This window comes from Cyanistes caeruleus, chromosome 3, assembly GCF_971803275.1.
Source record: "Cyanistes caeruleus chromosome 3, bCyaCae1.hap1.1, whole genome shotgun sequence".
NCBI lineage: Eukaryota > Metazoa > Chordata > Aves > Passeriformes > Paridae > Cyanistes > Cyanistes caeruleus.
The window spans coordinates 24776026-24834002 of NC_141703.1; the positions used below are offsets into that span (position 1 = coordinate 24776026).

Below are 57977 nucleotides of genomic sequence, written 5' to 3' on the forward strand. Positions count from 1 at the left end.
AATCCAGGAGCCCCATGTCTCCTTTGTACTGAGGAGCCCAGACTGGGACACTGTTGTGTCTTAATCAATGTCTTGTTCCACTTTGTCTAAGAGCTGAGGAGCAGGCTTAGAATATCATGTTTTCCTATCCCTAAACAGCACTGCCTGATTTCCTAGGGCAAGACATCACACTTTTAAATTAATCGATATAGATGTTTCCAAAGTTTGATACTACAAATCAGGCAAGAAATTAATTTCAGAGTGCAGGAGCCCTGTACTTTCTTTCCCTCTCAAATCAGTTCCAAATGCTTCACTCAACAAGTTTCTCTTCTTTTCAATTACAGTTCTCCAGTGGTAGCAAATAAATCTATTTCAAACACACACTTTTCTCTTCTTTTCAATTACAGTATCCTCTCAAGTAATTTAGTATCTTTCAAGTCTTCAATTCACATCCAACTTTCTCTCCAGCAAATGTATACACCTGGTAACAAAAATGCATTCTAGGCTCTATTTTTCTATGGAGATTTTAGAAGGTGGTTCTTTTCTCCACTACCTCTGAATTGACTAAGGCAGTTCAGCACGAGATACTTACTCATAATGCATGAAAGCTGCACAAGTGGGCTTTTGTTTGGGCCATCTCCTTTGGTTCCAGCAGCTGCCCTAGTCCAGCCACAGGGAGGACTGAAGTGCTGAATGTCAGAGTTCAAAACCTCATTTTGACAAAAAATTATTGTCTTGGGTTGCAATTTGAGATGTAATCTAAAATATGTATTCTACTACCATCTGTTAAAAACGGTGTTCTTTATCTCTTCCACAACCCATCCTCCCTCCAGGGGATATCTTCTGTTAATGGTTCATTGGGTCTCACTGCGTGACTGATAAATTTACATCGTCCCATTGTGAGATGCTCCACCCAGGGGGAGGAGCCAAGCATTCCTACCTGGATATAATCTGGGCTTTGGAACACCACAGGCAGCCTTTTCCATTAGAGATTTAGACTGGATCCATCTACACCACCACTGGACCTTCAGAGGAAAACTATACTCTTCTACAGGACCCCTGCTTCAGCAGAACCACATCTGCCACTGCAGGAGGGCTGCACCCACTATTTAATCAGACTGCTACCAACACCCTGACCAACGGGGTGTCAGGTTGTATTCTGACTCTGTCAGCGGCTTTTTTGTACTACTGCATTTTTATTTTAATTTCCTAGTAAAGAACTGTTATTCCTATTCCCATATCTTTGCCTGAGAGCCCCTTGATTTCAAGATTATAAAAATTTGGAGGGGGGGGGAGGTTTACATTTTTCCATTTCAAGGGAGGTTCCTGCCTTCCATGGCAGATACCTGTCTTTTAATACCAAGACATTTATTCATTATGATTTGCAGCAATAGCTGGTGTGATAGTGAAAGCCAAGAAGGCCTCATCACTAGCTGCTGTAGGCTGATATTTATCTCCATCTAGTCTTCACTGAGTAATTGAAGCTGTGGAGAAGGACAGGGCCTACGATGCACATGAGGTATGGACAGAGGGGTGAAGGAGCTGGAGGTCAGTGACTTCCTTGGGGCTGAGACTGGGATGATCAGTACAGGCTCTGGTTGGTGTAGGACAAGGCAATCTGCTGGTATGTGCACTCTATCCCTCCCGAGAATAAACACAGGACTGAGGTGACCATCTGGCTACAGTGTTCCACATGTGCAACACTATATATTCAAAAAGGGAAAGGTGGTGAAAAACACATAAATTCATTAAAACAAGCACTAATTTAAACTGCTCACATGACAATAAGGGGATCAGGGAGTGAGGTGGTGCATGGTCCTCACAGCATAGCAGAGATATGTGGTTTGAGTCTGGGGTATTTGCTAATTCAGCCAGTTGAGTCAGTAACTTACTGAACAGTAAGTTGAATATTTCTCTGATGCTTTACTACAGCCACCTGTCAGAGGATGGGTAGAGCAGCCAGTAATCCACAGAGATCCCCAAGGAGCTTTCTGCTGCCTTTGTTCGCTTAATCACGGCAGCAAGTAACGATGATTCAGGCTTCCATTAGAGCCGTATGAGGGTTGTGAAAGTGAGAGACAGCTCTCCTGAGTCAGCTCTCCTGAGCTCCAGTGATCTGATCTCGACAGCTTGCACGTGGGGACTGAGGTGCTGTGGTGTTTTCACTGTTCCCACACGCTCCATCCCCTGGCAGGTCACCAAGCAGGCAGGATCGCTCCTCCCATGGCACTGTGCAGATCAACCTCAGTGCCTGAGGTGGAAAGCCACCACCAACTCCTGAAGGCCATGGGAAACAGATACTCACACGTGCTCTCATTCTGGACATTAAAGCAGAGAGCACAATCCTGTCTTCCTCCTCAGCTAATAGTGGTTTATTTCTCTCTGGATTTGGCTTTCATTGTGCACCCCAATTGACACCTGCTGGTTTTATCTATTAAGCCTGTATTTGATGAGAGTCTTTTCTTCTTTTCCCTTTCCCTTCCCTTTCCCTTTCCTTTCTTCTGTTTCTTTGTTTGTTTGCTTGGGTTTGTATTGATAATTTCTCCCCATTTCACTGTGGTTTCAGGTCATTCAGTAGCTTCCTGGTTCTATAGCTCAGACCAGGGATCTGGCACAGTGCTCAGTCTGTCTCTTTGCCTATACAATACCATTTCTTTCCTTACAAAGGCTTGTTTTCCTAACATCTAAATTGTGCAGAGGCCCATATGTTTCCATAGCCCATGTGCTCTGAAGCACAGCAAACCACTATTTAGAGTGCTCTGCAGTCCCCCGTGCAAGCCAAAACACACTCCTTGGCACAATAACACACTCCTTGGCACAATGCCACTCCCATTTACAGAACAAAGCCATCTCAGGGAGAAGGTTCTCAGGAGGGCACCAGAGCTGATGTGCACAGCAGAAATATAGGTGCAACCAGAGACCAACTTAGCCAGTACACTCAACATGTAATAATCTGCAAGATAGAAACTTCCCACATTTTAAATGCTACACAGGGCACATGCTGAGCTCCCCTTCCTGCAACGTGCAATGATTAAACTCCTTCAGAGGTTCCCAAGCACACTAAAACCCACCTCTAGCCATTTGGAGCAGACAAGGGATTGTGTGGGAGTGCACAAAACGTTTGCTGGGGCTTTATTAGATGCCTTCCCCACTTTGCTTTTATCCTTTCCCATTTTTATTCTGTGTCAAACAACTGTTTGTTGTCTTTATTCTGTTCTCACAACTGTCCCCCAATTTACTCCCCTCACCATTTGAGAGGGGTCTTTGTTTTCGCTGCACCAGCACACCTCCTTGAAAGTGGAGTGGAAATTATGGGAGCGACTGAAGCCTGCTTTTCATCTGCCACAAAAAAACACTGTCTCCTGGAAGCTGTGGCTTCTGCTGAATAGGGGAACTGCCCCTTGCTAGCAGCCCCAGGCAGGGTGGGGGAACATCTGCTTGCTGCAGGCAACAGTGACAAAGGAGCTGTGCTGCATCTTGCTGGGAAGAGCCACAGGTTCTGCACACGTTTGGGTTCAGACACTGGGAAGGGACAGAGGGACAAAGCAGCTGCTGGAAGGGTTCTTCCAACCCCTTAGCTGCCTGTCCTCTGTTTCAGTCCTGTTTGATCCAGTTCCTTTCCAGGTGGGAAACTGGATGTGGAATCTGCTTCTCACTCCAGAGTCTTCCTGCAGCGCTTCGGTTTCCACAAAGCAAGGAAGCCCTCTCCAGGACTGAGACCTCCTTCCCATTCTCCCTCCTCCTGTGAGCTATGCACCTCCATCGCTGCAGTCTCATATCCTAAGGATTGTTTTTCCTTGTTTTGTTTTCTTTTTCCTAGCAGATTTGGAATAATCAGTTTTGGTTTCCTTCTCTCTTTGCTGGTGCCTCTTCGCTTTCAGTTTCAGGGTATTGCCCAGGCTCTGCACACCCTCAGGGAGCAGCAGAGAATCCAGGAACTCAGGGCTGCAGACAATAAACAGTGTAATGATGGATGGGGAGTCCTACACATTTGTGTTGACTGAGAAGTCAGAAGAGGGTCTTAAAGTGAAATCTGAGGTAAGGGATTTTTTTTTTTTTTCAGACTGACATATTTCAGAAGCACAATGTGGAGGAAGACTGTTCTTAAATGTATAAGAAATCAAATTTTTTCTTGCACATAATCACAGTGGGACACAATCTGTAACATTCAGAGCATTTGATATTTTCAAATAGATTCCTATGGGAGAACACAGAGAAGAAGAGGAGAAAAGACAACATCTCAGTATTACTGCCTCTCCATGTTGGAGCTGCTGTTTTCTGAACTTCTTTCAGGATGAAAAGAGGAATCATGCTCATGTCTTCAGTCTCACACTACCCAGCTGACCTGTCTAAGAGGTCACCTGTGCATAATTCAGTTCTTCCACTCTGCAAATTGAGTCCAAGGGATGATCTTATTCTCCAGTCTCTGGATTCAGCAGGATTATTCCCTCAGCTGTTCTGCCTTTTACTATTGGGGTCATGGCAGGCTTAACCTCAGGCAGACTACCAAAGACATAATAAATAGGGCTTGTTATTTTGGGCTTGGTGCCACGCTAACCTGTTTGCAGAGCATCCAGCTGGAACACATCTGGCTGGGGCCGTGCAGTGCTGCTCAGAGCAGCTTATCAACAGCTTGAGGAATACGGGGCTGCTGCAGTCAAGTCTGTGCCGTTCCCATTGGCACCAGGGATGGGAGGGCTGCTGGTCCTGGTGGGGAGAGGGATCTGCCAGGGGTGAGGGCCATGCTGCCACTGCTGCTCTCCTTCCATCTGGAACCTTTCATCCTCCAGCCCTTTGCCCCCGCAGGCCACACGGCAGGTCTAGCACAACTCCACCCTGCTGATGATGGGCAGGGGCTGCCCACGTTAGGAAAAGCTGGCTTTGCAGGCACCTTGAAAATGTGAATGTGGGTGCTGCCACTGTAGTTCAGATCCTCGTTCCTTTTCACACCAGCGTGGATAATGGTGATTCTTTAGCTCCAAAAGAGCAGTTGGAGTACTCTGGCTCCTGTAAAACTGCCACCTACCAGATGGAGCAGGACAGCTGCCCCTACTGATGGAGACAGCACTGCTCATGTAGAGAATTGCTGTGCATTCAAAAAAGGGGGTGATCAGCAATGTTGTACTTGATTACTGTCAGCAATGCCTACCTGTAGCTGTACATCCTGCAGGATGATACTCTGAGATGAAGAGTAAAGATCTGTCTAGCAAATGGTGACAGTTTTAGTGAAACAGTGTCCAACCCATCAGCTAATGGAAAACACCTCAGTGATTTATCAATACTAGAATTTCAGCTGAAAATGCAGATTTGAAATATGAATTATGCATGTAGTCCAATCAATAAATCCTTAGGCATTTTATTAGATGTACTATATATAAAAAAATCTCAAGGATTTTATACTTCCTAGAATTTACAGGATTTTCTGGTTGGACATCTTATAGTATGATTGAAGAATTCCTTGATCTCAGGAACTACCATTTAAATAAGTGCTTTTCTACATCATGCATTTACTTTTTGCTTGGTTCTTCTTACATTGTGTGCCTGCCTGATTTTCATAATTTGTCTTTTTGGTGCTGATTTTTAGACAATATTTGTATATACTATGTGTCGAATATGAAGTAGAATAAACTCAGGTTTTAACCTAGGTAGCTGATGCTACTGACAATCCAACTCGCAACACCTTTTAGTAACAACAAGAATAAAAGAAACAAACCTCAATTTCTCCTCCCCCATACAAAACCTGGCAAAAACCACAGGCACTATGAAGTTTGTGGTTTCCACAGGAAAGCATAAGTGTCTTTGGTGAGACTGAGCTACCAGCTAGCACTAACAAACAGCATTTGACCTTTCAGTAACATCAAAAGGAGAACTCTACTAATACGTGGTATTTCCTCTGCAATAAGATTACATCCTGCCTTTGCAGCAAAAGACACTCAGACAAACTTATTTTTCTCCTTTAACTTACAGTTCTAGCTGGCAAGAAGAAATATAATTAAGACTATGCAACTTAATTTTGTGTTCAGCTTTCAAGAAGCTTTTTTTCAGCTACTTGAAAAAAAAAAGCTGATATTTCCCTTGTGGAACACTGCTCATATTAGTGATCAAGCCAGGGCACTTGCTTCAGTGTCAAATGTGTGTCTCCCCTGACTGCACTTCAGTCAGTTGAGCCTAATTCCTACTGATTTGGAAATGGTTATCAAGTCCTTTATGTGCAGCTCCATCTCAAGGAAGCAAAGAGAAGTTACTCATCAACTCTTTCTGGTGAGAAAGATGATGCCCAGCTTTCATTCTCATACCACAGGAAACATTCATTATTGTTTTTGGGGGGTGGGGTATGATTTTGAGAGTGGTAAAGCTTTTAAACTGGATATTAATAATGCTCATAACAGAGTGAAGTAGATGGCTCTTTTATAAATTATTGCTCTGTATTAAAAAAAAAAAAAAATTGAACCCAGATAAGCTTTAAAAATAAACCATCTGCCTTAAACCAGAGTTCTTTTGATGCTTGCCTGTGAACAACCAGGCACCAATATGAGACAGGAAACTCTGAGAAAGGAAGGAGAGGTGTGAAATGTCTGGGAGTCATTAAGCAGCGCAGCAGAAATGTAGTTACCAGTTGCCAGGAATAGTAAATCCTGCTTACACAAGACTCTCTTTTTCTTTTTTTTTTTCCCTGATTCAGCTGGGTCTCAAGGATTTTGGTTCTGTGAATCTGCATTCCTGCAGCAGCAGCAAAATGGGATGTTCCCAGGGTACCATCTTCCACTCCACTTCGGCCTAATTGCTGCACAGCACTGTCCAGCACAGGAAGATGCCACTTCTATTCCTTTTTGTCCCTGTAGGGCATCCACAACACTACTCCATCCCCAGGTTGTCTGTCTGACCCCAAACATTGCATCCAGGACTTCCACCCTGGAACATCAAGAAATTAATTTTAGCCGCACCTTGATGTGAAGGCATACTTGGGATTTAGGGGCAAATAACAAAAACAAACAAAAAACCAACCAAACAAAACCCCCACAAAACACCCCAAACCCAAAAAATTAGAGTGCCAGAGAAGGTGTGGTTTGTTTTTTTTTTTCACAAAGGCCCCTAAAAGCACAATTAAAAGAATTCCACTGGGTTAGTAACCAGCGTGGAGAAAATCTGTCAGGTTTTGCTGCAGTGTGTGTCCCATGTAATGGAACCAGCAAGGGAGGAGTGGTCCAGCTGCCCAGACCTCTGCTGCTGCCTCACATTCCCAGACTGGGCTCATAAAGGATGCACACGCCTGTGTCAGCATGGAAACACAAACTGGGCGGTTCTGTGCTGGGGGAAGGCGGTTTTTCACCGACTGGGAGAAAGTGGCAGTACAGAAAATAGGTGATGTGTGCAAGGTTTAGTGTGTGTGACTGGCCACACAACCATAGGTTGGCTCTAGTGTGTGGAACAGCAAGGAACCCTTTTCCATCTAGCTGTGTTATCTGCTCAGGACTTTTTTCCATGGATTGTGAGCCACCTCTTTTGGATGTATTACATCTGTAATCAGGATGACAGAAGCTCTGTAGTGATTTGCAACTTGGGTATAAAGAGGAAAGTGCGGTTCAGTCTCAGACTGCAGGAGGATGATAGTTTTTTAACGCAGTAAAATACACTGTGTTACAGTGCCCTTTGCTAACTTACCAAATGAGAGCCAGAGCCAGGAACAGGATTTGATCAGTAAGATGCAAGACCAGCAATCAGGAAAGTTCACAGGGTTTCAAAGTATTTGCACCTCTCTTGAAGCCAAGCAGCATCTCATCTTCACCTAACACCCATCTCAGGTGAAAGCCTTCCTTCATGACCATTAGAAGTTTAGACTAGATTTCATCTGGAATCAAGGGATTGTTAAAAATATTAAGGACCGTAACTACATAAGAAGTAGTGTAACACTTCCCTTTCCCTTCTTCCAATGTTGCTAATTTTAACTACTCAGTCAGAAATATTCTGTATCAAAATACTGCCTGAATCTGTACTAACTTGTATTTTTGCCAAAACTCTGCAAATGGTTTTGAAAAACAAAATAGAAAAGGAGCTACATTTAGGGGGAATTAGGGCAAAAACATCTGCATCAGCCAGAAAGAAATAAACTGAAATTTCACACAAAATTGAGAGCTAAAGAGGTTATGAAGGTGGTGAGAATATGAGTTAGCAAATTCCATATTCACAGTGGTACTATCGAGTTACACCTGGCAGATGGAAAGAAAACTTTGCTTTTGGACAGCCATGTCCAAAACCAAGGTAAGAGTAAGACTAAACAACGCCTAAAAAATGTTTCCTTGATGCAAATCTTGAAAATTCCAGACTTGGACAAAAGGCCCAATTATGAACAGTCCTACAATACAACTGTCCTTGCCAGGCAAAAAGCTTGTGAGACTTTAATTCCAGGTGTTTAAAACCCAGCAGTCTCTTGAGGAATTGCAAAGCACAGCTTCAATCAATTGGCTCAGCGCTGCTGTCAGCAGAACCTGAGACTTGGTAACTTGGGCCTGAGGAGTGTTTGTGATCTCTGACAGGCTCCTCAGACTACCTAGCACAGCAACCCAAGGAAAGTCTTCTGTGTTTTAACAGCAAGATATTTAAAAATTAGGCCTCTGCATCATCAATAGTTACATGTACCTGCCCACTGCAGGAGGTGTGGAGTAGATGATTTTTAAGGTCACTTCTAACCCAGGCCAGCCTATGATTCTGTGATACAGAAACACACAGCTGCACCTGGCAGAACTCATTCTGTGCTTGACAATTCTTTACCTACCAGTTCAGCACAGAGGTACAGCTGGATCTGCTGAGCTCGTTACTTTTATAACTTACTGCTCACACATATCTCAAATTACAAGACCAGAAAATTCCAAGTAAGCATGAGAAGTTTTTTTCCTGTGAGTGTGGTATGGGCTGACAACAGCAGCACACACTTGGGTATGTATTCACCAACCTCAACTGCACTGGGATTCTGTGATTCCCTATTTCATGTTCTATTGAAAATTTATGGGATAATTTAAAAACAAGACTTTAGATGGCTTTTGCAGTAAGTAAATATATTGTCTCAAAGAGCACCTGCAAAAATGCCATCTTTGAATTCTCATCTTTATATTTAATGTTTTAAAATTGATACACCTCAGCTCTTACCTGACAAGTATGACAAGTCATACTCTTGTCACAGAGTTCTACCTTTGCAACATTAGCTGTAGATGAAGACACCTGGGGGACACACATCGTGCACCCACATCATATGGCACTCACTTCTCTTCTCCATGTAATCCTAATTTAACAACTGGCTTCAATGGGACCTGACAACAGATACAGACCTTGTAATCTATCAAGACATGGCTGAATAAACGTGAAAGCACAGAAGTGCTTTTTAAAATAAAGCTCTAAGTTCTCCCTTTGAATTTGAAGTACAATGTCTTCCAAGGTATTCTTAGGTGAAAATGTGTGAAGAGCAAGCAAATGAAAACCAAATGTACACAGATTTAAAAAATCTTACCTTATGAACAGAGTATAAATCTTATCATGCTAAAATTATGTACCTAACATTACACCCTCATATGCCAACTTGTACTCAGAGCAAGCTCTCTAGAGATCAGTTTACAGCCATGAAAGTAAGATGGCAGCGCTTATTCTGAAAGGCTTTGATTTATCTGAAGTACAAGAAAGCATGTGGAGCAAACCTGGCAAATACTTAAGATCCCCAAACCCAAGTGCTACAGCAAATAAGCCTTGCTGTCTCGTGCCAGTACAATGGCAATGGCACGTGCTCCTCTGGCGCTACACCAGCAAATTAAAGCATCTGAAAACAGGGCCCAGGTGCAGCTGTCCAAGCACAAGCAGGGGGTTAATGTGCATGCCAGAGCAGCCCATCCAAGGTGACACTCAGCTTTCACTAATGGTCTTTTTTTAAAATTTTTTTCTTTTTTTTTTTTTTTTTTCTCCAGAAGGCACTGAGGAGTTTTGCTGGTCTGCAAAAGGACTGGTCAATTTTCCCCCATCCTTCTCTCAATCTGAATACACTGTGAACATCTTGTGCCTAGTGAACCATGTAGAGTGTAAAGGCTATTTCAAACACTGACTTCTCTGCAGTGAGTAGCATTTCGCTTAAAAATGCTTGAATGAGACTATAATTTTTTTTTATTTACAGACAGGCAATATTTTAACCCAGTATTTTTTAAACTGAAGGCTGATGCAACTTGTCATACACCAAATATCCAGTTTGTGTTTCTGTAATTTAGTCAAGGACAACTTGGGCTGTTCCCATCTGTTTTCATATACTGACAAAAAGAAATTCCACAGCAGCACTGAGAAAAATTATGGGAATTGTGGCTTATATAATATATTTAACGCTTTCTCAACTTGCCACTAAAATAATAACATCTAAACAAAATACTGAGATACAATGTAATATGTTTCTTTATTTTTTTTAAATCCAATTTGAAAAGGTCCCTTTTTAAACAAAACAAGAACAAAAAAATCAATACAATTCAGAGGGCTTATCTCATTTACCATATTCTTCCCCACTCTTCACTTATAACACAAGCAGCAACTTATAATATTAGTGCTCATATAGTGCACTTATATGAATTTTGATTTGTGTATTAAGCATTAAATACAATGTATTTTCCGTGAGCATAGCCCAAAGAGTACACAACGTTACATTTTCAAAGCCTATGTTAAAAAAAAAAAAAAAAAGACAATAAATGTATATCCAAGACAGTCAAACTCAAAATTTTTTGACTTGGCAAATTCTATAACGAGTAACAGCAATTTTAAACTGCATACAAAGCAGAACAGTGCCAACATGCCCCCAGTCTGTGAGCTATGGTAAAACATCAAGCACACATACAAAGGAGAGAAGCCAAAGAAACCCACCACAGAGCTAACCTGAGGCACACCCAACTGCGACCAAACAAAGGCAGCCCACTTCCCCACTCTGTAATGCAAAGAGCCCAACAACAACAAAAAGCACTTCTATGCTACAGAAAGTGAAACAGCAACTCCTTCCAAATTTGTCTCCTCACTTTTAAACAACTTGCTCGAAAAATTTAAAGATGAACATCTAACTATACCAAACAAATGTACAAACTATAAAGTCAGAGAAGCTCCAGAAGATTGCCACTTTCAACCTTGCATAGTGAGAGCTGGCATTGATATTGCTACCACAGCTTCAGCAGAAGATACGGGAAAGAAAAACCTTTATCTCTAAGTGATGCACATATGTAACATTTTCTTCACAAAATTCAGTTAAACATTGTTTTAATAAAAGGGAAAACAGCTCTAAAAAGGGAAAGATAGTGTTCACAAGCTTAGAAAAAAAATACAAAACCAGAACATTCCATAATAAAAAAATTAAAACAATAAACATTCCATCATGACAGCACCTATTTTATCACTAAATAAGCCCCATACATGCAACAAACTACAACTATTGTATAAGGCCGTCAAATTAAAGGTTTACTTTTCATATAAACAAAGTGTAAAAATAGCAACAAGTTGCGATCTTCAAATTTAATGCTATGTGAGGATTCTGTCCCCCCAGTTTCATTTGGTAGCAATTTCAATATGCATTTGATATAAATGTCATTCATCTAGGAACCGTGGTACAAATACATTGTGCCTAGGACAGTATTGTCGTATCTCTGTTCGACCTTGACAGAATTGGAATGCTCAACAACACTACTGAGTTCAGGGATGCTTTCAGCAGTATCCCCAAAACCATGATAGTGTCCATAGTGCAAAGTGTCTCCAGGGTCTTCCACCCATGAGGGCCGGTTGGAAACACAGCTACTCGGGCTTCCGTTCAGGTGGAGAGATCCACACATATCGGTGGAATTACTCATGGCTTTTTCCGGCTCCTCGGTGCCGTTAGTGGCATGAATTCGATGCCTACTGGGAGAAGTTACTCCAGGAATTGCTCCGTTAGGTGTTAATGCTAAGCACTCCTCACGCCTGGCATCCATCCCACTGAGCTGTTGTGCGGCGGTGAAATCCAAATGTCCATTGATGGCACATCCATTTGTCAGTGCATTCAATATGGAGCTACTGCTATTCATATCTGCATTAAGAAATACACCTGTCACCAACAATTAAGAATAAATCGAAATACATCAAAACGCCTCCACTATACTTAACTTACTTAAAAATGTTTCCATACACAGCTTTGAAAATAAATCTATCCTTCCTTTATAACAATGTAGGTAGTTCCAAGTAATGAGATCTGACCAGTAGGTTCGTGGCATGGATTCTTATGTTGAAAATGCAAGTATCTATCCACATTTGCTTGGAAAATATGCCTATATTAATCTTTGCAAAGACAATGTGAACGTTTCAATTTCTTTTTTTTTTTTTTTTTTTCTTTTTTTCATTTAACTGTATGAATTAAGTGCAACAGACAACATTCTGGGCAGTTTTGAAGGGTGGAATAAAAGTGATCTTTCCACCTTAACTGTAATGCCCTCTTGGGATGGAAGATTACATATATACAAAAAATGAGTATCTGTGAGAGGGTGAAGGGTGTTTTTTTTTAATTTTTCAGTTGTAATTTAACAGTGGCTTTCTTTTTCTTTTTAGTTATAACTCTCACAACACAGAACACACTGAAGTAAGTCAAATAAAGAAATGTTACATTGGGGGGCTAATATAAAAAGTTTCCATGTTCCTTTATTCAGAAAGTATTCCAATGTACCTAGCAGCTTGCTAGATAACATACTGGGCAGGTTTCTATTTAATGCTATGTTTATAATAGCATGTGTACAACCCACATGCAAAATGCCATACAATAGCAACAGCAGAATGCACAGAAGACTAAAGAATAGTAGTAGGAAACAAAATTCTAAAAATGTGCATGCAAAAATTACTCACAACTGTTCCGAAGCAATTTCCCCTTTGAAGCTAGTAATTAGTACAGTAGGTTTTGTTTCCATGAACAGATTTCATCAGCCTGTCTGAAATGCATGTTTTTGCAGTGGTACTCAAAAGTACTAGCACAAAAAATGCATGATATATTCTGCCTTTAAAATATAATTTATGTCTATATTGGTAAAGATGAGCAAGGCAAACATAGCAACTACAGAGCTATGTGGTGACATTTAAAGATTTTACATTCTGTGATTATCCTTGGATGCATGCACATGTGTTTATGTCTCCATGAATGCATAAACCCATGTGCAAAACAGGATTGCATTTACTGCATGTATGCAAATTAATTCAGTTAATTTAGTCTGTTGGCAACTTCCCACATTTGTAAAACACTGGGTTCCCATTTAAGTGACAGATAATGAGTACCACTGTCTGACAAGGAAGAATCTGGAGTTTTGGTTCTCTCTCAGTTGTTTGCATGGCTGTTATTTGAAGTATGAATTACAACACTGATACTTTACAGACACCATGTAAGTTACACAAGAAATGTGTCCAATTTGCAACTCCCTGGATGTACTAACTGGAGTTTCCTGTTTAGTCTCGACATCAGTTAAAATAACCACATCAGCCAAACTCACTAACCATGAATTCTCATTAGAAGTGGAAAAAACCCCCACAAACCCATCAAGACATCAAAGTTAGTACTTCAGTGATGAAAACGCACAGAAGGAGTTTCATATAGTGTTTATTAACTGAAAAGTGCAAAATTTTAACTGTTTCAGAAGAAACCATTATAGGCTGGTTTTGCCAAATCAAATTTAATAAATCTGGCACTTCTATTAGTTAATATGCAAAAGTAGGTAATGAATAGTTCTAGTGATAATTATAGAATGTTATTATCGGTTAAAAATGAGCACCTATAGTAATACAGTAATAGAGTATATTTATGAAAGAAACTAATGTTTACATAAATAAGAACACTTAGTAATTATCACTGGAAAATATAGTCTACTTTTAAAGTATTGACTATATATATATATATATATTTATTCCTAATATATTAAAATATCTATTATTTATCATTCCCTTTGTTGAATTGGATCTGTGGTACAACGCACAAACATATTTTTGGCAGAAAAAACTGATAAATAGGAAATTAATTTCTGAATGCAATAATGCACTATTGTAGTTAACTCCATGTCTTAACCTACAAAGTGCAAAAAAGGCTGACCCAAGGCAGTTTTAATCAAACTCTAAACACATCCTGTTACCACAAGCATCTTGATTAAGCAGCCCTTAAAAGAATCTAGAGCATTAATACTGACCAGTCCTAGTAACATTTTGATTGTTTCATGATGATTGGTACAAAAACAAAATCTGTTTTCCCAGGTCGACTAGTTCCAAATAGTAGATTAAACCTGTGATGTCTGGTCTTCTATTTACATAAGAAACCCCACAGCAGGATCCTGCACTTATGCCATTGTGTCTGAGCAAGTTCTGAACACAGGGTGTATGTCTAGACTATTCTCTATAATATTTATTGTACTATTTTGAATATAGTTTTGTCACAACATGTTATTTTCAAAGCTAGGATATGTTTCCCTATCAAGTCTAATTACTATATACTCAATCAAAATTAAACAAGTAATTTAACTTATTTCTGAATTTCCTTTAACTCAAAATTTTAGCAACTAGAAGCAAGGCACAACGTAATACAAGCCTCAGGTTAAAAGTGAAACAGCCATCGTGGACTTCTGTTTACCTGAAATATTAAGAAATTACTAATAAACCTTCTCTTTCACCATTACAATACATTGCATGAAACAGCTAATTTTTGATACCTACTAAACCCCCAATATAATGGGTGTTACAGCAATACAATAGTTTTCAAGACTCCAGACAACAATGTGCAAAAATAAAGGACTAAGTTTTATACTTAAATTAAAAATAAAAAGCATATTGATTCTTGCAACGACAAGGAGTTTGCATTGCAGAAACAGTGTATATTTCAATTTCTTTTGGTCCAACAGAAGTACTCTCCTGTTGTTTGGTGTCTTCAACCATTTGAATGTTGTTGTAGCTAACAGCAAACTGTCCACTCCCACCTGATACAACAGCAAACTCTCTATCAACGTGCATATTGTCAGCATCGTCCTCAGCTCCTCCATTCATCATTGGTATTAAGCCATCAAAGCTGTAAGCTGACAAAAAAAAGTCATGTTTAGTCATTAGTGCCCACTTGAAAACTCAGCCAACAAAAAGATGAGAACTTTTGATTATTAAAGCAAAACAGAATTACCAGGGTACCTATTAGACTTTGCACTTACATATTAAAGTTACTAGTCTGATGTACAAAAAGTTGGAGAGAAATTTAAGCTACTTCTATCTAGGCTTTACAGGAGATGTGCCCAAAACGTATTTGTCTATTGTCAGTTTAGACTGCTCCCTTTTTCATTCCCAAGGGCCAGGTCCCAGTAATCCACCCATATCCACACCAACTGCTCCAGGGATCTCTTCAAGAGCTGAATAAGCAGAACTGTCTTCTGACAGAAGCTGCCAAGTGGTTAGACTGCTGGGGGGAATGCTTTAATAAGCAAGAGGAGCTTGACTTCACTACTACTTCTTGTACCAAAGTACCAGATCACTGCTCCACTACTATTCCAGCAGGCCCTGCCCTGCTCAAACACTGACATTAACACACTTTTCTACACTCACTCCACACACTCTTAATATTATGTTATAAATGCCTGTTTTGGCAGATTTCAGTTCAGCTTCCATTACCTTGGGCACAACCAAAATTTTCATAAACCACTCGTTTTTAAAGGAGCTTATGCCCTGAAATGTTCCAGGGCCAAGCAGACCACTGAGGGCTTAAATGACATCATGGCCCTTGGATCAGAAGGCTTCAAATTACTCTAAATCAGGATGGAACTTTTTAAAATCATCTTGAGTAATATCTAGGTGCAGTTTCATGTTGGCCAATTCCAGGGTCCAGTTTCAGGAATGGCCTCCATCATACCTCACACAGAACACCTAAAGCATGTGCTGAGACTCGTGACACCAAGACACTGGTTGTAAGCAGCACACCCATCACAGAGCACAAGGCAACCTGCTGAGGGCTGGACTACAGGGGCCAGGATGATGACTGACATGAACACAGCTGTGTGACCAGTTGGCCCAGTGTGCATCATCAGCATCTTTGAACCTGTGCACCATCCTCTGCTGACCTTCCCATGAAGCAGGATGAAATTCCTAGAACTGATTCCAGAAAAATGGACATAAAATCCAGTTTTATGTTTCTAAGTAAAAATTAGAAATTATTTGGCATATATTCTGAAAGTGGTCACCAATTTACTTATGTTAATTACCCTTGAGTAATTAGTTTCTATCACAGTGTTATCATGTATCAGCATTACCTAATTTTGACATTTAAGGCTTTAATACTATGTACCTGCTAGCAGATACACCTGTGTGCATATACACAATTACAAGTAAACCCCATCCACTGCCCAGTTTAGTTATTCCAGGGCAAAGCACACCTTAAGCATTTATCTTCTCTCAACTCCACTGCTCACAGGTTCTTTTAAGGGACATACGCTGTCTCAGCAAGTAGTTTCAAAGCAGTGATTGTTCAAATTTGTGGTATGGCCATCAAAACATGACTTTTCCCTGAAAATACAGGCTGGCTTCACTCTCTGAACATCTGGAATCTGCTGTGCAAATAGTCTTTAAAGGACAACAGACCAGTGTGATTTTAGTAAGGATTTAAAATTAACACAAAATTGGGCTTGTTCTGTAAAAAAGCCAGCTAAGCACAAAGATGTACTGATAACTCATTGCTCAGCTCTGTTGTTTACCAAAATGCCTCAGGAACACTGACTCATTCCCAGTGCAAGAGACTTTTTACATCGATGCAATAGTTATTACTGATGCTTGATGTCTTTGAGGGCAAACATGTCAGATTAGAAACTGCAGCTCCCACAGCTGCAATGCATCTCTTAGTTACTCCAAAAACCTTCAAGCAAAAGCACCAAAGCTTTTCCATTTGTTTGTGAAGGTCTTAAAAATTCATATTGTTCATAGTTTAAAAAATTACTCGGATTGCCTTTCCAACATTTCTGTAATTGCTCAGGAGCACCTGTTCACTTCAAGCACTGTGTTTATTTGCTCAATCTAACTTAGATACTGGACCAACTCTGTACAGTGAAAGGTAATGCAGATACAATGCCATTCCCCCACATTGTGGGGAAATGCTGCCTATTGACTAGTCTGGGGCATATTCTGAAAGAGACAGCTGCTTAGGAACACTCAGATAGAGCAGCTCTTCAAAATGCAAGGTAAGTTGACTTCAAGCAGAGCCTGTTGGTAGCAGATCAATGAACTGAAAACATCTTTCTGCAGTTGTTATAGACACTTGTGTACTGAGCAAGTTTTCCTATTCTATTTAGCTACTTAGGAAATATTTATTTCTGAAGTCTTTTATTTAACTGCACAGCAACTCCTCTCCATAATGAAATTTATCATTTAGACCAGCTATGTGAAGCAACATATTCTGTTTATGATTGGCCATGAAGTATCCAGTTAAAGTCTCTGATCCTGGTATGTATAGGTGGTGTTTGGACAGCAAGTACTGAACAAATTGTAGTGTTGATATTGATGTGATTTATGTTGCCTATGTCATATTTAGAAACATGATTTAGGTCTCCATTCCACCCTTGCTATCTGGAATTAAGCAATGTTTAAGCCCTTTCTCTTTGGCTCACTGAAAGTCACTTACATTAGAACATGAACTTAAACTGAATAAAGCGTTTTCAATGAAGAATGAAGCCCTTTTCCTGACACTAAAGAAAAACATCCTTTAGCATCACAAGGAAAAAGGAGGTTTAAGTGCAGAATTACTCCCTTGTTTTCAGTAAGAATTTAGTGGGATGACCAATAGAATGGAAGAGGCAATTGTCCTCAATCATGTTACTCAAAGTGTTTCTAAAAATAGATTTCTACACAGAGCTACCAAAAAATATCTTTAGGTTGTACTATTCTATCATTGCTGTCAAAGCAGCAGTACCCTCAACATACAAGGCTGGATAGGAAACCTTAAGATTCATTCTGGTCTTACACCCCTGTGTAAGATAGCAGTTTCCCCTGGAAACTTAGGAAACTTGTTAATTTACAGACATAACCCCTCTTGATTTGCGAAAGCCTTCAGCATTCAATTTCTTCCATCCACCTTAAGCAGCAGTTTTTGAACTGTGAATTAATCCCTGAATGGAAAATTACCCTGAGAACATCCAGCCATCTCTGTGAATCAATGGGATGTCACTTGGTCCTCCTGAAGCTGAAGAAACTGAGGATGGAGTAGAAGCTAATTTAGCTCCTACTCCTCTGCATAATTTTTCTCAGCATCATGAAGCTTTAGCACCCTCTGGAAATAGAAATTTCTGAACACGCCAAGATGAAGTTATAGGAGGAACTGGGATCTTGTGGTATGGAATAACTATTAATATGCTTCCTGTATTAGTATGTAATTTAGATATGTGAGTTTGTCAATAATACTCAACATCCAAAAGACTTTAAAATGTTTATTTTCTTCTCTCAGCAACAGTATCAACCCATCCCTTTTACCTCTGGGGTCTCACCTTCTGTTCTAGCCTTCTTTACTCCAGCAGACTCCGTATCTTCAAAGGATCTCTTTCGACTTGTCCCACCACTGAATGGATTGGGACCTGCACTCTGATGAACCCCATTTAAGGTGCCATTGCTATAGAAACGATTCAGGTGACAGTTCTGGAGGTTCAAGAGAAACTGGGCACATTCTTGGAAGCCCTGGGTATGTGCAAGGTCTGCTGCTGTCAGGCCACTGGCATTTCTCAAGCTGTACAATACAAAGAAACTGGATTACACTCATTCATCAGGCCAGCTGGCTGCTGCTGCTGCCCTTACTGACTATCTATCTGCTGGTGATGAGAGAAAACATACACTTAGCAAATTTTCAATTAAGAAATTAGTTATCAATCTTAGTTTTATAACTATCTTATCTCTTTGCACATATATCTCACTTCTAAGCAAAATTTGGGAGACAATACACTTTTAAATAAAATCAATATACTCTGTGCCTTAAACCATCTTCCTATTTAAACTTCTCAAAATGCTTTATTCTAAAAGTCTGAAGTAGCTGATCTTTACATTAACTTCAGACTAATTTAAGTGCTGTATTTTATCATCTTCTGCAGTTTATTCTGCAATCTATTGCTTTAACTTGAGCAAAAAATCAAATACTCAAAACAAACTTAACATGACTTGGCAATTGTCCATGGCATTCTGGTTTCTAAGGTAACAACAACATCACTATTTTTCCTAACAACAAAATATATACATATATAGTAAAAGGTAGAAAAAGATGCTATACTTAGTTATGCTTTGCTTATACTTTTGTTTCTGGTTTGTTTCTCATTTCAAAGTGTGTGACATCATAAGTACTGGGACTTGCTTTGGTAATTTCAACCAAGACTTTTCTGTGCACAAGAGAATGACACTGGATTTTTCATATTCTAGCACATCAAGGAGGTTGGGAAGGAAACCCGGGAGGATATGCAGAGGTTTAATTTGAAAAAGTGCTGTATCACATGCATTTGCACAAATACACAGGATGTCTTGTGCTCAGCAATTTAGGATAACTTCACGAGGAAGAGCATGAAAGTGGAGATAAGAAGGCCAGGAGTGACAAAAATAGATGATGATGCAAAAGATACCAATTAATCTTTCCTAATATTTTTCCAGACAGATGTAATTAGTCAGAAAAATAGAATTTTTGTTTCTTGGATTCAGTCATTTAGACGAGTCCATTACTTAAAAATCTAGAAACAGACCAGCTAACAGAGTAAGAATTCAGAAGATTAATAGACCTGATTCTCTTGAAACTCCAGCTCATGAGACGAATATAAAGAACAAAGTCCAGATTTGCTTCTTAGATCACTGTAATTTACTTGATATAAGAAAACCTTTAGAAACTATTACAGCAAGACTATTTCCATAAATGGATAAGTCAAAATACTACAGGATCACAAAACCCATAACCTAAACCAGGGTTGATTTAATTCCATACTACACTATTTTAAGTCATTATTTACTTGGACTACTAGTGAAAATTCACAGAACAGCAGTCAAGAATGCTCTAGAAAGTAAGACTTCAGAATACTGAAAAACCGAGTTAGTAAAAAGAAACGAAACTTCGAGGTGGTATTAGTTTTGAATACCTACAAGTGAGCTGCTAAGTGAAGAATCTGTTCTGTGCATCCAGTGTAGGCAGTATATGAATGTGATTAATATGAACAAAGGATAATTAAAGCTAGCATCAGGATTAAGTTTTAGCATATAAAGGCTGCTGAATCTTGAGATGGTTCTTTTCCCCTCATTTTAAGAGGTACCCATGATATCAGACATTCTTCTATCAATCCCTGCTGCACTAGATGACCTGTTTAAGCTGCTGCTAAGCAAGCAATTTGACACTTCTTTAGTAATTCTGATTTACTTGTGTAGCATAAGGATGTAGAATGATGAAACTACAGCTTAGGAAAGAGAAATTTTAACAAATCTGTTCTGTTCAAGAAGAAAACTCAGTTCTCTTGATACCTTCTTTAAATTTCCAAGCCCCAAAAGAACAGTAAAAGAAATCTAAGCAAGAGCAAAATAAATGAAGTTATAGAAAGATAAAAATGACAAAATCAATGGGGTACCGAATGGCCACCTAATTTAACAGAATTCAACGAATCAGTAATTCTATTTCTTAGCAAGTACTACTGAACACTAAGTGCTTTCCAAAATCGACTGTAAGAGACTGCAATTAAGTCACCATTTTCCAAAGGATCATCAATGTAAGATGCAAGAGGCATTTGGAGATTTATAAACTCAGATCAAAATGTGTAAAGCTACACAACTGAATTTTCTGGGAAAGAAAAATTACATTTCCCAGAAACAAAATAAATAGGAGTTAGAATTTGCAAAATTTTAAAAGGTAATGACTTTTGATATTTAAAGATCTATCCCATTCCTACCTCTTCCTGAACAAATCAAATTCTTTTTAAAAAAAACAAATCAGGTAGACAAAGATGTGCTTGTTTTACAGAAATATTCTGGAAGCACTGCATAGGTTTTCAAGGGACTCAAGCCTATTGGATTTAAGATTCTTGCTTCTGAAGTTTAGAAACACCTCTCCTTAAGGGTGTGAATCTGAATTTAGCCTATCAAGTTAGTAATGAAAAGAAAAAAAAAAGTTCAACGAAATAAGAGATTTTAAGTTCTGGATGACTAGAAACTGTTTGATCAAATGTCATGGAAGATTAACACAGCTGTTCTCTCTGCTCACTTACTGTAGGAACACTAATTTGAGTATCTTTTCTATATCCAGTTGTCCATGTCCATGATTTTAATCAAGGCCTGACTATTCCTGGACTTTCATATACTTTCAAATTTCTATTACACTGGCTTGCATTCTAGCATTAACAGGAAGGAGAAAAGGAAAAGCTGACAAATTCTGCAGAAACCTTGTCACTTTCTCAGAAACACGCTAGAAAGATAAAAAAGACCTACTTTTTCAGCAAATTTCTCTAGCCTTCTCTAGGTGGAAAAAAATCTGTCAGTGGGAACACAAAAGGCAGCAAAAGCTAGCTGTGCTTTATTAGCCTACCAGAACAAAATCCAAGAAATAAAAAATAAAGTGCTAATATAAGTATGAACAAAACCAGAAAGAAAATGCTCTTAACAGATATAATGGAAATTTAGCAAACTGGAAGAGCTTATGTAGTTTCAAAATTATTTAGAAATATTGTCAATTGCTGTAAGGATTCTGAGTCTGTAACAGAAAACCAGTGTAACACAGTCCTTCCAGAAACCCTGGAGTACTTGAATGAATTAAAAAGCTAGATATCTACTAGAGAATTATTTAAAAGCGTTAATCTGAACTCAGAGTGGAGCTGTCCTGTTAAAGTTGTAATTACAAGGAACAAGGAACACATCTAATACTAAATCTGCTGCCCATGTCTGACAGTGAAGTGTCTGCCTCAGCTTATCCCAGGAGCTAAGAATTCAAGTGTCATTACTGTAGACAGACTAGATTATACGAATGAAAATAGAAATGATTCACTGTCCAAACCACACATAAGAGCAGTTCAGCCTCTTATGTGCAATCCCTATGGCAGCCCTTTGTTATGAACTCAAATTATATGAACTTATGAACTTAATGTTATGAACTCAAATTATGAACTGACTACCAAGTGAAAAGGAGGAAGAATAGTATGTGATTAATTTGGCTACAAAATGTAGCCATGTGACAAGGAACGTGTGGCTAAAAAACTGGAAGAAAAATCAACAAGCAGAAAATTCTGCTGACATAAAGATATAAAGAAGAAGGATTGGTAAAGGATATTATAACTGAAAGTAACTTCAAGACCTAGGTCGTGAAAGAAAAACACTGATAAAAAAAGTAAAGCAGTGGACAACATGGACAGAACTACCTCAATGTCATGGGTCTTGAAAAAAAACATAAATCTTCTTTTCCACCCATCTCCTGCTTTTTTTAGTAAGTTAAAAATCCCTTTGGTACCAGCTTTGATCTTTTATCCTGAACACCTTGAAAGAGTAGAAACTCCAAGAAGCTTGGAACACACTAATAATTAAATCTTCGTGCAAATGGTCCTTTTGTTCCTGTTAATCATACAGCAAATATGACAGGTCTATTTCTGCAACTACATTACTCAGAATTGAAAAAATGAGTACAGAAATTTCTAGCAGTACATTTTGTTTTGTAGGGGTATTTGTTTTTATTGGCATTTTTTTCTTTTTAAAAAAATTCTTTTGTGACAAGATGCCAAACTTAAGGTCAAGCTTATGTTTCTTTTCAAGGTTCATCTTTAGGCTAGGCTTATAGCTGAAACAAGACAAACAGCAGGTTCCAAACACTGCATTTTTCAAATGAATTCATTATGAAGGAAGAAGCCAGCAGCAAGGAAGGCATGGAGGGATAGAAGGAAGACCTAAGTCAGAAAATCAGAATAAGTTTTGGAATGTGACATGTGGTTTACATTAAGCCAGCCTTTATTAAACAGTATTCATTGACTTGGTGCAGTATTTTCTAAAGGTTGGTCTAGTTACCATCAAATCAGAGAGCAGTGCTCCAAAAACGTAACTTCTTCTCTCTTCAGCAAAAAAGAAAAAAAGTCAAAAACTAAAGACAACACTGAAGGTGAATCTAGCTACAGGAACAGGTGGAAAAACTGAAGAAAGGACACTGAAAACAAAAGCTCGGAAAATAGAATTCCTTTTTTGGCACCTGCTCTAGACAGGAACATACATGAAGGCATGAACTGACGAACAGGAGAAAAATTCTTTCCTTAACATTGCCCAGGGCTAAAGGCAGTCATTAGAAAGTCAATTCGCTCCATATTTAGAAAACACATATCTTGCATCATTTCCAAGGCAATTCAAGTATCTGAAAAATGACTGAGTCCTGTTCAGTTTTTTTCACTTAGTAGTAATTTTTTTGCTATATACTTTATTCACTGTTTCCATGTAATTCTTATTACTAGAAACAAATTAAAATAATGAAGTATGGTATTATTTACCCTCAGCCATCTTGTAGGCTAAAATCCAGGAGCTGGGAATAAAAACATCTCATTTTTTTTCAAAATACAGACGTAGAAGATACTAACTCCAATGTAATAGAAGAAAGCCGAATGTATGGAAAGATACATTTTCATATTATAAAGTCATTCTAAATAGAAAAAAATTTGTGAGAAAAGACATTGAAAGTCTGAATATGGATGAGTAGGTGATATTGAAGTTTCTTGATATATGACACTTGCATTCTTCTGTAGTGACAGGTGTTTTATAAATGAACTCAAAATGCACACTGATATATTGAGTTAACGCTCTGACTTTTGCATATACATTTATTCACAGACCTACAGTGCTTAAAACAACTCTCTTATAACATGTTTTTCTTCTTCCATCAAGTGACGTCCACAGGCAGTCTTCAAAACTGACTGATCTTGGCATGAAGAGGACTTTTTTTAGCATCCATTTTTCTCCCTCTGGGTTGACATCATCTGAACTCCCATTCTAAATGCCCCGTTCATCGAGAGTCCTGGTATCCAATTAAAAGAGCTATAAAGAGGACACCCATGAAGCACGAGTTTAGGTATTTTCTTCTGCTGAAATGCTTTTTCAAAAATGTTGTCTGTGAGTGTAATTCAATTGTTGCTCAAAACCAAGAGACAAATGCATTATCTGGCCAAACAAGATTGGTGTACAGAAACATGAAGTTAGCTTTCAGTTTAGCTTTATTTAGGAGGAAATTTTTATTATTTCAAACTAATTTAAGAAGTTTACTAAAGGAAGGAAACAAATTGAGGCAAGCTTTTAAAAAATATTCAAGATGCTTCCACTATGACTAAACCATGGAAAGTAAAAAAACAAAACCCAAACCACCCAAAATTTAGAATTCTTTAAATATGACTTTGTGCAAGAAAGATTTACTTCAGTGTAACTTATAGAATTAATTCTTCAAAAGATCTGTAGAAAGAAAACAAAGACTTGTGCTTCTCACATTGATTATAAATGCTATTGAGTTTACTTCAAAAAATTGGTTCCAAGTTGCTTTAATTGTTCATTTTTCATATTCGTTGGTGGAAAAAAACCCCAAGTAGATTTCTATGTCTTTTTAACATAGAAATACCATAGAAGACACTATCTTTAACTTATAATGTCACATACCTTGAAAAACAAAACAAACATTTGCTATACAAAAAGTCAGCAATAAATATCTTTGAAAATCATATATGTAAAAAAGGAATCTCCTAAATGTTTAATTTGAAATCGTGATTACAGCACCTACATCTTACTGTGTTTTTGTTAATGCCATGCGACAATCTAAGAAAATAAACCACAGTTTTTGTATATCAATGTAATATCTGTTAAAAATTACTGATCTCAAGTTATCTATTGTTAGTTTACAAATAAAAATGTAGATAATTGTAAATTAGGGTAAGCAAAGCATGCAAATCTATAGATTCTATATCTGAATTCCTAGATTAGCATTAAAACCAATCACCGCAACAAATACCTCAACAGTATGCCTTGTGTGCAGAAAGGAAGCGATACTGAACATTCAATGCCACAACTGTAAGGTTTTCGGAGAAGCACCTGTGGCAGTTTCAGCAGTTTCTATATGGAATGCTCCCCCTTTCTAGGATTACTTGAAAAAATCAAGTCAATTCGAATTACGTAGCTGTAAAACATTGACATGTGTAGTTTTTACAGTTTCAGAATCTTCTGTTTGATTTAAACGGGCAATGGTGCATAAACAGGAAACTTATATCATAAGGGATCACATATTTGCAGGCAACATTAAGATTAAAAGTACATTAACATACATAAAGTGCTGTAGCACATTATTCAATATGTAAGCCATTATCATGTGACCACCTTAACAACAAGATACTAAGCCTTTTATGCCTTTAAAAGCATTATAACTTTCATCCTGAAACCAATTTTTCAGTTCTTCACTGAAATTTATATAGAATGGATTAAAGTTACCAGTCAACTCATGGCTTCAATTACTTTAAATTTAGTAGGCTATATCTCAAAAGAATTAGTAGCTATTCCTATACAAAAATTAGCAGATACAAGGATTAAAACAAAACAAAAGAAGAAAGAGAAAAAAAGATCAGAACACTAAAACGCCCACAGTGAGAAAAACTGTTTCCTATATAAACAGTAGTATACTAGTCTAAAATTTCTAAAGCAAAATTATTTTAAAATACTAAACTTTAAGTGTTTTAACCCTTTGGTGTCCAAATACAGAAGTTATTAAATTGTTTCAAACTTTTTTTTTCCAGATACCAGGAGAAAAATAATCTTAACTGAACAGATGTGTGTCACTGCTGGGGCAGCTATACAAATTCATGCTAGAATTACACACTGGGCATCTACAAAAGCACAAGTTGGTGCCAAGTTTTTATTTCACAACAAAGCATTTGGCAGCTGAAATTATTTTACACTTTTAAAACCAGTGGTAGAGTTCTTGTGAACATCATCCAAAATCATAACAAGAGGAATATAATGGACAGAAGGACTCTGCTTTGTGAAGCCACTTTCTCCATTTGAAAATTAAGGTTCACTATGAATTTTGTATCTATAATTAGCTCCTAAATACTTTCAACTCCTGACTGAGAAAATATTGGCAGAAGAAAGGATTCATTAACCGTGGTAGGCAATGTTGCAATTACCACGAACTCCACTATCAGGATTTTTTGTTTTATTTGTATTCCCTTTTCTATGCTTTACAAAAGACTTCAAGCAGTACACTTCATTTTCAGTACCCTTTGGTACAAACTATTCACATTTCCAAGTAAACTTTTCCCTGAACAATATAGGCCTGACTTGGCTTGGTAGCAAGAACAATATTTTAAAATTTGTATCTCATTATTTAAGAAATGATTCCTAAAAACAATTCACAAAGGGAAGGTATGAAAGACTATGGTAACTCCTGAAACAACAATCTGATTGCAATACAGCGTAACAGAAAAGACCTTTCCTACTAAAATGAAAGTATTTTCTAGATCACAAGTGAAATTAAATTCCAAATAAGCATCTTTATACTACTGCAGCCACTTTAAACACGAAGAGAATGTAAGAGTTACTTAGCCAACCTTATGACAATGAGAACTATCACTGCTGTTGCTTTCATGTTTCTAGAAACACGAGCAAGAATTGCAAATAAAATTGCTAACAATGAAGAAAGTGTAATGGGAAAGTACTGAGGACAGGTTCAGAGCAAATTCTGACTTGAAAAGATAAAACAATCTTGCAACACAGATTTCTACCAAGATGACTCTAGCAGCAAATAAAATGGAACTATTTCTCCTCAACATAGCAACTGAAACCCAAAGATAGTTTAGAATTAAGAGAAATGATGGAAGCAAGTTTCTCTCAAATGTGCCAAACCTGAAAGTTCAAGCTGTTCAGCACAAAAAGCATGGACAGTGGAAGATTGGAAATAAAACTAAAGAGGTATTTTTGTGCCAAAAGCAGGGAAAAAGAATTAAAGGACTATAGGTAGTAGATGGTTTCATTATTTTCCCATAATAGGGACACTATGAAACTACTACATAATTATTTTTTTTTTGGTGTCAAAAATAATTTTATATGTTCACTCTAGCAGACAAAATCTTTTGGATTAAGGAACTGCTGAAGTGCATAAAACCAGTTTAAATTAGCTTTACGAAAAAGTTTTTCCAACTTAGATTCTTCTCCCTTTATAAGAAAATTTATCTATCACAATGAGCTCAATCAAGCAAAACGGAATGAAGCTGAAGAGTAGTATTTTCCCTAAGTTATAATTACTAAAGTTTTTCCATGGTTTGCTAAGCCTCCATGCCATGACATACATCTTGTAACCAGTAGTGCACGACAGACATTAGAAAACTTTTCTGACCAACCTGAAAATGTTCTGGGCCACACCATAACTACCTCCTGGTTTTTTTTGTCCAGAGGCTACTATGTACATAGTTGGTCTATAAACAGCTTTACTGAATATGCACGAACCAGAACAGAAAACAAAACCCAAATCAACACAGTAGACTAAAACAGACATTGCAATAAACAATCCTCTCATCACATATCTAGTCAAAAACTATTGCCAGATCAAGCATAGCACCTCTAAAGATCACCACCACTGACATCTGGACTAACCATCAGAACTAGTAAACTACTGTATTTGGGATATAATTGTTTCTTTCACTGTATTTAACTCTGGCCAAGCTCCATAACACTTTGGTTTCTCCACCTGACTTAACTACACCTAGGTTTCTGTAGACAGAATAACAACAGAATAGCTTATCTTGCAGGGTAATAAATAAATAAATAAATATCTTAAGGGAAACTGCACACATTAACGTGAACATTAGCACAATATCTTACGTGAAGGCAGATCAATCCCAACAAAAAACCCCAAACATTCCTGTCAGAAATCTTGACCACCTGCATATAAAATATTGGTAATACTCCCATATTCTTTACCCAGCTCTCTTGGACTGAAGAAAAGTCAAGAAACCAGTGCTATAAGGCTTCCCACTAAGGAATAAGCTAACCTTTCAAGCTCACATGTATCTAGTGAGTTTCCTCTTCATGTTTCAGAAAGGTCCTAAGTATCATTGCTTTAATGATGGATTTTACTTTATTCATGAAAAGCACAACCTCTCATATTCTGCTGTTTTCCAACTGATGTCAGTAATCACGGTTGTTATTCCACCCCCACTAAGAATAATCTGCAATCAAACTGAACAGGAATTCAGTGGTATGAGTTTGCCTCCGCTTCCTGCAATTATTAGAAGCGTCAGTAACTCTGAAAACTATGTTTTTCCACACTGGTTTACCCTAAGACTGAGCCTATCATTTTTTATCAGTTACCCATGTATATATATTCTGCTTTGGTATTTACAAATCTTTTGTCCAGACTAAACCCAAATTCATAATCACAAGCTCCTACAAAACCACCTCAAGTACTGCTACAACCATAGCAACCAAACAGGAAACCAAACATGGAAGAAATTACCAAGCTTTACTTGCAGCTTTTTTGAAGGAGAATTAAGTGTTTCACCACTGAAATGGACATGCCACTTTGAATTTGCCTTTCTGTAAGGATTTATATAAAATGGGAAAGGCAGAATAAATTCCGACACATGTATCCTCTATACTGAAAAATGGTCACGACAAGAATACTACAGAGATGGTCCCTAAAATGCTTGTTACATACAATAAACAAGAACTGCCATATATTTTTCCTTAATTATGTAGCAGTCTAATAATGCAACAACAGCAATTAATCCAGCAGTTTAACTTGTATATGGAGGCAATCAGGTTTATAAAAAGGGTGTGTATGAAGTGGTCCAAGTTTGGAAAGTACCAGATTATATAAGCATTAATATACTAATTAACAGATAAGAACTTCTCTGTTGAAAAAGCACCTAAATCCAAATGATCAGTAAGATCCTGAAGCATTACTTTCAATATGAGGTTAATCTAATGACTGTAGGAAAGTAGGATGCTGGCTCTTCTACACTGAACCTATGCTGTAATACAGCTTCTGAAGTGAAAAGGTGACATAGTTGTGGCACTTCACAAGTACGTTAACACCAAAAATGGACCAATGCAGTTCAATATTTAGTTTGGTAGTTAAGTTAGCTAGGCAAGAAAAAACAAGCTCACATTAAAAACCTGCAAGTAGGTCCTAAGATTTTATAAAATTAAGAAGATACCCATTAACTAAGGAGATTTCTGATCCCCAAGATCCTTCAAGAGAACAAGCCATGTAAGCTTCCCCTCCAGACTGAAACTGAACTGAGCATTTGCATCACAAAGGAATGGCTGACTTCTGTTTTGTCATGAAAACACACATTACTACTCTTCTGCCTCTTCACTAGAGGTGACTGATTTTCAGTCAAGAAAACTCAAAAGTACAAATGAGAAGAATAAAAGCTGAGATATCACAAGAGTGGTCACGTGAAACAAATGCAAGGATTTCACAAAGGACTAATCCAGCAGCACTAAAAAAAATTACAGCAGACAGATTCCTGCGATGGAGGATTGAGAGTAGTTGAGAAGAAGAAAAAAGGTATCAATATTGCCTTTTTAAACAACACAATGCAGTTTGTGACACATGAGTTTGAAAAGAAAAGATAAATTTAAGTAAGTCCCTGTCAAGGAATGAGAATAAAGGTCTTGCTGAAAAACTTAATATCAGCAATTTCCGGCATTGAATTTATACACTCAGATGAATGCCAGACAGCTTTAACAAGAAAGTGGCTGAAGTGTCTGCCTAAACTAGATAAACATCACAGTATGAATCTGTCATCTGGTGGAAACAGATGTACTGGTTTATTTATCCCAGCATGTCACTTCTACTCAAACCTTGAGACCAGAGTATATTAAACTAGAAAGGAAATTATGTCTTTGGGGTCTCACAACATTCCATCATGGTATACAACCCTAATTTACCCCAAACCTGCAGTTTTCTATCAGGCAAATAAGAAGCTTTTCTACAATACTATTCAAATATCATGATCAATAAAACCCTTAAAAAAGCAAGAACTTGTCTTCAATTGGATGGGTGCATGCCAAGCCACACCCCATTCCAAAAGTTACACCTCTCTATCCCAGATTACAGTATTTCAAACTTCTCTATTAGCTCTAAATCAAGACACTAAGGAATACACAATTGTTTAAATGCTGCAGAAGAATTTTTATTCAGAAATAAGTGGACACACTGCACAAGTGCACCACATGCAAACAGACATGAAACAAGTCAAGATAATCAACACTGGCATCTGCTTCTTCTTTTTAATTCAACAGTGTCCTGTGTTTAGAGCTGAATCTTTTATTTTTTATATATGCTGTGATACAAACTATGTAACTACATTAAAACACAGCATTTACATAACAGTTCAAAAGAGCAAAACAAAACATGGCACCAAGAAGGCTTTTCCTCCATAAAGAGCTGTGAACACTTGTCTGTCAGCATGATAAATCATACACAATTAACCATACATAAATTGCATCAATATGCCTTTTAGTGAAAATCCAGCAGTAATTATGGATACTTTAAAAGGTACTATCCACATTAAAAAGTCAGTTACACAGCAAACCTTTTCACTCATATGAGGACATTGTGACCACCTGCTTCCCCCTCTTCAAGGGTCCATGAATACCATAGTTAGTGGAGCAACCATTTTTATGGCTGTAGGACATACTGTGCACAGAATATGCTTCAGCTAAAATGAGAAGGTAAATACCACAAAAAAAATCAAAATATTTTCACTAGGGTACAATTATTATTTTTTAATATTATTAAAAATTTACACAGGAATAGAGACCCAAATTCTCTCTCATCAATTAGGAAAACAATGCAACAGCTTAATGAGATTTATAGACTGCAACATCCTGTCTTTCTCTGTAAAAGCAATATACTAACAAGCCTGAAATATAGTAAAGTTTAGTAAACTAGAAAAATTCAAGTGAGGCTATTTTATTATTACTAAAATTCTTACTTTTATCCTTAACTTCACTATTATACATATTATTTGTCTTCCAATATAACCAAAGGAGGAAATAAAGTAGAAATGTGGCAAACACTCATAACAAGATTTCTCTAGTCCAAGTTACTTCATTTTAATAGCAGTATCCTAACAATCTCATTAACAAAAGATATATTTATTACAATATTACGTTACTGGTTACTAGTGTTTAATAATGAAATCTTAGCATCCCTGTTCTACTTGCTATAAAAAACTAGGGATGATGGCATTCTGAACGTATATTATAAATATCATGTAAATGTAGTATATTTGACTATTTGCACTCCCAAGGGGTATTTAATTCATCCTTATGAAACTAGACTTCAGTACTGTTAACTATACTAAGAAATAAAGAAAAAACTGGATTAGAAGATCTAATCCCAGTAAAGATAAAAAGCACTTACTCATCATTAGTACAGATCAGCAGTTTAATTCCAGTGCTTAGTTCTGTATTTCATAAAATTCTTGCCTTGGTCTTATACAGTCAATTATAATTACAGTTAATATATACAAATGAAAATTCAAACATATGGCTAAAATCCTTCTCCATTTCCTCTAACTGGAGCCATAAAATAATGGAGTCAAAACTTTCAGAGCATCTGCATTTTCAAGTTTTTACAAAAACCAGGAAATCTACATAAACATTAATGAGGGCCAGCTTCCAAAACCAGATGACCCAAAATTAATCACTGTCAAAAGCATATACATGAATTTGGCCTAATTTAACGTACTGAACCTGGAAACTGGATTCTAAGGAAAAAAATCCTTACCCCTATCAATCAATAGCTAACTCCCTCAGGTGACAGGGCCAAGTCCTTATCCTCTAAATGATTAAACTTGGGTTGCTCCACAAGCCTTTTGCATTTGCATCCCTGGTTTTACCATTCTCATGATAGGACCTGATGTTTAATAACCTATAAAACTTGTGACAAGTCTACTGAAACAAAGATGGAATTCAAAGTTAGAGAATTGAGAATTCAAATTATTTTCTGTTCACTAAAACTGCTATAGACCTACACTGCTTTTGCTGCAAAAATATCTTTGGTCAAAGACAAATATGACCCATTTCACATTACGCAGTTCCACAACTTTTCTTTTGGTTGGCTACCTTGTAATAAAAACCAAAAGATTACATACTAATTGATGATGATAATTAAGGTTTGCTCAATTCCACAGTAAATTTAATTCCAAGTTTATCTTAAAAATATCCAAAAGTGAGTGAAAAATGGGAAATTATACATTTAAGACTGATTTCATGTGTTTGTCAATAACTGAGACAGCTTATTTCTTTTTTCTAAAAAGAAATCTCTTAATACAAAACAATTAGTTTGCTACTATTAACTTAAAAGGCAATATATTTCCTAAATACTCTATGACACCACTAAGAGTTAAATTTTATGGTAGATTTATCAAGGCAGCATTACAAAAACAGTAAGATGGAAACCAAAGGGTAAAACAAGAAATTAACTACATGATTCTTATTTCACTTACAACTTCAAAGTTTCATAGTGCAGGTTAAAATACAGTAACTAGTTACCATTTAAGATAATAAAGCTAGTTCTAATTAAAACAAATTGCTAAAGTATTGATATTATTTATAAGCCATAGAGCTTATACTCAACATTTCTAGGTGAAAACTGCATCCATTTTGTCCATGCTGTAAGTTTCAAAAGTTTGTGAGCTTTTCTGAATGTTTTTGCAGTACATAAACCTTTAAAGAAAAAAGTTAACAGGGCAAATACACAATACACTAACAAACAGTAATAAACTAATGGTGAAGTGTGTGAATTGCTGTTTTACACATAATGTTGCTTTTGCATTGTTTTCTATATTTAATCACCAGTGCAAGGTGTAGACTTCATGTAAAAAATAACTACATCCTAAGCAAAGTGTACAGTTTGGGGTCATTTGACAGAAGCACGACAAATACTTTAATGTATCGGATGTACGTGCAACACTAATGTAGCACAATGGTATCATTTAAGGAAAATTAACTTCATTACTAGACATGCAAAATATCTTGGGCTTCATTACAATTGAACATGTCTAGCTGTCATTATTATTTTGATCACGTGTCTGTTTTGACTTTTCTTTCTGAAATTAGTATCTATGTTTACCAATCTAAGTTAGTCAGCTACACACACAACAATCAACAACAAAAAAAATCACCTCACTTACTCTATTTGCGCACCATGAGCCACAAGGGCACTTATGGAATCCATACTACCAGATCGTGCTGCTTTATGAATTGGAGTTTCACCAACATAATCCTGTAAAGACAAACTACATTTTGTCAAGCATAATGTTTCTAAAAAATAAAATATCATTATTACAGTATTCACATTTATTAAGATAGAAGATACATAAAGTCAGCATTTATTATTAGCTAGCAAATACATCAAGTACTTTATCATTACTTTAAAGTCTGCATGTCATGTACATTAGACTTTCAGCAAGAAGTAACACTAAAGGCATTTAACTCTCAAGCCTTATCCAACAGCTTGGCAATCAGCAGACTCATATTCAGCAAAACTGGTTAACCCTCCCAACAGATAGCACCGTAACACATTATTCCAACACGTTCCTCTTCCAGCACTTTCATTTCCCAATACACTGGACTGCTCAAGCCCTCTTGAACTCGGGTGCAGCAAGGCCCACTCAGCCCTTGAGTGCTGCACCATCAGTACTTGGCAGGAGGAGAGAGCACATACGCAGAGCTCTACTGTAACAGGTATGCCCAGTGTTCATGGGACAGGCCAGATCTCTCCCAACACATACACATTGACTCACATCCTATATATTTGTCTTTCTGATTTTATCAACTTAAATTCCATTATTCTCAACCAGCACATCCAATCATTAGATTTTTTTTCACATAATGTGCAGACATACTGGGGGCAGAGTACTGCTTTTCAGGCAACTCCTCCCCATTAACTGTCTTACAGGTAACAGGGAGGATCTACAACAATTTTACAAATTCAAGCAAGCAGCAGGTAAATTCATGCATCATGATGTAAAGACTGGAGAGGAAATTCAATACTTGCAATTAACCATCAGTATTAAGAATCACAGAGAAGAATCTGTAATGAAACATTGCCTTGGAGTAGCAAGTAAATGTTGTTACTGGTTTGTTAATGTGATTCATCCTCAACACTTCTACAGTGTAGCAATGGTTTTTTGGTTTTGGTTTTTTTTTTTACTTTGTTTTCTTCCCCCTTCTCTTTGTCTCCAGACTTTTGACAGACTTCACTAGTCTGTTCCAGATATTAAACATGTTCTAACTGTATGTGCCTCAGTTTAGCTTCCTTGTTCTCTTTACTAAAATATCAACATTAGCTAATAAATTAACACAGCACCTTTACTGATTCACCAGAGTTTACACACAACAGTGTTCATGCCTAACTCCACAGGACTAGTTACACTTTAGCTCTACTTGAAATGTGAATGTATGCAAAATATGATCATACTACCTAAAAGCAGTGGCTTTACTAAATACCTTAAATTGTTTGCCAAGCTTTTGAGAAATTCAATCCTATCTTCTAGACCATGTAAGTATAACTTGAAAATTAATTTTGGATTATAAGGTATGTATCCTCAATTTTCTACTTGACAGTTTTATTTCACAGTGAAGTATCTTTATAACAAGTTACAAATTCACTGAGGGTAACCCAGCTTACCAGTGAAACATATTCAGCCAAACTGTGAACTACCTAGCACAACCAGCAAGGAACAATAATGGCACCAAAGTTTACTTTCTTATAAACTAAGGAAAATTGTTGAAGCTGACAAAGTTTGAACACAGAAAAGAGCAGCAAATGCCTTAGAGATTAGAAAAGGGTTATACAGCCCTTCTTCCAAAGTAGATGTCTGTAGCTGATGGATAGAAGACTGCCTTCCAATGAAGTTTATGCAATTTTTCCTATTTATAGCTTCCCCCGAAGTAACAGGAAGGGAGAGCAGTTTAAGAGAGGATACAATATTTTTTAACATTTTTTGAATTACCATGCATGGAAATCTATTCAACGCTAATTTATCCAGAAAAAAATTTCTTTGTGTAGTAAATTTTCCAATCATGAAAGCTGTCTTCGATTCATCATTCTGTTATAGCTTCCTCCCATCCCCCCTTTCATTAAAGTGGTGAAAGTATAGAAAGTGATTTGCCTCTTTTGGTCAGCATTAGTATCTACTAGCCCAACACTAAGTTAAAAGATAATCACTCAATATGAAGTTCAGCTTAGGGTTAGTCAGTCATGCAAGTGACAGAGATAACATAATCTCCCCATGCCCCATAAACCTGGTACACTGCCCCACAGTAAGATCTAGAGAACTGAATTAAACATTGCTGTGGGGAAACACAAAAAGGATGAGAAAAGACTTTTGCAAAAGGACTCCCCAGCACTGTGTTAGAAAAATAAGCTAAGCTTTAGCAGCTACCACTTCCATCACCAAACAGAAAAGATTAGTATTTCAGAAGAGAATACATGTCTTGTGAAGGGCTGTTTTCAATCACTGGCCCAGAAAACCATGTGTCCAAAGTTAAGGAATTCAAGAAATACTTAAAAAATTACAGAATATATAGATTTAAATTTTTATAGCATTCCTTTTAATTACAGCACCCAAATTTCAGTCATCACTACTATTATGTCTCTTTGAAATTTTCCTAAGGGGCCAAATATATTTGCACTGAAACACTTTCCTAGCTCTCCTCAGAAATTCTCTCTGGACTATAAGCTAGACTAAATGGAAAATATATATATATCTCCCACTGAAAGATAGCTTTTCAATTTACTTATTTTTCAATGCATCCAAATCCATGCATACAGAAGAAAACAAAAGTACTCTGTATGAGTCAGAACAATTCTGTTTTGATTCAGCAACTGGAATGGATGTGACTGAACAGGAAAACAAAGTAACAGTTTTTTCTAAGAAACTTCTGAGAACAGTTCAGGGTCTAGCCTGTCATCAGCACATTCTTATGTGTAAGACACTTCTTCCCTATCTCTTTCTAGCTATGTGGAGAAAAAGTAGTTTTTTATTTTGAGAAACTCTATAAATTCGTGAATACCCCTGGTAACACCTCATAATCCTTTAAACTGGTCACACTCCCCATCTGTGCTTGAGTCTGATACAATCCCTTTTGCAATAATATTCCAGGAAGGGAAGCATCAATGACTTGTACTGGCCTTTCACAACTAGAGCAGAACTTGTCCCTCTAGGGACAAGTTGCAACACTGCACCAACAGCCCAAACTTGTCTCACAATCTAGAGGATCCATTATAAATAAATAAATGAATAGAAACTAAAATTAAGTTACAATAATTTGGCATTCAAGATAATACATTTGACTGGTTCTGTGGCTACTAAATATTTTGTGCTCTTGAAGAAATGGCAAAAAAGATTCATGAAGCATCACAGACAAACTTAATTTTTGCAACTCACTGCTGAATGCCTTCCTCTTTCCCCTTGGAAAGAACAGCTACCCTTTCACACAGACAAGGGCAGCCTTCTCTAGCTTGGGGTCATGACTAGATTACCTTTGACTTCTATTTCATTTAACTGAATAAACATCTAGCTTCCTTCCTCATGCTCTTTTTATTCACGTGGCTGAAGAGTCTTTAGATTTATTGATTAAAGCCAAAAAAAGCAATCTCAGCTTGATTAATCAGTTTCCAGTTCCTCACTATGCTGTTTAACCTCAAAAGACATTTCCTCTACTGATTAAATACTTTTCTCAAACTCTCTTCCCAGGCCTCTTTAGTGTATGGGTATTTTTTCAATTCACCCCAGGACAAGTTTAAAGCCATTTTTTACTCCATTTTCCCTCCTTCTGTCTTTTTGGGACCCAAATTCTGTTGGCTTGAGGATGGCCCAGTAGAATTCAGAGCACATTTCCACTTTGTTCTCCAAATTCCAAGTCCCTAGATATGATTTAATTGATTTCACTCTCTGGTACCTTTACATTCCTTCCATTTATCAAAGAAAAAAAATAAAACACAAAACAAAAAACCCAAAATAACCCACCCAACCAAAATCAACTTAGTTGCAGGAATTTATTTTTAAATAAAACACACACACATATCTACACTGGAAGCTTTCAACTATGTGTAGTGTTTTGGCTGGGACAGAATTAATGTTCTTCATAGTACCTGGTAAGATGTTTTGTATTTGTGACCAGCAAAGTGTTTTTTTAGTGCACAAATGTCTAGCTAAAAGTGGGCTGGGATGTGGCACACCTGGGACCACTGACCCAAATGGAACAGAGAATTATCCCACACCACACAACATCATGCTCAGCAAGTAAAACTGGGGCTGTCATTGCTCCAGCACTGCAGTTGTGAGCAGTGCAGTGGTGAGCAACAAAGCTTTTTGGGCTGCGAGGTTTTTAAAAATGTTTTATCACTTGATTTTCTAGGATTTCTTTTTCTTTATTTCAACCCATGAGTTCTCACGCTTCCTTTCTGATTCTCTCCCTCCCCTCACTGTGTGGGGGGAACAAGAAAGCAGCTGCGTGGTGCTTAGGTATCCACTGGGATTAAACCTCAACAATATGAAGCACTTGTAAAATACTTCTAGTAATGATCCCTGACTAAGACACAGAAGCCCTTCGATAAAAAATACAAACTAACTCCATTCCTTAACTCAACTCACTGAATTTCGAGCTCTAACAGATGATCACATTTCCAAACACTACTCATTTCTTAGTATCAGTAACCTACCCTTTACAAAGATAGGAAGTAGAAACTGAAGAACACTGAGTGTTTTTCCTCTTTTGCTAAAAAGGCTTTTGAGTACAAATGAGGACTGGTGAAATCTTTATCTGCATTTATCCTAATTGTTTAAAATAAAAACTTTAATACAGCAAAAGAATGTTTTCTTCCTCCCCACCAAGGATATCAGCCTGTTTACAGCTCTTGCTGCTGAGGGTAGTCTAACCCTCCTAAAACTATCTGCCACCACTGTCATGTGATGGTAACTGACTGCATGAATAGTAAGTTGCATCCCCTGTAAGGGTGCAGTATTTCTTTTCCCTTCTCTTTATGACAGGCCAGACAACACTTCTTTTGGCCAGTCAACAAAGGCAACATACAATAGAAATGTTTAATAGGCTGAGGCTAGAGGGAAGATAGATTTAAATGAAATTAATGGTTTTCTAAATCAGAAAGTACTCATTATTATCTGATGTTAATATGTACAACAGCCCAGAATCAATCTGTGTTGTGACAAGGATAAAAAACCAGAAAAAATCCTCAGGAAAAGTAGCAGGGTAATTGCTTTGCACTGTTACAGTGAACTAGAGCAGGCAGGCAGCCAAATGCAGGTCCTGAGTCACACTACTAAGAACCATTAGCAGGCACAACCCGCTGAGGGGAAAAAAAAAAAAAAAGAATATTCAGAAACAGTGTAGATAGAACATTCTCTTGAATCTGCTGCTGATTCAGACAGACCATTGCTTGGCACTTCGGCTTTCCTCCTGTACATTTTATATGGTGATCCTGGGGGGAAAGAACTGCCCACTGATGAGACAGATGTGACTCTAGCCAGCACATACAGTTATGTAAGAGGGCTGGGCATCACAGGATATACTCACAGAATTTATTTAGGGAGCAAAGTACAGTTGGGACAAACAGTTTTCAGCATTTGTCCTTCATTGCTGCTGCCTGAGGTGTCCTGGGCAACTGTCACCAGCAACAATATAAGACATTTTTAAGTTTTCCTAAACTTCAGGGCAGGCAGCATGAGCTACAATACCATACCTCAGGGCAGATATGAGAAAGCATGCATGCAAATTCTACTGAATACCGGAGGTTTACGGTAAAACTGAGAGACTCGGGTGGATTCCTTTTCAGAAGCTATCCTTTTCTTTTTCCAGAAGTTAGTCTGTAGCCAATGACCAGAAGTCAGTTTGGAAGGAAAAGTTTACTAGTTTAAATATCAAGCATTCCCAGATCTTTCTCAGCATGTGTTTTGTATCCAGTGTCCATGGAACACTTGTCCTCACACAAGCATTAGCCAGTGACTATGTCTGTTTGGAGTACAGCATCAGTCAGCGAGCTGGAAGGAATAAACAAAATACAAATCAGGAAATAGTGCTCCAAAAGCTCCCAAGTGTGGGTGGAAGCCCTAGATGATCACCTAAAAGTGCTTGTAAATTAAATAAGGAACCAAGATCATTTAAGGAGTTCAAATCAGACAAGACTAGTAGAATTGGATTGCAATTCAATAAACAGCTGAGGGAACTGGGGATAGCAAAGCATGCACTGTGCTTTACATAGTCATGTAGGAAACATTCCAACTATCTGTGGGATGAGTTTTCTGCTTTAGTTATCACCAAGGCACACTGCCTAGCTTTCAGTGCTCGTGCATGTGAAAACAGTGTGACTGACCAGTGTGTGTGACTGCATCCTACGAACTTAACAGACTTTTTTGTTTCTACTACCATTTTAATTAACCAGAGGTATCTTATTTTATCACTGACCTCTGGTCATAGGTTCAACTAGTATTTTGTGGGGGTGAAAAAAAGTTACTACATTCAAGTGTAACTTGAGCCTACCATTAACAACATACAAAGCACCCACAGTGCCAGCTCTATTGTATCTGTGGTCTGCCATTGCCTACATCTGCTGCAAAAGTCTACAGGATACTGTCTATAGGGTATACATCACTATCTGAAAACCCGACAGTGTGGAGGACCATTGGCTCTGGTGACAAGCCATCAACATACAGACCTCCTGAGACACTGGCTTGCCTTAGTAACTTCTTTAAGCTGGAATGAGTCTCCTGCCCATTTTTAACTGCATTATACTACCTTCTGCTTCCTTTTATAGTCATCTGCATCTTGCCCTCAGCACATGGAGAGATCTCTCCACACTCTTCTCTTCTTCTGGGAGCTAGCTGCTACTTTCTTCTTTGCTACAACCTCACTCACTACATGTGATTTTTTTTCCCCCTCATCATGTTCCAGGACATCAAGAGCTTGTTCTTCAACTCCATTTCAACCTCACTGGTCAGTTCTTCTCTTTATCCTCATAGCTGGAAACTTTCATTCTTCTCATTCATTCACTTTCATTCATTCTTCTCTTCTCATTTAGCAGTTATTTGCATATCTTTATTCTGTGCATGCCATGTTTCCTCTCTAATCACAGTTTCTTTACATTCTTACCTGGTCTCCAGATGCATTTATAGTTCTTGTATTTTCTCTTCTGAAGATTCTACCACTATGCAGCAATAACTTATTGCATAAGTTACTTTTGTCAGGTATCAAGGAGAAGATGCGATCTATAGCCTCTGCATCCAGCCACCTTCATTTTTCTACAATTCTCCTGGTGTCTCACAGCTGTTCTCAATGCACCAGACTTCTTTTCTGAAAACTCAACACAAACTTCCCCATTTCTTATTTTTGCATAGCTTTAAAAAAAAAAAGAACCAAACTCTAGAAATGCAAATGTTTTAGTTCTTCAGCAGACTTAGCTTAACTCTACTGCATATAAACTGCAGTCTGGCCCTTAAATATTTTAAGATAAGTACGATGCAAGATTTAACAAGCCAGACATTTTATGGATGCTGTGCTATACCACAGCTTTTAACAACAGCATAGGCTGTAGTATTAATTACTCTCACAGAATATTATTAAAAATATTTTTGATTACAATTAAAAAGGATTTTATGTATGCCCAGCATACATAACAGATTCATTCAGTACTTCAAACATTTTCTTAAAAAGCATGATAGTTTTTAAGCATTGATTCTGTTACTGTACCAGAGTATAACAGTCCTTTCAGGAATTTTGCTATATTAATGCACTATCTGCTACCAAATAAATTACATACTCAAGTAAAACTAATGAAAATTATAGTAAAAAAAAAAGCAAAAGAAATCTTTAAAATCACCCATTAATTCTTTCTTAGCAAGTATGTTTCTGATCTATTTTCAGAAAGCTACTAGAAAAGGTTTAGAAATAATCTCAAAGAAAAACAACATAAAACCATATGCACCTTAAAATAAATCAATGCAGCCCTTACTAGTAGTTTGATGCATGAGTAAATCATGAAGCACCACAAAGGTCTCATGGTTCTGTAGCTAATGGTAATTTTTTTTTAATTCTTAGCATATTTAGTAAGTATTATGTTCCTCACTACTCTTTTTCTTGTCCCTACAGCAGCACTACAATATCAAAGTATTTGCTAATGCTGCCAATACCAAGGCAACATTACCATTTTGTTCAAGAAGCAGCAAGATGTCAATTCCTAAAACAAATATCCTCCAAACCCCTAGAGGCTTAAAGGACATTTATTCATCCTAGCTCTACTGTAATGTAAAATGTCTATAACTGATCAAGTCATGTGACTTCAACTGATGTCAAAAATAAAGTATCTGTATGTTAATGTAAGGATCATACATGTCATTAAAAGGGATCAAGACACTCCTTGCAAAAATATGCATACGTGAAATACACATTAACCCATACCTGTTTGTTTATGTTGGCCCCCACTTGAATCAACCAATTCAGGCACTGTGGATGTCCTCCAAAAGCAGCAATGTGGGCTGGTGTTTGAGCAAAACGTGTTGTACTGGCATTTACAGAAGCTCCAGCTCTTACTAACTGCATTAGGCACTCCAGCTTTAAAGACATGAGGGAAAATAAAACCAAAAACGTTACACAGATGTGCTATGACATTAGCATGTTCTAAATAAATATATAAAACCTAGAAGAACTAAACTTACTAGTAAGACTACATGAATGAAAAACAAGACAGAATATGAAATTTAGGATTCCCTCCCTCTTCCTTCACTCCTTCCTCATTTGGTCATAGACTATACCTGAGAAGTATTTAATTCTCATCTCCAAAATTGAGTTTCACCTTTAATTTCAGAAAAAAGGAAAAAAAAAATCATAAACACTTTAATCCTAACTACAAGAGATATTCAATTCACTTTTGTTAAGAGGGTGGAAAGGAAGGAAAGAAAAAGGGGAAGAAAAAAAAAAAGGGGCAAGTTCTGATCCAGCAAACATGATACTAACCAGATATTATTAGATAACATTTGCCAAAACAAAAGTGTTGTTAGGAGATACATAGATGCTTGGAATCATACTCTCAGGAGAATTTATAGAAAGCTGTATCAGAAAAACAAAAGATTTTTCATTTATTTAATGTATCTCTGGAGTGACAAAAGATCAGTCAAGAAAACTAATACTTAAGAATATATATAATATGCTAAATCTATAAAAATAATAAATTAATTCCACCATTTTCTTGTTATTTCAGATAAGAAACTGTTAAAACAGGCTGCATGTTTGTGGCACCACTTTCGAAAAACTGGAGTATTTTGCCAAACTAAAATTCTACCCTTTTTTCTTAACATACTAACAAGAAGTGTCAGATAACCAGATACTATTTTTAAAGGTTCGTAAGTTCTCATTTATAGAAACTAGGCAAACCATGACTACAATGACCTCAACTTTCAAAAATAGTCAAAACAACACTCCTTTCCTGTCACACAGTTACATTGTCTTGTTGATAGGAAAAGGAACTCACTATGCTGAAATAAACAGTTTAGTCTAGGCATCCATTTACTGTGGGTAGAAAACAAATACTACTGCACACAAAATACAATAGTAAAACAAAGACCCTTACACTGGCTCAGGCATTGGTTCATATAAAACAAATCTGTGGGTGGCTCAGTGTATCACAGAGAAAACATCAGCCACACCACAGCTGTGGAATAGTCTGTCCATAAAGGAACAATTAAAAATCATCTGAATGTGGGTTGGCAGCTTGACTCAGAAGCATCAACACCAGGGTTATAACATTCTCCTCTGTTGCTGCACATCAGCCTCTCTCCCACTCTTAACCTGTAAATCCTGATCTTGCTGAATTACACACATATATGAGATAGAAGTACCAACAACCACTGTCATGAAGTATTTTATATTAGTATTGCAAATATGTTGTGAACTTTGTTTCCTTCCCTCATGTAATTCAAACAAACACGTATGAACCCTATCCTTATACAGAAATAATTTTTTTGGACTGCAGTGGAGTTAAGGCTGGACACAGTTGTACCATGAACTCACTAACTGCATGAGGTAAAAGTAAGGATAACTGGAATATTGGATACACATGAATCTTGCTCTACAAACATCAACATTGCCAAAGTACCTTTTCAAAAGAAAACATGCACTTCTGTTGGAAAAAAAAAATCACATCAAAAAACTAGTGTAAGAAAATTTCTAACTCCAACACTAGACTACTAAACTACATTTTGTATTTGCCAATATTAGACTTTTCTTGATGGTCACATGTTAGCACCTGTAATATTGCTGTTAATCCTTACTACTTATTAATTAAATTGTAACACTGCAATTATTAACAAGTCATGTGATGGCAAACACCCCCCCCAGCTACAACAAGAGGTTCATCTGTGGTAACTGAAGGCAAAGATATATTTCAGCCAGTTTTTAGAACAATAGACTTTATTAATAGAGTTAACTTGAAAACACTTCCAGAGAACCATTACAACTTCAGGAAAGAATAATACTTCCTGCACAGGCACCAGGCTGAAAGAATTCCTTAATTACACATGCATTACAACCCATCAACTGAAAAGGAAAAAACACAAACTGATTCACTAGCACTGTCCTGCACTGCTTAAATCTAAGATGGCCACACACCATTATTATCCTTGCAACCTGATTTTTTAAACACTGGGGTTTTTTTTTAAATTTTTTTTTTTTTTTTGCATACTCTGACTTTAGAGTCATAGGGCTTTAACAAGGAATACAACATTTCATCCCACTAAAAGCTTGAGTACATATCTTCTGCATCATGGCTGTCAAAAAAATTGCTTCTTCCAACATTATGGAAAGACGAGATGAATTACATTCATGAACAGGAAAAGTCAACATGACAAAAGCACCTCCCCTGATCATTTACGCCTGAGATCAGGACACAAAAGTCCACTTTCATTAAATAACCTAAATTTAATACAGTGGATATTTTCCAACCTAAAGCAGAGGTTAAACAGATTTAGTGAAGAAAGACAGGCCTCCACATAAGCCACAACGCTGGCAAAATACCAAGCAAGAAAAGACAGGCATTTTTATCTCTCCTACTTTTGTTCCAAAAGAAACAGAACATGTTTACTACTATTTTGCTTCCTATAATGTAAGCAGACAAATGACAAAAAACAAAAGCAGGAGAAAAGCACACCAAATAGATGTGGTCAGAGAAAATAAAAATTCAAGTGACTAAAAAGAAAATTAAGGTTAGTTCAAGATCAAGTGAATTAAAATTAAGACCAAAATATTTTTTTTATGCAAGCCCTGTATTTTCTACCTCTCTGATAGGTTTTCTAGATTGTTAGTATTTTTACATTCTGACCCACCTTCTCAGAAATCTATGGAATAGATGTAATGGGGTGTAATTTAGGGCACTATATAATTAACTCCAATTAAAATGCAGGAACTCTAATGGGAGTTAATTCATCTCAAGAGACAAGCACTTTTCTGCAGACAGGGAATGCCCTGAAAATGCAAACTCCACCACAGACACTCAACACAGCAAGTAAATTTGCTACTATCTCTAAAAGGAAGTCTGTGTTGTCATTAAATGCCTAGATATTACAATTAGAAACACAAGCTGCAATATCCATCACCTCCAATTGACTCTGCTGATATTTTAAGTATTACCTGCAAGCTGTAGAAAGAAGTATGTTTTACAGCAAGTTATTCAAGAATTTTGTGTTTTCACTTTCAGTTATAAGAGACCCCATTTTTACTGGTACTGGTGTTACACCAGTGTTTCCTCCCCCATAAGCCACCTTTCCTCTTTCACACATTCATTTATAACCATCTTGACCACTGCTGCTACTTCCTTTCTGAAGCATATCTACAACTACAGGCAAGAACGTAGTTTTAATACAGCTTTACTGTAATATTATTCTGTACTGCCCTGTGATGCAGGGAGAGCCATCTTCCACGTTCAACCTGAGCCACAGGCAGGGGGAAAAACTCTTTGAAGCTCACCAAACCTGGACACATACAGACTGCTGTATGTGCAGGCATGCACATGTGTACATGTATGAACTGGCTTAGATTTCATTGCTTACAAGTAGTTCCAGAAAAAAATGAATCATTTTTGTCTTTTCAGCCTCCTACAGAGCTACAGTGAGAAGCAATACATGTCTTGGTGGACCATGTTACTAACTGGCCCTATTTCAGACAGACATGAAGCTCTGTCATCACATTATTTCTTCCAGGAAAAAAAAAAAACCCCAAAAACCCCAAAAAATTAAACAAGTGAAAAATCACACAAAATCTAGAAAAACAAAGCAGTGAAGAGAAAGAGACCTGTTCAGTGTTAATGAATACTTCAAAACGAAATGAAAAATTCTTCTGGTTTTCAAATGTTTATTTTTGATGAATGGGAATTTGGGAAACAAAAAATACATAAATATGAATATAAGTCACGCATCTGAGCAGCTCTTGTGTCACTGCTGGCAACACTGTTAACTGGTGAAAGCTGCAAGTGTAACTATGCCACACAAACACAAAGCCAATCGGGTTTGGGATCCAATTACACTTCTGTAACTTTTTCAAAGTGTTGAGCAGTCTTTGGCTCTGAGAAAGGAACACAACTTAACTAGACTATAAAGTATTTAGATAACTTCCACAAACTGCTGCCTCGATCTTTAAGATCTTTTAGGCTTTCAGGAAAAAAACATATAAGCAAAATCCTATAAAACCAATTTATAACCTTCGTTGCCTTTTCAAGTCTCATTTCATCTGTCAGATTCCCCTCCCCCATATGTAACACCACTCCCCTTTAAATTTTGCCCATAACTAAGAATGAATATGGCAAATACAAGCACACAACATGTTGCAGGCTGACTTGTTCCCTTTGTTTGCTATTTCTGCAAGAATCTCTTCAACAGAAACTGGAACGCACACAAAAGCTCACTCAGCCTCGGATAGTTAGCAGAAAGCCGAAGATGCCTACAGGAAAAAACAAAACAACACATACACTATCCAAAATCTATATCAAATAACCACTACCTCGCAGAAGCAAGACTGCCAGAAGCCCATACTGAAAAGAAATTCTTACAAGACAGAGAAAAGAAACAGAACACTGTAAGGCTAATTAGTACCTTAATATTTTCTGCGGGAATACTTCACAAGGAAGATAAAAGCACTCCACTTTTTTCGGAGTGCAGATTATTAGCCTCTTTCTGAACAGATAAAAGACCATTCTACATTTGGGATTTTGTGGGTTTAGGGTTATTTTGTTTTGCTTTATTTTAAGACTGGAAGACTACTTAGGTAAAGCTGCTTCTAAAAGCTTCTCAAAGAAGCAACTGCAGATAAGATCACACAACGTATAGAAACCATCTCCTAATGTCCTTTTATAAACCATGACAACTGCCTAAGTACATCAATCTTCCTCCTCTGGCACACAACCAATAAGCAAATAGAAGTATATGGGAAATGGGAGGGAGAACAAGAACAAAAGCCCCTTGAATTCTGAAGTCAAACAAATCAATGAGGAAAAAAAATCAGATCCCAACCCTCTAGGCTGGAATCCTGCATAGTCTGAGATACTCACCGCTTCAGAAACAGGAAACGCATATATAAAAATCAAGAAATTAAAATACCACTCATTCTAAGACGTGAAGTTAGCGTGGCTACTTCCTGTGTTTCGGTCTTTTCTACAATGCAACAACGCCAATGCAGAAAATTCCATACGTATGAACCGTAATTTATTTTTCCTACTGAAGGCAAAAGAGGAGCGCCTTACAGGCACAACAAGCACCTTCTGCCCCAGCTCCTAACGAGCCGGTTGTCATAACACGGGCACCACAACACATCGGTCTCCAGGTGCGGAGCTGAGGACTGTAGGGATCGCGCCAGAGCGCGCAGACAAAGCGCCCCGCGAGGGAGGGCCGGCAGGGAAGGAGGATCAGCCGAGGGCGGGGAAGGGGTCGCGCCTCGGCGGTGCCTCCAGCCCGCAATGGCCCCGGCCGCCGGGGATGTCCAGAGGGGATCGGCCGCTCCTCGCCATTCGCTCCCGTGCCGGTGGCCCAGGGGCCGTTTGGCAGCCCGAGCGCGAAGCCGCCGCCGTCGCCGGGGGAAGCAGCGGGGAGGGAGACGGGCGGCTGCCGCCGGCAGTGGGGGTGGGATGAGTGATGCCGAAACGGCAGGTGCCGCCAGCCCCGTGACCTGAGCCACCCACGCCTCGCTGACCGCGGGGACCGGAACGGAGCCAAGCAGCACGGCTGTCCGCTCCCGTCCCGCCCGATTCCCTGAGGAGCGGCAGGAGGCGGTGAGGAAAGGGAGGGGGCGGCGGCGCCTCTCGGCACAGCGCGCGCTAGGGGCAAAGATGGCGCCGCGTTGCGCGCGAGCGGGAATCGCGCCCTCCTTCCCCTTCTCCTTCTCGTTCCCGTTCCCACCCCCGCTCCCGCCGCCGGCTGAGCCCGGCCAGGCCCCACCTTGCCGAAGTGCGCGGCCCAGTGGATGGGCGTCCAGCCATAGAAGGAATCCTCGGCCGCCAGGTCGGAGCGGGGCGAGCTCTGGAGCAGCGCGCACAGGGCGGGCAGGTCCCCATCGCGGCAGGCGCGGTGCAGGGGGAAGCGCAGGGTCAGCAGCTCCTCGCTGGAGAAGCCCGCCTCGGGGACGGCTCCCAGCGACATGGCGAGCGGGAGAGCCGTGAGAGGGAATGGGAAGGAATGGGGGAGGGAGAAGAGGGGAAAAGGAGCGGGCGGGCGCTCGCTGCCCTGGCGGGAAGCGGCGGCGACTGCGGCTGGCGCGCGCGGCCCCGGCACAAAGGGAGCGGGGCGGGGCCGCGCGCGGCGCTCCGCCCCAGAGGGGCGTGGCCTCGAGGCCCTCAGGGAGCCCAGAGCGGGGAGGGGAGCGCACGGCCAGCCCTCCCTCCCTCCCGTCTGTGCTCCTTCCTCCTCCCCCTCCGGCTTTGCCTATCCCTCCTTCCCTCTCACCATCTACTCCGCCTTTCCTGCCTCCCGCCCTCCCTTTCCTTCTCCTCTCTCTCTCCCCCCACTCCCTTCCCGTCCCTCACCCTTTCATCCTCTCCCTCTTTCTCCTTCTCGTTCCCTCTCCATCTTTCTCCCTCCTCCCCCTCTCGATCCTTCTCTCCCTCCCCGCCCTCCCTCCCCTTCCTCCATTCCGCTCTCCTCTCTCCCTCTTCTGGCCCCACGCCCGGATTTTCCATTGTCCGGGGCGGCAGAGCCGCTCTCGCTGCTGCCGCCTCGGGCCGCGTTGGCCGGGGCAGGGCGGGAGCGCTTTGAGCTGCCCCGGCGCCGCGGGTGACAGCGCCGGCCCGTGTGTCCGCAGGGAGAAGGTGCCGGCGGCAGCGCTGAGCCGCGGGGCACCGGCTGCCGTGGTGCTTGTTCCTGAGCACCGCGGATGTGCTGTCAAGCCAGCTTCAGCACTCGGAGGTCACTATGGGTTTGTGCTGCTCAGTGGATTGCAAACCACAGGGTAACCCCGTCAGTGTCTGTTTAAAATGACAATGCCAGGTTTTAAATTGCAGCCAGAAACCAGTCCTTGAGTAATGGCTCCGCAGAATTTTTAAGGAACTTCTGTTGAATGCTCCTAATTGTTTTCTTCCTAATTGTGAACGACTTTTTCTGACACCGTTAAAATTTAATTGATGATAATGAAGAGTACGATTGTTTAAATTTAAGAACACCCACCTGTTCATGAAAATCATGGAATCACAGAAGCATAGAATGGTTTTGGTTGGAAGGGACAGTCCAAACCCCCTGTCACGGGCAGGGACACCTTCCACTAGACCAGGTTGCTCAGATCTCCATCCAACCCGACCTTGAACACTTCCAGAGGCATCCACGACTTCTCTGGGTATCACAGAGTGTCCTTTTTTCAGTGTACATTATTAAGCAATGCAAACCAGGAGTTATATTCTGAGGCAAAGAAGGTACAAATAAATTTCTGTTAAAAGTGTCAAGAGACCCAGGCATTAAAAAAGTGTTTCTTTAACATCAGGCTAAATTGATCATTAAGATACTGTGAAATATCTTTTTCTTAATACAGGACTTCTGACTTTTCAGAAATTGTGATTCCATAGGCATTCCTCACATTTATTCAGCTTCTTTGTATTTTGGCATATATGAGGCTGTGTGTGTACAGTATCCAGTGCTCAGTGATAAGGTTCCAGCATAAAGAAAAACACTTGTGCACAGAAAGAACTGCACCTTGGCCTATAGTCCAGCATGAAATGCCCCTCTCACATATGCACTCCATGGCAAGTACTCTTTTTGTACATATGCAAAATCTTAGAAAAGGAATCAAACGGTCAGCATATGGGGCTATTTTTTAGCCTTCAAAAAGGTGATTAAGGAATTCATTCATTGTGGAAAGGCACTGATAGAGTGGGTGTTTGGTTGGATTATACTGCTCTCATATAGAGAAGGTCCTTTACAGAAAGCTGTTATAACACCAGTCTGGACATCTGGCTTGAAATTTGGCTTAAGATTTTCCTTAAAATATCACAGAGATGGCCTGAGCTAGAAACTGAGGATTTACACTGTAAAAATCATAGCAAAATGAAACACCTTTTTTTGTGTGTTCTCAAAGTTTTGTTTTGATCTGTACAGTCAAATAATAACATACAGCTTTCTGTATTTAGGACTTGAAGTGCAAGTCTGGCATCAAGATATTTAACTCTAAATTAATAAAAATAATTGAGATGTGGCTATATTTTTATAGCCATATCAAGTCAGAATATGAAGATGGAAATCTTGCTTTCAGAAACTTTTGTTTTAACCTTAGCCTTTTTATTTAAATTATAAAGGCTTATTTAATTTTTTTTAATCTCCAAAATGGGAATAATAAAATCCTGAGTGGTGGTAAGCTCAATTAATCGAAGTGCTTTGAGGTAAAAAACAACACCGTGATATGAATATACAGACAAGGCATTTCAACATGAGGCATTACTGCAGCTAATATTTGTATCCTCTACATGTTATTATCTATTCACCAAAATAAAATATTGCTTCAGCTTCTAGAATGCTGCCAAGCTGTAGATCTTAGAATAATGTGCAAAGGCTGATGGATTTCAATTCAGCCCTTTTATAGATGGTGACGCTGAAGCACGAGAAAGCTAAATGCTTTGGCCAGGGGAGGGAGTACTTTCAGCTGCAGCAGCTTTCAGTTCAGTCCCTTATTCTTTGCCTTAAAAAAACGTCCATTTTATGTTGGACCTGGCCTTTGTTTTCAAAAGCTCTGAAAGTTCATCATCCTATGTGCATTTCTGATCCAGGGTTATAGGGTTTTTTTTTCCCATGTACAGCTAGGCAGATGCTAATGCTGTATATCTGCATGCCTTGTTTGGGCATTAAATAATGCAGATCCTGTATGATGGAGCAACTGAAAGAAAGAAAAAAACATAAACAAAACCAAAACAAACCAAAGCAAACCACTCAAAACCAAAAAACAAACAAGGAAAAAGCCAAACCAAAACAAAAACCCCCTACCCATACCGCAGCTTATGTCATAAAAATGGACCTTACCAAAATATTTGATATTAAAGAACATGGTTTCCCAGGTTAAAAAAAGCTCAGTGCTTTTTATAGCGTAGTATATAAGTACGGATATAGTTGTTCACATATTGTTTATAACTATCATGAAAAGCAATAAATGTAAAGAATGTGGGTTATAGTGAAGAGGAACAAAACTTTAAAATTCCTGACCTTGAGAAGATTAATATTCAAGATTTGCATGTGTTTTTTATCTCATACGGGGATATAGAAACTGCCACACCAGACAAAGGGAGGGGTTCTATCTAGTTTCCTTATGGACTATGACTTCATTTACCTGCTAGTAATTCCTACAAGGTGGACAACTACCACTGTACTTCTTTTGGAAAGCGGAAGGAGAATGCAGAGAGGGGAAGAGCCTTTAACAATGCTGTGCAGGAATTCGGCATGTGGAAATGAACTCTGATATATCTTGATTCGTGACTAAATTCTTTGTTATGAGGTCAATCTTTTTTATTTCCATTCTAGTGATCTACACCAAAAGTTCCAAAATAGCACAGCACAGTGCTCTCTATATGAGACTGATTCCTTAATCAGTCTGTAGTTGGCATATGACTTGTGAAATCACATTTGTATCTCTGTATTTTGAAGTGTGAATCATTATCCAGATAAATGTAAAAATGTGTATGTTTTGATATTCTGCATTTCCTTCAACTCCCTTAAAATATTTTGGCAATGGACTTTATAAGTTAATTAAATTTAATAGAAATAAAGTCTTTAACTACCGTCATATCTTATGAAACTGAGGTCATGGAAATTCTGGGGGTTTTAATATTTCTTTTCAATTACATTGTATTTTATTCTTTTGTACTTCTCTGTCATTATTGTGGCTAGATTCTGTACAAGAACAAGACACATCTTAAAGAGATTTCAGTCTTGCTGTGCAAAAGTTCAGGTACATAAAATATAAATCTGTTTTGTGATTCTAACTTCTTTCTAAATTATAGATTTGGTTTCCCTGACCTGCTATTATGGTCTGTTTGCACGTGGCATAATTCAAGTTGATAGTCATAGCTTAAACTGTAATTTACAAACTTTTTTGAAAAAAGGGGCACTGTAATATGTAACATTTCAGGTTCTTTGCATTTTCTGTTTTGTATAAAGACATTTTGGCATTTAATATGTTTGCTTTTTTAATTGAAGTCTTTATTGGAATGCAGTAAATAGTATTGTAAATGCTTACAGTGTTATTTATTAAAAAATACATTCTTGATTTTTAAAATTACTCAGAGACTTCTCCTACTAAACTTAGTAGAACACATTTTTGTATATTTGAAAAAAACCTAGTTATTTGCAGTCTTATTTGCATTAATTTCATCCTCAGTTCTATTCTTGGTCTTTTAAGGGAAGTGAGAAGCTTTGTTTCTGTTTCTGTCAGATCAAGGAAGTAGACTTCTTGTTTTGTTGGGGCGTTTTACAGAATTAAATTTCAAACAGCAAAGGACACAGAAGAGCTTATAGGCAAAGTGGAGTGGAAGAAGAGATTAGCTCTATTTTAGCTAAGTTTGCTTTTATGTTCTCTTTTGGCTAATGACATAGAAATAAAATAGTCTATAAATTAAGACTTTTGAATATTCACTAGTCTAAGAAGTATATATTTTAAAAATAAACATGTTATTTTAAATGTGTAGTTTGTGAAAAAGGACTTGCTGTGTTACTTAGCTGTAGTGTAGTTGTCTTCTCTGTGCCACTCTGATACATATATTTGCCTGTTTTTCTTTTCAGACATGTTGAATATGGAGCATTTAATAATAACTTGTACTGGGTTCAAGTTATTATTAACTTGACCTCAGTCAGGGTTTTGTTGTTCAGGTTTGTTTGTTTGTTTTTTTGTTTGTTTGTAAAAAGTACACTAGAATTTAATCAAATGCAAAATTAATTCCAATTTCTCCATTCTTGCTGTAGCAAGTTTGCAGTGGTTAACACTTAGGGCTTTATTTAGTTGCCCAGACATACATTTCTAATGCCATTTGAGATGCCCAAGAGTATTTGTCCCTGTTGCCAGGTGCTGCTGCAGAGCAGGATCAGTTGACACAAGTTCTCTGCCGTGCCTGCACAGAGCTGATAGATATCTTGAGAGTCTGAAGGCTTCTTAGGCTAACACTTCTCCACAAATGCCATTTGAATTGATGTGCCCAGTCACATAAGGAGTTCCTCAAATTTTGTCTGGTCCTGTCAGATTTTGAGTCCCATAAAACCTCTTGTCTTGGAAGGAGGTTGTCACAGAATCACTGTTTTTATCCTACATTATGCCTGAATCTAGTTCTGAATCTGTGGGTTATTGTGGTATCTACTTGTGTTTCATTTTGTTTTTCTGTCTTTGAGGGTGATTTTCCAAAAGGACAAACTTATTTGAATGTTATTCATCTCTCTTTTTTCTTTCTTTTCCCTTTTCTTTTTTCTTTTTTTTCCCCTAAAACTCTCAGTGAACTGTGATGAAAATGTGACATTTCTTTAGATGCCATGATTTTTTTTAGCAATGGTGGGAACTTTACATCATTTTTCTAGTGTAAATAGAGTCTGACTCATAATTTTCAGGGAGTAGTTCAAAGATTAGATTTTCTTCCTATTTTTTTTTGATTAAATTAAACCACAGATGAGTGGTGCACTACTTGAAGTATGTTGCTCTTATCTAGATTTTCGGCTGTCTTCACCTTTCTTCAGCAAAGACCAAGTGTTCTATTTAAATCACTCCTAAAACAAAATCAGAAATCAGCATTTTTTATATATATATTTTTTTCAGATGAAAGTTGTTGGGTAAAATAGCTGGAACATAAAAGCTAATTTCATAAACTTAAAAACATTGGTGCTCAAATGCTAAAACTGAGTGTGCATAGTATGTGAGGCCTCTGGAGGTACAAAGATCAGAAAATTAATAGCAGCAGTAGCTGCTAACATGGAAAAAAAAGTCATGAGTGGAAAAACAGTAAACTGAAAGTCCTTTATCCTCCTTTCCCCTCCTCAGTTCTCAGAGTTTTGTCTGGCAAGAAAAGCAGGGAATCTGTCTGACTTTCAAATAATTACTGATGTATTACTCTGTTGGAGGCTAGTAGCAAAGAGCAGCTGTGCCCTGTAGACAGAGCCAGCTTCTCCCTTTCCCATCCCCCATTTTTGACTGCCTTCCCTGGAGAAAGCAATCTCAATGTTAAATAAACTAGGGTTGGGTTGCAAGACAAACCAAGAGTTCATTGGGAAAATATTTACTCATGCATAAAGAAGCCCTTTTTTAAAACTTTGCTGCTTAGGAAACGATGCGATTTCATGGGTAATAAATAAAAACAGATTTGTTGCATTACAGTTGTAAAGCTGCCATCTTTTATGAGCCTGGGAAGAGTGACCTTTTTCATCAGAAGGCTTTGTCAATTCTGCCTCTGTGCAGCTCTTCTTCATACATGTGAATCATCAAGGCTGTGCTCAGCTGAGAGGTCTAGTCCCTAAAAGATAAGGGAGTTAATTATAGTTCTTGGCTTTTTGACAAACTACCTTTCTTTTTCCCGCATTCCTTACCAGTTTTAACTGTAAATTAACATTTCTTGAGTGGCAAAATACCAGTATTGTGGTTGAAAACAGTACTGTAAGAAATCAATACCAAACCATTTCCATTTATATTGAGCCTGAACCATAGTAACTAGAAGGTTCTTCAATGTCCTCATCTTCAAATTGTGTCCTGACTGTAAAAATAAAAATAAAGGCAAAAAAAGCGAAGTTGGCATTTAGGGTGAGTATAAATCTCACTTACTGATTACTTGGATTCAGTAAGTAACTCCATCAGGAAAACAGGATGGATCAATTATATAGTAATCTAAAACCTTCACATGGGAAAGTATTTAATAAAGATGAAAATGCCATTTCCACTTACAAAGAAAGGAAACAAAAATCCAGAGGAAGGTGAAGAGTATGAAACATCTGTCTCTGAGCCTAACAAGTGTTCTTAAAAGCTGCACACCGTACAGTGAGATTAGATGCTTGTATTTGAGGGGTTTAGTTCGTACTTCTCAAAAAGAGCATGCTCCTCCCCAAACCATGATTTAACAAAGCAATTATGGCACCACATTTTCTTTGGAGATTGGTGCCTGGTGTTTCAGTTGTTCAGGGAAGGGACTGGAAAAAACTACACAGCCTGTGTTATCAGAAATGGTTTCTATTTCAGCTTGCATCATATGAAAGGAGCCATCTTGTGGTTGTCTCCTTTGCAAATAAAATGCTGCTGTAACATTGCCTTGAAAAGCTGAAGTACATGTTTTACACCTCTGTGATGATTTTTCTTCTGTTTTTTAGAAAGGTAACCTCCCAGGTAACACTTGACCTTGCAAATGTCTTTACTCAGAGAATTTCTTTATATCAGATCCCAGTTCTATCAAATCTTCAGAATTAAATAGCACATCTGTCTGTTCATACAGGATTAAACTAGATGTGTTCAGCCTGCATTTCACTGCTAGTCAGTCCATCCCAGTATTTTCTAGTCCTCTGAGCTCTTTTCAGACTGTAATCTGCACTCTAAATTTTGCTTTAAACTACAATCAACAGCATATCGTCTGAAATACAACTCTTAGAGGAACTGTTTGTGATGCTAAGTGATATATCAATATCTATATCTGTATCTATATCTGTATCTATATCGATCTATTTATCTATTTTTTTATCTCTCTCTCTCTCCATATATATGTGATCTTCATTGAAATGTGCTCGCTGGGAACTCTATGCATTCCAGGCACAAAGCATCCCTGCCCTTTGCTTCCGGACTTCTAACTTGTCTTGGGGAACCAACATTTAGATGATACAGCAGTCAGATTTCTTCACATCTTTGCTAATGCACAATGCACTTACCAGTTTTAGAGTCTGATAAATCCACACCATCCTGAGTAGATAAGCAAATTTATTTTATGTAGATTAGCTCACTGATGCTTGTATCCATCTATTTAAATATATTTTTAAAAATCCCCACCAAACAACCTTAGTTAAACCATATAAACACAAGTTTCAAACATGATGTTTCAAATTCAATTTCCCTAATAACTTTGAATAAGGTTATGTATGATTCAACTTGGGTAGCCATCTGCCTACTGTAGTTGTTAGTAACTAATGTAATATGCAGGCCAAGGATCACCGTAACTTGCTGAAAAAATGGAAAAATGTTAATTTGATTGCTTTTTGACATTGATTGGAAGGCAAAAAATGTATGGAATCTATATTTCTGGAAAACTGGTGAACATATGACAACTAACAGATAAGTAAAGTCTTGCTTTAGAATGTGCCATTTGAGGTTTATTTTATTCCTCAGAGTCGAAGAAAAGATTGTTCTAGGAAAATGCAAATCTGTAATTGGGGTTTGAAGTAAGACTAATATTTTTTCCTGCTGAAATGGAAGGTAGACTTTGAGAAAAGGAGAGACAGGATTAGTAATAGTTTTTGCTACATCTGGATTAGAAAGGCATTGTTAAAAATATATTTTTGGAAAGTATTTGAAACATTGGATTTAAATGAGACATGATAAAATTTTCAAGCAGAGAATACTGATTACTTTTTTACTTTTTTGAAAATATGTGTGGGCTCCTTCAGGATATGTTTTCTTTGTTAAGTATAACATTTTTTTTCTGAAAATATGATTTAAAAAAATTACTGAAATAGTTCAAAACTTTACACTTAAATTGAAATATTTTTAAGTTGTTAAATAAGATGCTTAAGTTTCTCTTGATTTTTTAAATCTTTTACAGATGTCTTTACTTTTTCTCCTCAGTTAAAGAGATGACTTAAGAAATCATATTTTTCTTGAGATGGAAAAAATAATTTTCAGTGTCATTCTAAATAAGATCGAACAGTCAAATGTATCTCACTGTTTGAGAAAATTACTTAATTGAATGAAGCACCACAGTTGTAGAGAACATAAGTAGGAAAATAAAAGGTATCATGCCATGTAGGATTTGGATATAATCTATCAGTAAGTTTGTGTTGGCTCTGATGTAAGCAACAATAATTTTCTTGCATAATCATAGATCTTTACTTTCTGTTTTAATTACTGCTCTCTATCTTGCATCTAGTAAAGGAGATACAATCCCTGGAATGAAAGATGTAGGAGAGGATTTTTGCCTAGGAAATAGGTTAAAAGCAAATGAATTAAAATATCTTCTATCCAAAGGTGTTGCTGATATCAGTGATGATTATTCTGAGTGCTGGGATAAGAGAAGCAACATATATATGGGATTATTTTTCATACAAATAATCTGCAGCTATATAGGAAAGTAAGTCTTTCAATGTACAGGATTCTGGAAGATAATGGATTAGAATAACAATTAAAATAATAGTGGTTATCCTGCCTCATTTCTGTAGCTGTTAGGATGCATCTCTCAAGACAACCACCTGTTACCCAGAAACCACAGCTTGACCTCTGTCTCTACATACTTGGGTGGTAATGGAACCAAAAACTTATTTTTCATGTTTCCTCAAAAACATGTATTGACTTTGCTGAAACTGAAATCAGAGATTTATAAATCCCAGACAGATGTAGTTGTGGAACTTTTTTACAAAAAGGCATATAAAATCCAGAAATTTGGCAATTGTAGCATATTCAGAAGCGAATAAACACACATTCTAAGAAATGTGGAATGTAAAGAAGTTAAAAGAGGATCAAATGCAAGAATGGACTGCTTGGAAGAGAGTAACTTTTTAAAGTATTGCATTCCCTCTAATTGCTAAACTCTATGAAAGCTGTTGAAATACACTCATTTAATAGAACTGATCAGAGTTGATTAGAATTACATGGATTCAGCTTCCAGAAATTTCTTGTTGCTAAGTGAATTTGTAGTCATAGATACGTCAGCACTTCCATATTAATAAACAAGAAGTCGAGTAAGATTTTCCCTAGGAATAAATCACCACCATCCTCTGTTTATGGAAGCTTTTAGCAGATCAGCCTTAGAGTTACCTTTGTCCAGATTTTTTTGTTTCTGTTAACTAGGATTGTGCTGAGTTGGCAATCAGGAATTGTGTTATTCAAAACAGGAAGGAAAGCATTATTAAACTCTTTTGTGAAATAATTAAATGGCAGAATCTGGAAGAGAATGTTGTAATGTCACAATCTGGAAATTCATCCAAAAAAGAAACTGTTTGTCACATCACCTCCCTTTCCACCTTGACATATTAAATGAATGTGTAATTTACTTGATTGAAATCTTTTGCTTCAATAGGAAACTCCTGATTTGCTAAAAATAAAATACTTTTGACATAGAGAAACATTTCAAACATATGTGGAGGAAAATGAGCTTTATCTGTGCTCTAAAAAGTTTACAGGTATCATATACATGGTACTGAATATTCAGTGTGAGAGTCTGTGGAAGTTAATCAGTGATATTCCCTGTGAATTCATCTTCAGATGAGTGTTGTCTCTTTTTGTTGTTTACTTCAGTATTATATTATAACAAGTATTTGTTCCTTTTTATAAAA

At 37.8% G+C, this 57977-nt stretch overlaps 1 protein-coding gene across 3 annotated transcripts; it reads right to left on the reverse strand.

Moving 5' to 3' along the window:
* Positions 1-10383: 10383 nt before the first annotated feature.
* On the reverse strand, positions 10384-47795 carry ANKRD10 (ankyrin repeat domain 10). 3 transcript variants are annotated; one of them, XM_086880191.1, is made up of 6 exons: positions 47454-47795; positions 41437-41589; positions 33150-33241; positions 18483-18718; positions 14952-15047; positions 10384-12043 (listed from the first exon to the last, which is right to left on the reverse strand). In XM_086880191.1, exons 1-6 carry the CDS (start codon positions 47652-47654, stop codon positions 11577-11579), a joined length of 1245 nt encoding a protein of 414 aa, XP_086736317.1. In that variant the 5' UTR covers positions 47655-47795; the 3' UTR covers positions 10384-11576. The 3 variants fall into 3 exon arrangements, with proteins under 3 accessions (XP_086736317.1, XP_023774057.1, XP_023774058.1); XM_023918289.2 differs by lacking the exon at positions 47454-47795 and adding an exon at positions 46571-46797; XM_023918290.2 differs by lacking the exon at positions 47454-47795 and adding an exon at positions 41992-42084.
* Between the last annotated feature and the right edge of the window lie 10182 nt (positions 47796-57977).

What these genes read in the sequence shown, in the direction of transcription:
- ANKRD10 (XM_086880191.1), bottom strand. Translation starts at nt 47,654, where the DNA reads ATGTCGCTGGGAGCCGTCCCCGAGGCGGGCTTCTCCAGCGAGGAGCTG. An exon ending in GGGCCGCGCACTTCGGCAAG is followed by an intron (nt 41,590 to 47,453) that starts GTGGGGCCTGGC and finishes ATGTCTTTAAAG; the next exon opens with CTGGAGTGCCTAATGCAGTT. An exon ending in GCTCATGGTGCGCAAATAGA is followed by an intron (nt 18,719 to 33,149) that starts GTAAGTGAGGTG and finishes TGTATTGTACAG; the next exon opens with CTTGAGAAATGCCAGTGGCC.